The 72,089-nt window shown below is 43.9% G+C and overlaps 1 protein-coding gene across 1 annotated transcript; it reads left to right on the top strand.

Moving 5' to 3' along the window:
• The first annotated feature begins 26,049 nt into the window (after positions 1-26,049).
• TM4SF20 (transmembrane 4 L six family member 20) lies at positions 26,050-61,506 on the top strand. The gene is made up of 4 exons (XM_040348838.1): positions 26,050-26,291; positions 37,285-37,350; positions 43,114-43,265; positions 60,985-61,506. Exons 1-4 carry the CDS (start codon positions 26,109-26,111, stop codon positions 61,301-61,303), a joined length of 720 nt encoding a protein of 239 aa, XP_040204772.1. The 5' UTR covers positions 26,050-26,108; the 3' UTR covers positions 61,304-61,506.
• Positions 61,507-72,089: the final 10,583 nt, after the last annotated feature.

Raw genomic sequence — 72,089 nt, 5'->3', positions numbered from 1 at the left:
TGGCCGGCGCTCTTCCATTGGAATTCCGGCTCTCTCCTGTGCTGGCTGATCTTTCACCTGCACAGAATTATCTCTGATTGGTTTAACCCACTTCAGCATTTTCAATACGATTCGCGAGATTGAAGAGAAACACAAACTGCTTCCTTCTCTCACTGAGCTCGATCACACTCTGAGCTCCTCTCTGGTCAGCAGCTATTTATTCCAGCTTCTCTCCGTGTCATTGTGATGTCACAGCAGTGGTATGCAAATTAGGTCACATGAGTCTGCTGTTCCATTCCTAGCTGGGCTTGTGTGCACGTCACCATGGCAACAGAATGTTCTATTTTTAGATCACCAGCTGACAAAAATTCAAATCTGCCAGCAGGAGGGAAAACAAGTGTTTTTTTTATTTTTTTTTATGAGAATATCTTTCTGTGACTTACAATAAGGATTAACCATTTGATGACCAGGCACTTTGTTTACATGTAGAAATCAGCATTTTTTTTGTTAGAAAGTTATTTGAAACCCCCAAATACTATATATATATATATATATATATATATATATATATATATATATATATATATATATATATATAATGTGTGTTTGGGGGGTTTCAAATAACTTTCTAGCAAAAAAAATGCTTTGATATATTATATATATATATATATATATATATATATATATATATTTATATATATATATATACACACACACACACATATTTTAGCAGAAAATGTTTTATGTCGCGTGGTATTTGTGTAGCAGTTTTTCAAACACTATTTTTTTAAATACACTTAACTTGATTTTTTTTTTTTCATGAGAATTTCTTTCTGTGGCTGAAACTAAGGATTATTAACCATTTGATGACCAGGCATTTTGTTTACATGTAGAAATCAGCACCCCCAAACACTATAATATATATATTATACACACACACACACACCACTTTATTCGGTTTGCACTGAAAATTGTATGTTATACATGAAAAAGTCCTTTATTGATATTTTATACAAGTCGTGGTATAAAGTGTAAATGGTGATAGTTTAATACATACAGCACAGAGGGGAGAGGCGCAGCAACATTTGAACTTTTTATGAACTTCTTATGAATTATTTAGACAGAGACGGCCCCCTCACATGGGGTCTGGTTACCTGTTGGCGTGTTTATGTGTATACACACACACACACGTGTAAAGAGATGCAGACCCTGCCACTGTCCTCATTAGAGCCCTGCAGGTGCAGCAGCTGATTGATAATTATAAAGTCACTCCTACTGATGTTTATTTATATTTGCATATTTGTCACACTTAAATGTTTCAGATCAAACTAATTTTGATATTACACATAGATAACCTAAAGAAATACAAAATGCAGTTTTTAAATGATAATTTAATTTAAGGAAAAAAGCTGTCCAAACCTGCCTGGCTTTATGTCAAAGCAAGTAAGTAGTATTTCTGTAGATCTGACCACTAACCCACACACCACCACACTGCACACTGACCACTAACCCACACACCACCACACTGCACACTGACCACTAACCCACACACCACCACACTGACCACTAACCCACACACCACCACACTGACCACTAACCCACACACCACCACACTGCACACTGCCCACTAACCCACACACCACCACACTGCACACTGACCACTAACCCACACACCACCACACTGCACACTGACCACTAACCCACACACCACCACACTGACAACTAACCCACACACTGCACACTGACCACTAACCCACACACCACCACACTGCACACGGACCACTAACCCACACACCACCACACTGCACACTGACCACTAACCCACACACCACCACACTGACAACTAACCCACACACTGCACACTGACCACTAACCCACACACCACCACACTGCACACGGACCACTAACCCACACACCACCACACTGCACACTGACCACCAGGGCTGGTGCAAGGATTGTTGCCGCCCCACCACCTCCCCCCGGCTGCGCCCTGAACCACTTTACCCTGCAACACATGTGACCTTAGAAAAAAAGAAGCCCTAAGGCAAACTTTTCACAGACTATGTTGTGTTCTTTTTGGACTCTGCATTAGTTTTCCTTTTAATACATTTTTCACATATCATTTGTTTACATTTCAAGGTTTAAGATTTATTTCACACATGGTTTTAACCACATAGCGCTGCACTCTTTCCAGTTTTGAACACGTGACCTATCTGACCCCCTGACACACACACTGATCCACCTGACTCCTACTTTCTGCACTACTCACATTACACTGACCTACCTGACACATTCACTGACCCCCGACACCTACACTGACCCCCGACACCTACACTGACCCCTGACACCTACACTGACCCTGACACCTACACTGACCCCCGACATCTACACTGAGCCCCCGACACCTACACTGACACATACACTGACCCTGACACCTACCTGACACCTACACTGACCCCCGACACCTACACTGACACATACACTGACCCCCAACACCTACCTGACACCTACACTGACCCCCCGACACCTACCTGACAGTGAATCAGTGTGCATGAGAACCGTGCAGTGTCATTCTAAATCTCTCCTCTACCCCCCCCCCCCCACCATCAACTACCAGTAAATGAGAGGGAGGGATGTGCTGCTGTGCACCTCTCCGACCGCAAGTACTTGGCTATGACACACCTAATTCTACACCTTCATTCCTCTTAGTGCAGGTTTCAGAGAGGACTGAAGGTATAGTGGGGTTGGAGATCCCAGCTGATGAGGAGCAAGGAGAGGTCCGCTTTGTTCTTTGGTGTGGGTCTTTTAGGTACGTTTGCCAACGAACTGCATGGCAGGTCGACATATGTCTGGTCAAGTATGTGGTGCCCAAGCGGGTGATGTTTTGGCCATGCGCAGAGCCGCTGATAAGGCAGTACAGCCAGCCCTCTTGTACTGGGCCCAGGCACCATCAGTTCAAAAGGGGGGCCCGGGCACCTGATAAGCAGGAGGGCAGCTGTACAGTAATATTGCAGCCACTGATCCTTATTTGCCTCCCCCTGCAGCGCTGCCAGCTTCTCTTCCTCTTTCTCTCTCCCGCTACACTGCATGGGATTGGTCTTAGCGCATGCGCCCCTTCCATCTGTTCTCTGGGCCTCCCACTTGCCACTTTCCCCTGCAGCAGAGGTCATCAACCCTGTCCTCAGGTCCCACTAACAGGCCAGGTTTGCAAGATAACTGAAATACATCACAGGTGATATAATGTGCTGCTCAGTGATTGCAGTATTCTAGTCTGCATCTCCCCATGGTAATACATAAAACCTGGCCTGTTAGTGGGCCCTGAGGACAGGGTTGATGACCACTGCCCTGCAGCACTTCCAGCTTCCCTCCTCTGCTGCTGCAGACACAAAGTGAGATGTTTCAGGATAAAGAGCGGGGCAAGAGGGCTGCTTCCTATACTGGCCTCTTCCTTTTCCGAATGAACACAGTGAGAGATCTGTACCAATCACTCCTGTGTCCATTTCGTGCGGAAGCATAGTAAACTGTTTACTATGCTTTATTTTGTGAATTAGCAGGAATAATCAGTGTTTTCTATTCATTGATCTGTGCTGTTGAGGCTGCAAAAGAAAGGGATTGATAAATCGATGTCCTCAGTCACTTTCGGCTGGAAAGGGGGCCCTGCCAGGTAGGCTGTATGGGGCCCACCTGATTTCTAACAGCTGCCCTGGCTACGCGAGATACGCTTGAGACATATGTTGCAAATAGCAGCGGTCCGATCTGATGCACTCGTTTCAAAAAAGGCCCACACCAAAGAACTTTTGGAATAACGTGGAGAAACAGCAGCGCCCTGCACATGCGGAGCTCTGCGGTGTGATGCAGTCGGTGTGCTGCCCTTAAGCTGGCCCCTGGAGGGCATCCTGCCTCGTTGGAGATGTGCCTCCTCCTCCTCTCTCCTATCAGGCACCCACATAGAGTCAGTGACCTCATCATCCCCTCCCTCCTCATCACTGGAGCAAACCTGGCAGTATGCTGCAGCTGAGGGAACATGACTGCCAGATTGCTGTCCATCTTGGGCATCCCCTCTCTCTGGGCTGACGTTACTGCCTTCCTCTAGCTGGGCATGGGCGTCCGCTCCATAGGGTCGTTTGCCCCCCTGGAATCGCCAGGAGCAGGGCCGAACTGGCCCTGGGGCCGATTTAAGCGGTGACTGCAGCGCTCCCCTCCCCTCTAGTTGTCCCTTATTTAGAGTGCCTGTCCCTCTTCTGGAATCAAATCCATTTGTCCCTCATTCCAAAAGGTTCCTCTTTTAGACCTGAAATAAATATACTGTTAATATAGTGTGGTGTTTCAGTCAAGGGAAAGAGGTGCTGTGTAATGTAAAGGGGTCCAGTGGTGCAGGGTGCTGTGTAATCTAAAGGGGGCCAGTGATGCAGGGTGCTGTGTAATGTAAAGGGGGCCAGTGATGTAGGGTGCTGTGTAATGTAAAGGGGTCCAATGGTGCAGGGTGCTGTGTAATGTAAAGGGGTCCAGAGGTGCAGGGTGCTGTGTAATGTAAAAGGGGCCAGTGATGCAGGGTGCTGTGTAATGTAAAGGGGTCCGGAGCTGTGGGGTGCTGTGTAATGTAAAGGGGTCCAGAGCTGTGGGGTGCTGTGTAATGTAAAGGGGTCCAGAGCTGTGGGTGCTGTGTAATGTAAAGGGATCCAGAGCTGTGGGGGTGCTGTGTAATGTAAAGGGATCCAGAGCTGTGAGGTGCTGTGTAATGTAAAGGGGTCCAGAGGTGCAGTTGTGGAGAGGGGGTACACAGTAGTGACAAAGAGAAATTGAAAGAGGCAGGGGGCACAGTGGGGTGTTTTTACATTTTAACATGGGGAGGCACTTTTAACCCCCGCTAGTGGTCAAAGAAAGGGTAAAATGCGACTGCGTATCGCCGCTGCCGAAGCGCCCCCCTCTGAAAAAATTTCAGCGGATGCCCATGTAGCTGGGTATCATCATCAGAGCCTTCAAAATGTTGCGCAACCTCCTGCAGCATGTATCCAACACTGCGCTCAGGACGACATGGTGGGGCTAGGGAAAGAGTGACTGATGCCATTGAGCAGAGGGAAGAGGCCGCGTTGGCAGCTGCTTTGCCAGACAAAGTACCCTGAGCCTGGGTGAGAGAGGATGAGGAGGATAAGGACGGTTTGGTCATTCACTCTACTAAGTCTTCGGCATGTTGCAGCTCAACGAGGCCAGCTGCCGGAAAAAAGGACAAGGGTGTCCCATGGCCACGTGCTGATGAGGATGCACTGTGTCCATGACCAGCACTGTTGCCTCTAGACGCAGAGCCTGCTTTCCCTCTTTTATTGGCTCATGACTGTCTGCCTCTCCTTGTTGTCCTTCCAGACATACTAATGGCCTGCAGGGAGATGTAGCTGCACAAAGCTGGGATATATATATATATATATATATATATATATATATATATATATATACTGATTACACTGCAGCTAGCAGAATCAACTGCCTGCCTGTAGTATTATTAGTATGAGAACACCAGCAATTATTTTCAGTTAGCTTTAGTTGCACACTGTTGCGACTGCTGGATCGTTGCACGGTCCCAATGTCATTATTTTTTCCTCAAAATGGGGTAGAGTCAGTTCTTGAGGTGTTAGGACTGGTGCCGTGGAAATTGATGAACATTTCGCTTGTCTCTCTCTTAACCTACGATCTATTGTGATAGTACGTTGTATGGTATCATTGAGAGATTGGGGTTGCTCTGTTCTGCCCAACTCAACCTTCAGTGCTTCGGAAAGGCCAAGACGAAAATGGTTATGCAGTGTAACATCATTCCACTCAGTCTCAATGGCCCACCTCTTAAATTGCGCTATGAAGTCCTCAACGGGTCCTGTACCTTGTTTGAGATTCCTAATAACATTTTTTGTAGTGAGTTGCTTGTTGAAGTCATCATAAAGCAAGGACATAGTTGCAAAAAACTGTGGACATGAATTTAGGATTGGATCCTCTTTTTCTAGGTAGGTATTTGCCCAAGCACGTGGTTATCCACGTAAATAGGATATGAGGGTTAGTACCTTAATCCTGTCATTGGGGAAGGTGCGAGGGCATAGTTCAAACATTAATTTATACGCATTATTGAACTCCCTGTAGGTCTTTCAATCACCCGTGAAAGGTGCAGGTGGATTGACCTTAGGTTCAGGGGGAAAGCGTGGCACAATGGGATTTTGTGCAACTAAATCTTGCAATGCTTGATTCTCCAACTGCAGCGTATGTACAGTTTGAGCGAGAGCGTCTACCCTCTGAGTAAGGGTGACAACTTGGTTCGCAAGCTCCGCTGGGTTCATTTTTAAGGTTCTATTATTCTGTAACAGCTCTAGGGAAACGGCAGTGAACCACAACTGCGGCTAGCAAGGAATTCAATGCGATTCTCTATGCGACAACTCAGTATTGGGCCCCAGGCGTCATTCCTCGCAACAGGAGTCAGGGGGATCTATACATCATCTCTGTGTCACATAAAGAAAGGCGTTGAGCTACTAAGCATGGATGCATTACAACATGCGACCAGAGCTTAGCGTTTAAAATTATATTATGTCCTTAAAGTATGCAATGCACAATTGTACGCTAGTGATTATGAGTATAACATAGCGTTGTGCATTAGGCAACTAAGGGAGAAGGTATAGAATACGTCAACCATTAGCGTAGCAAGTTTTAGGCGAACATGTTCTGCAACTTCAGGGCATAGGCCTATATACAAGTAGCGCTTATGTCAGCACGTAGTAAATAGGCGTTGTAGTGACAACTAATAATTGCATCTAGGAGGCAATATAGCTCAGGTACTTTGAGAGTACACGTAGTAAATAGGCGTTGTAGCGACAACTAATAATTGCATATAAGCGGCAAATATAGCTCAGGTAACAATAATTGCATTGAGAGGCAACTATAGCTGAGGTAGCAATAGTTACATATGAGAGGCAATATAGCTGAGATAAATGTAGTTAGATGCATGAGATAAATATTGCAGACGTAATAGTAATTGCATGAAAGAGGCAATATAGCTCAGGTAGTTATAGTTGCATATATGAGATAAATATTGCTCTAGTAATTTGAGGGTAGCTGATCCTTTAAGGTACTGCTTAGCAAACAGTCCTTAGCACAGCAGTATCTCCAAAATAGTATGTTGATATCCACACGGCAGATTTAGTAACACAGTTGTAATAGATGGAACACTAGCAGTAGATCTTCTTATAGGACTACAAGTGATAGAATGGCTACTTATCCATTTGCAGACTTCAATACAGGAGATAGGGATCCGTGGTATAGGGTGTTCCGCAAAGGCCTCAAAGGTTGATCTCAGCAATGCTGTGTAATAGTAGGTGCAATAGCACTAAAGAGGTAGTTGTTGCCTGGAGCGGTGTTGCAGCATGGGGAGCGAAGGCCGTCTGGACTCAATAAGGCTCTGATGCTAGCTGGCCATAATGTTGTAGCGTGGCCGGAACGGCTGACAATAATAGAACGATGTCTGTAGGGTAAATGACGCGGTATGCGTTCCAGCGCGGAACGCATTACGGCGCTGAAATCGCCTGTTATAACAGATAACAGGGGGCGCGACTGCGCCTTTTACAGTGTAGTGTAGTATAGTGGTCAGTGTAGTGTAGTATGGTGGCCAGTGTAGTTCTCAGTGTAGTGGAAAATATAGTGGTCAGTGTAGTGGACAATATAGTGGTCAGTGTAGTGTAGTGGACAGTATAGTACAGTGGTCGGTGTAGTGTAGTGGACAGTGTAGTGTAGTGGACAGTATAGTATAGTGGTCAGTGTAGTGGACAGTATAGTGGTCAGTGTAGTGGTAAGTGTAGTGTAGTGGACAGTATAGTACAGTGGTCAGTGTAGTGTAGTGGTCAGTGTAGTGTAGTGCACAGTATAGTGGTCAGTGTAGTGGACAGTATAGTGGACAGTATAGTGGTCAGTGTAGTGTAGTGGACAGTATAGTATAATGGACAGTGTAGTGGTCAGTGTAGTGTTAGTGTAGTAGACAGTATAGTGGTTAGTGTAGTGCAGTGGAATGTATAGTGGTCAGTGAAGTGTAGTGGAAAGTATAGTGGTCAGTGTAGTGGACAGTATAGTACAGTGGTCAGTGTAGTTCTCAGTGTAGTGGACAGTATAGTACCGTGGTCAGTGTAGTGGTCAGTGTAGTGTAGTGGACAGTATAGTGGTCAGTGTAGTGTAGTGGACAGTATAGTATAGTGGTCAGTGTAGTGGTCCATGTAGTGGTTAGTATAGTGGACAGTATAGTATAGTGGTCAGTGTAGTGTAATGTAGTTCTCAGTGTAGTGGACAGCATAGTGTAGTGGTCAGTGTAGTGGACAGTGCAGTGTAGTGGTCAGTATAGTGGTCAGTGGTGTTCTCAGTGTAGTGGACAGTATAGTATGGTGGTCAGTGTAGTGTGTAATGGTCAGTAAAGTAATCAGGTTGGTCAGAACTATTGTATTGTTGGAAGGGACTCGGGGAGTGTCTAAGTCTGCAGGTTAGGGGGGGGGGGGGCGCAAATTACTTGCCTTGCCCTGGGTGCTGACAACCCATGCTGCGCCACTGGTTACAGGGATGAGACAAACCATTTAACGCTGGCAGGGGTGCTTGCAATGATCAGATTTTATTTATGTAAAACTTTTATCCCAAAAGAAAAACAGTTTGTTGTTACTGATTATAAAGCATTAGCAAGAGCAGTGTTTCTCAAACTTTTTTCAGTCAAGGCACTCTTTAAAGATTATGGAAAATCTAGAGGCACCCCATTTTAAAATGTAAAAACGATTCTAACAGTTTTACATAATTCAGCAACATCCACAAGTCCAAGTAGGACACCCAACGTTAGAGGTGATTTATTCTTCCAAAGCAAATACAATTTTGCAAACTGGTACTGAATACTATTTCAATGTTTCTCTTCTCCCTCAGTTTTTCTCCATCACTCACCCAATGTGACCCTAACGCTGATGGAGAGGAGCAGGGGAGGGTCAAACAAGGATGCTCTACAGGTAATTGACATCCTCCTTATCAACTGATGATGCTAGAAGGTTGTAATGGTGCACCCAAACCGTCCTCTCCGCTCCTCTCAAGACCTCCTACTTTCAAGCTCCCTTGTCTGCTCCTCCCATGCTTGTCTCCAGGATTTCTCTAGAGCCTCTCCCATCCTCTGGATCTCTCTACCCCAATCTGTCCGGCTATCTCCTACTCTGGCTGCCTCCAGGCAATCCCTGAAAACCCATTTCTTCAGGGAAGCCTATCACGCCTCCAACTAGTCTTTTACCACTTCCATCAGCTCATTTCCCGCAGTTACAACCTTTTGTACCACTTTCCCCACCCTATTAGTTTATAAGCTGTCAGGGAGAGGAGACCGATGCTGTGTCCCTTGTACATAGGGACACAGATCGGTCACCCCCCCCAGTCAGTCCCCTTCCCACACAGTTAGATACACTATGCAGGGCACACATTTAACCCCTTCCTCGCCCCCTAGTGTTAACCCCTTCCCTGCCAGTCACATTTATACAGTAACCAGTGCATATTTATAGCACTGGTCGCTGTATAAATGTGGTCCCAAAAATGTGTCAAAAGTGTCCGATGTGTCCGCCATAATGTCGCAGTCCCAATAAAAATCGCAGATCACCGCCATTACTAGTAAAAAAAAAATAATAAAAAAAATAATAATAATTCTGTCCCCTATTTTGTAGGCGCTATAACTTTTGCGCAAACCAGTCGCTTATCGCGGTTTTTTTTACCAAAAATACGTAGAAGAATACGTATCGGCCTAAACTGATTTTTTTTTTTTAAATTGGGATATTTATTATAGCAAAAAGTAAAAAATATTGGCCCAGATTCACAAAGGACTTACGACGGCGTATATCCAGATACGCCGTCGTAAGTCTGAATGTGAGGTGTCGTATCTCGGCGCCTGATTCAAAGAATCAGATACGCCAGAATTTGTATAAGATACGACTGACGTAAGTCTCTTACGCCTTCGTATCTTAGGTGCATATTTATGCTGGCCGCTAGGGGCGCTTCCGTTGATTTCCGCGTTGTATATGCAAATGAGCTAGATACGCTGATTCACGAACGTACTTGCGCTTGGCGTATTAAAATACGCTGTTTACGTAAGGCGTCCGACCGGCGTAACTTTACCCCTCATAAAGCAGGGGTAAGTCATGTTAGGTATGGTCGTCAGAAACGTCGGAACAGCGTCGTATTTTACGTTGTTTGCGTAAGTCGTCCGTGAATGGGGATGGGCGTAGGTTACGTTCACATCGACTAAACATTGAGCCGGCGTAAGTTAGGGAGAAAATTTGACGTGATACTGAGCATGCGCGCGCATGCGCCGTTCGTTAGGTGCGTCATTTACGTGGGGTCACGATTCATTACCATACAACACGCCCCCTACCAGCCTAGTTTGAATTAGGCGGGCTTACGCTGGCCCATTTACACTACGCCGCCGTAACTTAGGGCGCAAGTTCTTTGTGAATACGGTACTCGCCTCTCTAAGTTACGACGGCGTAGCGTATCTAGGATACGCTACGCCCTCACAAAGATACGCCCTCCTACGTGAATCTGGGCCATTGTGTTTTTTTCAAAATTGTCGCTCTTTTTTTGTTTATAGCGCAAAAAATAAAAACCGCAGAGGTGATCAAATACCACCAAAAGAAAGCTCTATTTGTGGGGAAAAAAAGATGTAAATTTTGTTTGGGAGCCACGTCGCACGACCACGCAAATGTCAGTTAAAGCGACGCAGTGCCGGAAGCTGAAATTTCGCCTGGGCAGGAAAGGGGTATGTGTGTCCAGTAAGCAAGTGGGTAATGAGGGGGTCTGCTTCTTCTATTTTTTCCACTTGATTCCACTTGCCTAATGACTAAAATTAAATATATTAACAACAACATACATAGACATCCACATAAAATGGAGAAAAGTAACTGCGCTAGAAAACTAAAAACAAATTACTGGAATAATGGGTACCAGTTATTCAATTGGGAGCTGCGATTATCATGTAAACAAAAAATACAAGAGCAAAACTATGGAAGAAAAAATAAATTGCGCTGTCCCCGTGACCATTCAATATTATATTGAAAGGAAAACTAAATTAAATCACCAATATTAATATCAACCTCCGATGAAGTCACGTGTCGTGACGTAATGCATAAGGTTAGATGTGACCGGAAGTGACGTGACACCCTGACCGTCCACCGGAAGTGCCGCTGTTTGGCGTTTTATTCGTTTTTTCAATGTAAGCACATTTTTACCTTTATTAAATTTTAAAGTGCTTGCATACTTCACCATGAGAGCTTTTTATTTCTACATTTGCTCCTGATACACCTTGTGGCTATCCTGTGGAGTCGACTTCGCTGCGCCTGGACCTATACTGGTATTGGATACAGAGAACGCCCCTCGATTCTATCTCAGCACTGGGAAGATTCCGTGCAACACGTGTTACCCACTGTTTGGATTCTGTTCCAGTTTTGGGAGGATTTCGTTGACACGCATGACCTAGTGTCTGGAGGTAAGCGCACTGCGAGCCCAGGCTAAGCAAAGAGTTATCAAGATTGTCCACATTGATGCCCGAAGTGCAGAAGTTTTGTTTATCACTGGCACACTAGATTGATTTATCCAAACTTTGATTTATATATTTGGACTTTTATTTTTGGATTTATTATCAGTTTTGGGTTATTTCACTAATTTTGAATTCACTGCATATCTTTATTGATTGTTATCAGTCCCCTATGGACTGTCTTTATATTCACTTTTAGATTTTCAGTTTGCGCTCATCATTCTTTATTCAGTCCAATATTATTATGTGACCCTTGAGTAAGTCAATAATGTGATAATTGCACAAAAATAAATAATTTAAAATTCTATATAGAAAGTGATACAAAATTATAACCAAAAAAATCTTGGAACCCAAAATGTTTTTTTTCCATAAGATCATTAGTGCATAAAACCAAAAATAATGGGCCAGATTCACAAAGAACTACGTTACGCTGCTAGGGCGTAACGTATCCCATTTACGTTACACCGCCGCAAGTTTACAGCGTAAGTGCCTGATTCACAAAGCTCTTACCTGTAAACTTGCGGCGGTGTAACGTAAATGCGCTTGGCGCAAGCCCGCCTAATTCAAATGGCGTTCCCGCGCCGAACGTACTGTGCATGCTCCGTCGGGAAAATTACTTGACGTGCATTGCGCTAAATGACGTCGCACGGACGTCATTTGTTTAGACGTTTACGTAAATGGCGTCCAGCGCAATTCACGGACGACTTACGCAAACGACGTGATTTTTGAAATTTTGACGCGGAAACGAGGGCCATACTTAACATTGGCTAGTCCACCTAGAGGGCAGTCTTAGTTTTACGCGGCGTATCTCGACGGAAACGACGTAAAGTTAGAGCGACGGGTAACGCGGACGTTCGTGAATCGCCGTAACTAGTCGTTTGCATATTCTACGCCGACCGCAATGGAATCGCCACCTAGCGGCCGGCCTAGAATTGCATCCTAAGATCCGACGGTGTAAGTCAATTACACCTGTCGGATCTTAGGGCTATCTATGCGGAACTGATTCTATGAATCAGCCGCATAGATACGACAAGCGTATCTCAGAGATAGGACGGCGTATCAGGAGATACGCCGTCGTATCTCTTCTGTGAATCTGGCCCCATGTCCATAAAATTATTAGTGCATTAAACTCTAAATAATATATTGAACACCGGTGCTCTGTGAGAAAAGTCCTTATGTCGTGAGATACCGTTTCCAAAAGCAATCGTGTTGAATCCACCACCAATCAGCAGAAATGCTTCCTTACCAGCTTGCCACGATCCCCCGTGACAGAGGATCAATGTATGCCTATAATCAGTCAGCTTTCTCCAAGAACCAGCAAACACAGACACAAATCTTTATGCAGTGAGTCTCAACCAAATAGATCAGCAGATGCCCACGGTACATGTAAAATATAAACACTCCATATAGTGCATTAAACGTAAAAAAGTTTATTAAAAACAATTTGTATTGCACTTACAATGTTGCAGATAAAAATAGGCCTTTGAGTCTGGTGTGCCGGCCGGTGCACAAACCACAGTCACCTGTCCTACTGGAAAGTCGTATGGAGCACCAGGTGACGTCAGTGCGTCGCTCCGCCCTATGTCCGTTTCCGACATAGGGCTTACTTCATCCAGGGGACATCCACAACTTTGCCCTGAGCTACATCACCAACCTCATGCCAAAATATCACTCCAACCATCCTCTCTGTTCCTCCCAAGACCTCCTGCTCCCCGACACCTTCATCACCTCCTCCCATGCCCATGCTCAAGCTTTGGGCTACTCTGTCCACCTTTAGGCAATCCATGACAATGCATGTCTTCGGGGAAACTTATCCTACTTCTACCTAACAACCAAACTTTAATTTTCTACATCAGCTCATCCCCACACAGTTATTTTCTTTTTGTACCACTTGCCCTACCCTCTTAGATTATAATCTCTCACAAACAGGGCCCTCATAAACCTCTTGTTTTGTATTGTGTAGCACCTTGGAGTTTAGGCAGGATTGCTTCTCACAAATTTACTTGCCCGGAATATTTATCCTGGTTGATTGTTAGAGATCTATTGATTTCTCCCTAAGTTTGGCCTTGTTGCACTTTTCTCTTCTACCACTAGGTGGCCGGGTACTTGGTGGTACTAGATTAGAGAAGGACAACGCAAGGTCAGGTTATGGGTATATGGGATATCTCAGCCAATGGCCAGGGGTTTTCTTGAATCCCTTGGCCTGCTGGGAGAGCCTATATATTCGGGTGGAGTCAGATGATCTATGTTCTATGCCACTTGGATGGCTGTCTGAGTGGACGTGTATTGCCCGGGCTGCTAGGCCAGAGATTGGGCATATTTCAGTCACATCTGGCTGCTAGGCTGTCTGAGGGTCTATCCAGAAGCAAGAGAGCAGAGCAGGGTTGGGACCACGACTTGCAGTCCAACCAAAAGTGACGGTTCTGCCGCCTGGAGAGCCTGTCGTGGTCTGAGGTAGAAGGGAAGCTGTCGCCAGTAAGGGACCAACCACCCAGTGGCGTAGTGTGGGTTGTCAGCACCCGGGGCAAGGCAAGTAATTTGCGCCCCCTAACCTGCAGACTTTTAGCACTCCCTGAGTCCTTTCAAATACAATAGTACTGACATACCTGATTCCTATACTGACCACTACACTAACCTACTTGATTTCAACACTGACCAACCTGATTCCTTTACTGACCATTACACATTACACTGACCACTATACTATACTGCCCACTACACTACACTGACCGCTATACCATCCACTACACTACACTGACCACTATACTATACTGTCCACTATAATATACTGTCCACTACACTATACTGACCACTATACTATACTGTCCACTACACTACACTGACCACTATACTATACTGTCCACTACACTACACTGATTACTATACTGTCCACTACACTGACCACTATACTATACTGACCACTATACTATACTGTCCACTACACTGACCACTATACTATACTGTCTACTACTCTATACTGTCTACTACTCTACATTGACCACTATACTACACTGACCACTATACTATACTGTCCACTACACTACACTGACCACTATACTATACTGTCCACTACACTACACTGACCACTATACTATACTGTCCACTACACTGACCACTATACTATACTGTCTACTACTCTACACTGACCACTATACTATACTGACCACTATACTATACTGTCCACTACACTGACAACTATACTATGCTGTCCACTACACTACACTGACCACTATACTATACTGTCTACTACTCTACACTGACCACTATACTATACTGACCACTATACTATACTGTCCACTACACTACACTGACCACTATACTATACTGTCTACTACTCTACACTGACCACTATACTATACTGACCACTATACTATACTGTCCACTACACTGTACTGACCACTATACTATACTGTCCACTACACTAAACTGACCACTATACTGTCCACTACACTGACCACTACACTATACTGACCACTATACTGTCCACACCACTACACTGACCACTAAACTGTCCACTACACTGACCACTACCCTACACTGACCACTATACTGTCCACTACACTACACTGACCACTATACTGTCCACTACACTATACTTTTCACTACACTATACTGACCACTACACTGACCACTATACTGTCCACTATACTACAGTGACCACTATACTACACTGACCACTATACTGACCACTACACTACACTGACCACTACACTGACCACTATACTGTTCACTATACTACACTGCATGATCACTATATTACACTGACCACTATACTACACTGACCACTATACTACACTGACCACTACACCGACCACTACACTGACCACTATACTGTCCACTACACTACACTGACCACTATACTACACTACACTGACCACTAAACTGTCCACTACACTGACCACTACCCTACACTGACCACTATACTGTCCACTACACTATACTGACCACTACACTGACCACTATACTGTCCACTATACTACACTGACCACTATACTGACCACTACACTACACTGACCACTATACTGTTCACTATACTACACTGCATGACCATTATATTACACTGACCACTACACTACACCGACCACTACACTGTCCACTATACTACACTGACCACTATACTACACTACACTGACCACAATACTGACCACTATACTACACTGACCAGTATGCTACACTGTCCACTATACTGACCACAATACTGACCACTATACTACACTGACCACTACACTGACCACTATACTGACCACTACACTGACCACTATACTGACCACAATACTACACTGACCACAATACTACACTGATCACAGTTCTGACCACAATACTATACTGACAACAAAACTACACTGATCACAATACTACACTGACCACAATACTGACCACTATACTACTCTGACCACTATACTACACTGACCACAATACTGACCACTATACTGACCACTACACTACACTGGCCACAATACTACACTGTCCACTATACTGACCACTACACTAACCACTATACTGACCACAATACTACACTGACCACTACACTGTCCTACACTACACTGTACTATACTGACAATACATATACGGCGCCTCTCCCCCCCCCCCCCCCCCCCCAGTCCGTGTCTGTCCTTTCCTCACCCTTTTGTCCTGCATCGGTCCGGACTCCGGAGGCCAAGCTAGGGACCCAGCAAAGAAGCGGGGGTGACCCTTGAAGATACTACCATGAAGATTGGAGGAGCCCAAGGTATTCAGTGACAGTGAATAAGCAGGTCTAGTGGGAGACTGGGAGCTTATTGGGCTGAAGAACTACAAGGAGTGATTGTAGTGGAGTTGAAAGGAACTGTTACACTTTGTGTTAGGAACTGTTAAAGACTGTTGCCATTCCTGCACATGCAAATGTGACGTCTAATGCCGCGTACACACGATAGGTTAAACCGATGAGAATGGTCTGATGGACCGTTTTCATCGGTCAAAACCGATCGTGTGTGGGCACCATTGGTTATTTAACCATTGGTTAAAAAAAAGCAAACTTGCTTTAAATTGAACCGATGGATTCCTAACCGATAGGTCAAAACCGATCGTTAGTAGGCACGAACCATCGGTTAAAAATCCATGCATGCTCAGAATCAAGCTGACGCATGCTTGGAAACATTGAACTTAATTTTTTTTCAGCACATCGTTGTGTTTTACGTCACTGCGTTCTGACACGATCGGTTATTTAACCGATGGTGTGTAGGCGCGACGGACCATCAGTCAGCTTTATCGGTTAACCGATGAAAACGGTCCATCGGTTCGTTCTCATCGGATGGACTGATCGTGTGTACGCGGCATTAGGCCCCTTTCACATGTACGGATCCTGTGAGGATCCGTACCTTTCTCATCCGCTTACTCAGCGGGGATCACTCAGTTGATCCCCGCTGACCTGGCAGATGACATGGCGGTCCCTGCACAATGTTCATCCATTGACACCTGCTATCCCATAGGGATACATGTATGTCCGTATTTCACCTGAAAAAGGTTGGATGAAATACGGACATACTGTCCACATGTGTGAAAGGGGCCTTACTGGATGCCTTTCCCTGCATGGCTGTCCCCCTATCGAAGTCTCTGAGTCTGACAATTGAACTTGCAACTACCTAAGAGTGTCCTGCCCCTAACCCTCTTTCCCCCAAAAGTTTGTTAAGAGAAATAAACTCTCTTTTGCATTCAAGAGGTGTCTGCCGCCCAATGACTTTAATCATCTTGCACCCACCATGCCTCACAACCCACTATACACAGAAGGATGTCAGCTATCTCTGGCCCTGGAGGTGCTCATTAGACCGAAGGAGGCCTGGAACTATACAATAGTATTGTATAGTAACTCTACTGTCTCCCTATATGTTTTAAAGTGCTGTGCAAACTGTTGAAAATATATAAATGCTTTATAAGAATAATAATAACGTAAGAAATGGCCTAAAGAGGTCAGAGGTCAGCACTGTGTAACAGACAAGATAGAATATAGAGTGCCGCAGTCAGAACTTTGTAATAAACAACATAGCATTTACTTTTTAAAGGGAAACTCTACTTTTGTGGGAAAAATTAGCAAGCAAAAAAAAATAAAAAATTATAATCTAGTATATACAATTGCTACCCAAATCATATTGTAATTGAATGTTATTAAAAATGGATTTTCCTTTTCAATCTGCATCTCTGTAATTTTCTGTAAAATTCAATAAAATATGGCTACCTGGAGGTGTTCTGTACACAGAATGAGACATCATTTCCTGATTGTGTAATTGGCTCACTGATTTTCCCAGAAGTCTACACTAAGATACAAGTCAGATTTCAGGCATCCCCTGCAGCAAAAATTAAATACTTGGTGAGACACTCCCAATAGGAAATCATGTCTAAAGGGATGCCGACCCTGCAATTTTATCACTGGAGCCCTGCAGGTGCAGCAGCTTATTTATAATTATGAAGCCACTCCAATTAGATTCACTTTTCACATAGGCACAGGCAAACACACAGGGATTTCTTCCAAATTACAAAAGATAGGAATCTGCAACAACATTTGTTAAAATCCTTGCAATGTACATAGACTTCTAGAGGGGGACGTTTTTTTTTTTCTCAACAAAAGAGGAGTTACTCTTTAAGCAGTTACAACAACAGTTTTTGTTCTTTTGGAATAAAGTTTTTACTTAAATAAATAAAAGCTGATCATTGTACACACCCTTGTCAGTGTTAAATGGTTTGTCTCAACCTTCTAACTGCTGCATCTGCGGTATAAGCTTGGTCTTTTCAATAACAATGGACTTACTGGCAGGATCACCAGGTGAAAAGAAAGAAAGAAAAGTCTAAAAAAGGAAACTAATGCAGTCATCATACCCCCTGCACCACTGCACAGGTATTGATATCCAGTGCAATGTCAGGAACACTGCACAGTACAGGAGGGCATTCTTACCTGGGCTCACAGTCTAGGACATGGCTGAGGATGGGGGAATGGCCAGTATCTGAGATCCTATGAGAGCAGTCTTAGGCCCCGTACACACGAGAGGATCGATCCACTGGAATTGATCCGCGGACCGGTTTCAGCGGATAGATCCCCTGGTGTGTACGATCCAGCGGATATTTTTCCGCGGATATTTTCCCCGGCGATGGATTTCCAGCGGATAAAAATTTCTTAACATGCTAAGAAATCTATCCGCTGGAATCCAGTCCAGCGGATTGATCCGGTGGTCTGTACAGACTCACCGGATCAATCCGTCCGAATCCATCCCTCGCATGCGTCGTAATGATTCAACGCATGCGTGGAAGTCCTTATATTACAGCGTCGCGCACGTCGCCGCGTCATCATCGCGGCGACGGCGCGACACATCACCGCGGAGGGAATTCCGCGGGGATTTTGATCTCATGGTTAGTACAACCATGAGATCAAAATCCGCCAGAGGATTTATCCGCGGAAACGGACCTCCGGACCGTTTCCGCGGATCGATCCTCTCGTGTGTACTAGGCATTAGTCCAAAAAATCTCTTGGACCTATATCCCAAAAGCACACACAGTCACCAGGACTCACTTCGGGGTCATTACCTACAAGTCCCCAGGACCAAAATCAAAGTCTGGCAGTCAGTTCCACAACACTTCCAGTTCCCAGCTCTGTCACTGTTGAGACTTCACAGAACAGCAACCCAGTCTCAGGGGCTGCCTCAGGGGCGATAGCCACCTGAAACTTGGAATTCTGCTTGCTGATGAAAGACCCAATTCTCCAGGGCTCCAGACTATTTATCAGCTTCCAAATCACCATTTGGGGCACAACTCCTCAGGGATTGGCTAGGCCCTGACCAATATTCAGGCTTTATTTTAATTCTCCCTCCCTAAGCTCCAGTAATATCTTCTAGAGGCAGGGGGAAGCAATCAATCTCCTAGTCTATACCAGCCTGTGAAACCCTAAACAGACCAGACCAAACAATCACTGCTACCTTGGTTGCAGAAGGAGCCAAAAACTAAATGTACCCATCACCCTGCACTAGGATGGTGCTACATAGGAATCATTCATTTTACCAGAAAACATGATGCTTCCAGAAGGAAGCTGTGCAGAGAAAATGATCATTTACTAAAAGCAGTAAAAGGTTTCACAACAATATTATACAGGTAAAGCTTGGGAAAATCAGACAGTACCGCATTTGTTCACCTGGGGGAAATTCTGAAGTATTTATGACCTTCATTTGCATGTTTTTATTTTTTTTCTCCAAAATGCTGTTTTCATTTATATTAATGTACAAAGGTAAACATGAAATATTCATCCTTATGACAAGTAAGGTTGAACGGAAAAAAATGAGCCGTTTGCTTCCCGCTGTGTCTATGTATTGTGACAGTGGGATGCCCCACCGTCAGAATACAGTTATCAGTGTTTCTGGCTATAGCCAGTGGCACTGATCAATCAGGAAAAACCTGACAGACTGGTTGTACGCAAGTCAATCAATAGATCAATTTGTGTTCAACCAGCCTGCCCATACATGGATCGAAGTTTGGCCAGTCTCTGCTGAACAGAATTTTGATCCATGTATGGTCACCTTAAATTTGGCCATAAACCACTCAAATTTCTTTCTTGTCCTACTTGCTCGGATGAAATGTGAACAGTGTATGGCCCTGCTGGCACTGCTCTGTTTGACAAAAGTCAATTGTTCAATTGACTTTTGTTAAAGGTGCCTCTCAGAAAATTGTAAGCCAAACAGAGCCTGCATTCAATCACATGAAGACACCTGTACTTTCACAACTGGTGGCATTGACTGTCAGAATACAATAGTCCCAAAGAGAAGATTGGTTCATCCACACAGTTAGCAGGGATTCAGGAATCTGTTAGATTTCTTTAGTTTAGCCTTTTTTTCTAGTTTTGTATTAAGTATGAAAGAGTTAGAACCCCTGTCAAGTTGTTTTGCTCTCTAGGTTCCGACTAGGGAGATTTACCATCTCTGTTTTCTTAATGATCATTGTAACTGGAAAAGAAAAGTGTTGGGAAATCCAACATGTTACAGTTGTCACAAGAACCAGAGGTGAGGATCAATTTTCCAAAAGGATGGCAAGTGGAGGGGAGACAGACGAGGGCTGGCAGCCATACCAGTGCCCATCAGTGCAGCAAACTCCAATGCCCATAAATGCAGCCTGATCACTGGGGAATGTTACATGGGGGGGGGAGATAGCGGGTCAGCTAGGGGTGTAAGGGTCTCTCACCTCAGTAAACTCAGCTCAGCAGGTCCTTGCACACCACATCCCAACTCCATGGCATGCCCTGCCTCTGCCTGCTTCCAAGAATCTGGCCCCAGGGAGTTGTAGTTTCCTCTGTGCTGCTCTGTTTTTCACCCACTAGGAGCTTGAGCATGGACTACAACTCCCGGAATGCAACAGCTAGTGGTCGGCCGCCATGGTCGGCCCCCGGCCCAATTTCCTAGACCAGAACAAAAAAGAAAATGGTAGCAGGCAGCGGCTGCCATTTTGAACATAAGTTGGGGCGGCCTGGGAGGCAATTGCCACCCTGCCCCCTGGCCCAGTCCTGAGGGGAGACGAGAAACTCTATAGCAGTCCATAACACTTAGTGTAGATTCTTTCTGTTCTCTCCTTCCTCTACTATAATTTACTACAATGCCAGGCAATCTGGCCCACCCTCTTGCCCAGCATACAGCAGGTGATTGACAGCCTCATATGTGCACGTTTCCTCATTAGGCTGTGTAGAGAGGGGAGTGTCCTTTCCCTCCACTCAGGTTTCAGATTACATTCAGCTCTCTGCTTTAAGCTGTACAGGGTGTGACATCAGATCCTCGCCTGCTGATCTAAGAAAGAACATCTAAACAGTGTGCTTTAGAAGGCTGTATCAACAGATAAAAGGGTACAGCTAATGTTAGTCAATTTTATTCATCACTGTTAGGGTTGAGCGAACCCGAACTGTAAAGTTCAGGTTCGGTAAGGACTTTGGTTTTTTTTTTGACCCGGACCCGAACAATTTGCTGAAAGTTCGGGTTCGGGTCCGGTGTTCGGCAATGTAATGGCAGGCTGCAGGGCAACCAATCACCATTTGTTTTGCTACTGTGACTAAGAAGCCATCACAGCCATGCCTACTAATGGCATGGCTGTGATTGGCCAGTGCAGCATGTGACCCAGCATGTGACCCAGACTATATATATGCTAGAGGGACATAGCACAGCTTGTCACTCTGCTTTAGATAGGGTAGGGAAAGGCTGCTGCTGATCTGATCTGAGGGAGAGATTTAGATAGGAGTCAGACTGTCCTGCTACAGAAATCATATTACACCAGCGCTGCATAGGTTCCTGTGAGATACTCTGCATTAGATACTTTAGGGAAAGGTTCCAGATTGTTCTTATAGGGACAGAAATATATAGGAGTCAGTCCTGCTTCAGAAATCATATTACACCAGCGCTGCATATGTTCCTGTGAGATACTCTGCATTAGATAGTTTAGGGAAAGGTTCCAGATTGTTCTTATAGGGAGAGAAATATATAGGAGTTAGTCCTGCTTCACAAATCAAATTGCAGCAGCATTGACTTCAATGGGGTTCGGGTTCGGGGTCAAGTTCGGGTCCCGAACCCGGACTTTTCTCCGAAGTTCGGCCGAACCCGTCGAACCCGAACATCCAGGTGTCCGCTCAACTCTAATCACTGTGTATCACATGAGGCTTGTCACTTCAGTGGACTTATGTAAGGTTTAATAGAGTTAATTATCACTTTAGGTCTTGACATATTTGGTATCTATTTGCATGACTAGTCTCTCCTTTATATTTTACAGAAAAATAAATATTGCTATTGTGTTTTGACAGGGGGATGCCCTCCCTCCCTCCCTGCCAGAACACGCCGGTCAGTGTTCTCAGCCACTGACTAAGAGCGCTGATCAGGAGCTGATCGGCAGACCTTTTCAGTCAAGCCCCATCGACAGAAACCGGCCGATTGACCGGGTTTTATCGGACCGACTCTACTACACAGGGGTTGAATGTTGGTCGTTTTCTATTGAACCGGCTGATGCCCCCCCCCCGACAATCGGCCTGGGTGTATTAGGCTTTAAACTATAAGTGTACTTTCACACATCCTTCCCACCCTAAAACCCTGACCTAAGATAAGCCACACTCTCTGCCCCAGATTCTTGCCTACATGCATCCCATGGCTGTGGTCTGTCATAAGATTGAAATCCTGTGCTTGAAAACTTCTTTCCATCAGCTGTACCTGTGCAGTTGATCCCCTTATGCCGCGTACACACGACCGTTTTTCATGACGAGAATTTTTTTTTGGTCATTAAAAACGACCGCGTATAGGCACCAGAGCATTTTTCTCGATGTGAAAAACGGCCATTAAAAATTTAGAACATGCTCTATTTTTTCTCGTCGTTTTTCACGTTGTAGTTTTTCACATCGTGAAAAATGGTCGTTTGTAGGCTTTAACTACAGGGAAAAAAGCGTGCATGCTCAGAATCAGGTTATGAGAAGGAAAATTTGCATAATGAGCCCAAAGGGTGTCACCAATGGAATGTAACTTCCCCTTTATAGTGCCGTCGTATGTGTTGTATGTCACCGCGCTTTGCTCCAGCATTTTTTTTTCCACGATCGTGTGTATGCAAGGCAGGCTTAAAGAGGAGTTCCACCCAAAAATGGAACTTCCTCTAAACCCACTCTTCTCCCCCTTACATGCCACATTTGGCATGTATTTTTTTTTGGGGGGGGGAGTGGGGGCTTCAGGAGAAGGGGACTTCCTGTCCCACTTCCTCCTTCCGCCGAGGGGCTGCAAAGGCGATTAAGCTGTAGGTGATCGCCTAGGACACGTCAGGTCCTAGGCGATCGCCTGTCCAATCACACAGCGCAGTGCCGGGTCGTGCTGCGCGCGCATGCGCAGTGGGTGCCCGGCCGTGAAGCCGAAAGCTGTCACGGCCGGGTGCCCACAGTGACAATGAAGACGCCGGCCGGGGAGAGGGGGAGAGGAGCGGACCCCCGGCCGGCACGTCGCTGGAACGCTGGAGCAGGTAAGTGTTAGTTTAGTAAAAGCCAGCAGGTACACTTTTTGTAGCTGCTGACTTTTAATAAACGTAAAAAATGGGTGGAAACCCCCTTTAACAAGAATCACGTCGAGAAAAACGTCGTTTTTTCCATGACATGAAAAATGGTCTTGTGTACGTGGCTTTAGACATTTATGGGACGGTCTCTTGAGCATCTCCAGCCTGGGATGGTAAAACAAATGACACTGACAGGACAGTAAGGCAGCACTTGCTGGTCTCTGTATGTGTAATTTTTTTTTTTTTTGTGTTTTTACCATAGTACCCCCATTACAATTAAAATCCCAGGGGCCACTTAAGCAAACAACCTGATCTCTCATGGTCACTGTCTGACAGTGGCGTCTCCAGCTTTCATATTTAGGGGGGGCACATGGGGGGACAGGGACAAAAGTAGGGGGGCCAACTATAAAATGCAATCTATATATATATATATATATATATATATATCCTGGGGCCTTTTACTACGATCCCACTATGGGCCCTTTCACATGTTCTGCAGTGAGATCCCTTCCTACTATACTGGGGTCCCCCAGGGTGGCAGAAAACAAGAGATATATGTCACCAGCACACCAAGAAAATATAAGGGTCCAAAGCAGTGGGAGAACTATCAGGGTTGCAAAGGTTGTCTTGCCACCGGGCCCTGGTGTTCTGCCACAGTGGGGATCCCCAGCTGTCCTGTCACTGCTATTTACAGCGCTGGTCTGGCGTCTGTTTTCTTGGCAGCGGCGGCAGTCTATTAGGACCTAGTGCTGGTGACATTATGGGTGCATGCAGGGGAAGGCTGGCACTATTGGTTATAGAGAGCCGAGCCCCTAGCTGGTCACCTAGTAGCAGTAATGCTGTATAACCTTCTCTGTTGACATGCTGATCGGCATGTGATCCAGGTGATGCTCCCAGTCAGATCTAATAAACACAGTATTTATTAGCATCAAGAGTACAACCACATAAATATAATCAACCGTATAATCAGCAGCCAAGTGGGCTCTATGCCTGTAAAGTGTGGGCTTTGATCAATAAAATCACTGATATTTATGACTAGGATTTGACTAAGAGCATCACCTGGATTGCATCCCGATCAGCATGTCAGAGAAGGGTCCACTGCTGCTAAGCAACCTGCAGGGAGCTCAACTGTCTACAACCAATAGAGATGGGCTCGGGTGTGTTTGAAATTCCACATGCCCAATCCCGCCAGGAAGCCGACACTCCAAGGTGCTAATCAATGTATGGGCTGCCTAAGAGCTAAGACCAGCCATATACAGTTTAAATCTCAGCTGGTTCAGCAGAAACTGGCTAATATTTGAACCATTAATGAGCAGATTCTCTTATAATTATCACTAGTGGTTGCTGTATAGTCACTAGTGATAATCACTGTTTGTCGGGAGAATATAATTGCTGGGCAGGAGGGATATTCCCCTGTCAGCACTGTCTGTGTTGATGGGGGAATCATGCAAGTTTCTTTCCTGCAATCTGTGGATGCAGGAAAGAAATTTGCACCGTATATTATCTGCCTAACTGAAAGTGAAAGTAAATTGTGAATGTTTTGAAAGAACAGAAGAGGGGGAGGGAGACAGATGGGGGGGGAGAAGGGATGGAGATAATGTAGTTTAGTGATTACAGTGTACTGCAGTCTGCAGTGCACACACTTAAACACGGCCCAGGCTAGAATTTTTGGTTGTGTGAGCGCTCGCATTATGCAGTGTCGGCGAGCACAGGGAGGGGGAGGAATCCCCCGCAGAGCTGACTGGGGACGCTCTCCCTCTCGGGGAGCAAAATACAAAAATTGCAAAAAAAATATATATATATATATTTTTTTTGGGGGGGGCACATGGTGGGGCACAGCATGATGTTGGGGGTGTCAGGGCCCCCTCTGCCCCCCCCCCTAGGGACGCCTCTGCTGTCTGACCCATCTCATTAACCTTAGCTCACTATTGGTCAATGAGGCTGTCCATCACACTCTTCACTAAAAGGTAAATTCAGCAGAATTCTTAGGAGAATTGCAAAATCTAGACCATGATAGCCAATTTGGAAAATTAAGAATTTTTCCTGTTCGGCCATTTTGACCTAGATTTTCCATCTTTTCCTGACAATACTCCCGAATTTATCTTTTAGTAAATAACCCTGTAAGTGACTAATGAGGAGCCAAAGAGAGCACAAAAAAGTGCAACATTGTGTGACCTTGAGAAATGAAATCACTGTTTTCTTAATAAGGTATCTCAGGTTCTTGGAGTAAGCTGGAAATAGACTTGGTGTACTTGGTGACCGTGTTCACTTTTTATCAAATGTTCTCAGAAAATCAGGAAAGTATGGGAAAGATAGATTCACTTTATTATTGCAACAAAGTACAGCATCAAGTGCTATGCAAAGCAAGATCTATGGCAGGAATTTATAACTTAATTTCATGTCAATTACAGAAACACACCTTTTACTTCCTTGTGGGCCTCATAAATTGTATTTAATAATTGATATACTTTTCTGGTAAATTTTAACTTTGTCCCTTTGAGGTGTTTTGCCAGATCGCACTGTTACCAGTCTGTCTTTGGAAGACATCGGTTCACAATCTCCCAACATGACCTGTACAGAGAACTGGTCTACTTGTAATGGCTTCTTTCTGTTGGCATTGTCTCTACTTGCTATTATTTTGAACTTGACCCCACTTATTGCAGACTATGTAGAAGATGGGAGACTCTTTTATAATTCAATCTCTTGTTATGAGTGGTGGCTTCCAGGACTCTTTGGAGGAGGATTGCTTGTAAGTATTGATTCAGCCTTTTTATAGGATTTGGAATCTGATATCTGCTGTACTTTAAATACTGACAATGCATAGACTATATGGGCCAGATTCAGGTACATTTACGTTGCTCCGCGGCAGCGTAACATATCTGATTTACGTTACACCGCCGCAGGTTTACAGCGTAAGTGCCTGATTCACAAAGCTCTTACCGGTAAACTTGGGGCGGTGTAACGTAAATCCGCTCGGCGCAAGCCCGCCTAATTCAAATGGGGCCGGCACCATTTAAATTAGGCGCGTTCCCGCGCCGAACGTACTGCGCATGCTCCGTCGGGAAAATTACCCGACGTGCATTTTGCTAAATGACGTCGCACGGACGTCATTGGTTTGACGGTAACGTAAATGGCGTCCAGCACCATTCACGGATACGCAAACGACGTGATTTTTTAAATTTCGACGCGGGAACGACGCCCATACTTAACATTGCTTAGACCACCTAGGAGGCAGCCCTAAATTTACGACGCGTATCGCTACGGAAACGTAACTAGTCATTTGCATATTCTACTCTGACCGCAATGGCCTCGCCACCTAGCGGCCGGCCTAGAATTGCATCCTAAGATCTGACGGTGTAAGTCAATTACACCTGTCGGATCTTAGGGCTATCTATGCGTAACTGATTCTATGAATCAGCGGCATAGTTAGGACAGGCGGATCACAGAGATACGACGGCGTATCAGGAGATACGCCGTCGTATCTCCCTTCTGAATCTGGCCCTATGTGTCCAAATAGTCACGTGTCAAGCACTACAGATATGCTGAAACAGCTTTCTTTCAGGAAGGATAGTATACCATCCTGCTTATTATTTTCCATCCATCTTATTCAAGACAGTTAACAGGCTTGCTCTAATCCTTATGCCACGTACACACGAGCAATTGTCCCTTTGGAAAAAAAAAACAATGGTTTTCCCGACGGAATTCCTCTCAAGCCTGCCTTGCATACACACGGTCACACAAAAGTCCGGTGAACTTTTGATTGCCAAGACCGTGGTGATGTAAAAAACGACAACGAGCCGACAAAATGAAGTTCTATGTTTACAAGCATGCGTCAAATTGTTTTCGAGCATGCATGTTTTTTTCCCATCGGAAAAGCATATAGTCCCGCTAGGACTTTTTCCTGATGGGAAAAAAAGAGATCCTGCTCTCTTTTTTTTTCCAGCAGTTTTCCTGTGGGAAAAAGTCATATGGAGCATACACACGGTCGTGATTCCCAACAAAAAGCTCTCATCGCAGTTTTTCCAACGGGAAAACCGGTCGTGTGTACGGGGCATAATACTACTTTGATCAAATTTGTCAAAATGACATCAATACACACTTGTGACTAAGCATTAAAACAGTAATACTGTACATTTAAAACACTAATGAAAAATCTATCGTCATATACAATATATACATATATATACAGTATCTGACAAAAGTGAGCACACCCCTCACATTTTTGTAAATATTTTATTCTATCTTTTCATGTGACAACACTGAAGAAATGACACTTTGCTGCAATGTAAAGTAGTGAGTGTACAGCTTGTATAACAGTGTAAATTTGCTGTCCCCTCAAAATAACGCGACACACAGCCATTAATGTCTAAACCGCTGGCAACAAATCGCTTCAGTGGCAAATTCTCTATCGACAAAATAAAATTCTGTCTATACTGCTTCTACTTTAGCACCGGCTGTTATGAATTGATTACTTAGTGATGACTGATGTCAGCAGATTCTAAAGCTAGGTTCACACCGTGACCTTAGCATTTCTGCATGCTGCTTTTGTGTGGGCATGGCATCCCATTCAAATAAATGGGCTGCTGTGCCTATGTATCCGCAAAAAAAAACTGCATCTTTTTTTCCCGCACACACACACACTGCGATTCTACATTCATGGGGGTGCCATTCAGAATGAATTCCGCAGAGCCGTGCGTTTTCACTGCGGGTGGTTGTCAAATCGCTGTGATTCCCGCACCTCAAGCCATGCGCACAAATGTGAATCAAGGGTTAGTGGTGACTAATGTGAATAGGCTTTTAGTGATCGATTGCGGGCAGTTGAAATCACGTCACTGAGGCCTCGTAAACACGATCAGTGAAAACGGACTGAAGTTCAGTTTCATCGGTCCAAACCGATCGTGTGTACGGCCCATCGGTCTGTAGTCCTTCAGTCCAGAAACAGAGAACTTGCTTTAAAATTGGACCGATGGACACCTGACCGATAGGTCAAAACCGATGGTTAGTACGCAAAAGCATCGGTTCCAAACCCGGGCATGCTCAGAATCAAGTCGACGCATGCTTGGAAGCATTGAACTTCATTTTTTTCAGCACGTCGTTGTGTTTTACGTCACCACGTTGGACTCGATCGGTTTTTGAACTGATGGTGTGTAGGCACATCAGACCATCAGTCTGCTTCATCGGTGAACCGATGAAACTGAACTTCAGTCCGTTTTCGGTTTGGACTGATCGTGTGTACAAGGCCTAACTTGCTGACCCTTGGAGCCTGGACAGGAGTAGGGGCGGCATTTCCTGGAACCCATTTTTCTCCTATAGCAGCTGAAAGCCTGCTTCTCATCCTCTCCCTCCCACTGACATTCAACTGCCATATGAAGAAAAGACAACAAATCATTTCCAGGGAATGCTGGAATGTAATTCACTGCTATAAGCAGACATATAGCTAGATTCAGAGAAATGTGCCTATCTATAGGCGGGCGTAGCGTATCTCAGATACACTACGCCGCCGTAAGTTAGAGCGGCAGGTCCTGTATTCACAAAGAAGTTGCGCTCTAACTTACGGCGGCGTAGTGTAACTGGGCCGGCGTAAGGCCGCCTAATTCCAAATAGGCTGGTTGGGGGGCGTGTTCTATGCTAAATACTCGTGACCCCACATATTTGACGTTTCTAACGAACGGCACATGCGCCGTCCGTGGACGTATCCAAGTGCGCATGCTCCAAATTACGCCGCAAAGACTCCTTGGTTTCGACGTGAGCGTAAATTACGCCCAGCCCCATTCACGGACGACTTATGCAAATGACGTAAAACGTGAAGAGATTCGGCGCGGTTCCGACGTCCATACTTAACATTGGCTGCGCCATCTTTTTGGTGGTTTATCTTTACGCCTGAAAACGCCTTACGTAAATGGCGTATCTTTACTGCGACGGCCGTGCGTACGTCCGTGAATAGGCGTATATCACTGATTTACATATTCTAGGCGTAAATCAGCGTACACGCCCCTAGCGGCCAGCGTAAATAGGCAGCTAAGATACGACGGCGTAGGAGGTCGTATCTTAGCAACATTTAAGCGTATCTCAGTTTGAGCATACGCTTAATGTTACGACGGCGCGGATTCGGAGTTACGACGGCGCGGATTCGGAGTTACGATGGCGTATCTGCTGATACGCTGTCGTAACTGTACCTGAATCCGGCTAATAATGTGTAACAAGATAAAAACCCAGAGCAGTACAATATTACTATGGTAAAAAAAAAATGTTGAAAAAAATTTAATAAAATATATATATACTCCACTGGTGAAATTTTTTAACGCTTTTAAATCTCTTACGTTTACAAAAAAACATGACAAGACATTACAACTTTAAAAACCCGCCATGCCTATTGCTAAATACCTTGGACTGTCAACTTTCCAAAAAGGGGTCATTTGGGGGGTGTTTCTCAAAGAAATGTAGCAGAATACATTTTGGGTTAAATTTATGAAGAACAATTATTTATTTAACAGAAACGAAGGAAAATAAAACAACATTTTAATTATTTTTTTTTTGTTTGTTTACCAAAAAATAGAAAACCCACCAAAAGAAAGCTCTATTTGTGTGAAAAAAATGACAAAAATTTAGTTTGGGTACAGCGTTGCATGACCGTGCAATTGTCATTCAAAATGCGACAGCAATGAAAGCTGAAAAATTGGCCTGGGCAGGAAGGGGTTTAAAATGCCCAGTATTGAAGTAGTAGTAGGGGTTGTAAAGGTAAAAAAAAAGTTCCCTAAATAGCTTCCTTTACCTTAGTGCAGTCCTCCTTCACTTACCTCATCCTTCGATTTTGCTTTTAAATGTCCTTATTTCTTCTGAGAAATCCTCACTTCCTGTTCTTCTGTCTGTAGCTACACACCGTAATGCGAGGCTTTCTCCCTGGTGTGGAGAAAGCCTCTTTAGGGGGCGAGCAGGAGGGTCAGGACACTCTCTACTTTGCAAATAGAGAAAGGAGCTGTGTGTTAGTGGGCATCCTGACACTCCTGCTCGCCCCCTCAAGAGGCGTTCTCCACACCAGTGAGAAAGCCTCGCATGACTGTGTGGAGTTACAGACAGAAGAACAGGAAGTAAGGATTTCTCAGAAGAAATAGGGACATTTAAAAGCAAAATCGAAGGATGAGGTAAGTGAAGGAGGACTGCACTGAGGTAAGAAAAGCTTTTTAGGGAAACATTTTTTACCTTTACAACCCCTTTAACCCCATAAAAAATTGCCTTTTGCCAAAAAACAACAAAAAAAAAACCAACAGGCATTCAGGAAGCAGCAAGATCACTTGCTAAATGCCTGACAATGGCTGCTAAGCCAAACTTTGGAAAGTGATCCACAGCAGAGCACTTTTTAGAGTGTTGGATAGTATCAACCTAGCCTAAGAGATTACTCATATGAAATATACTTGGCAAATGAATGCACAGAAGGTGGTGGTTAAAAATTCAACCTCTGCAAAGTTGGGCTGTAGGACAATCATGGGCCATTCACGGCATAAACATACCCAATATATCTGCACTAGTTGGGGGTAGCTCACAGACAAACAATCATTTAACGATCCAACTGCTATCGGCCAAATCCTCATCAGTCTATTTGTATGGGTACCTTGAGGCCTCGTACACACGGCCGAGGAACTCGACGTGCCAAACACATCGAGTTCCTCGGCGAGTTCAGCCCTGAAGCCGCCGAGGAGCTCGGCGGGCCGAGTTCTCCCATAGAACAACGAGAAAATAGAGAACATGTTCTCTATTTTCTCGACGAGTTCCTCGGCGGCTCCATCGGGCCGAAAGTGTACACACGACAGAGTTTCTCGGCAGAATCCGGCTCTGACCGAGTTTCTCGCTGAATTCTGCCGAGAAACTCTGTCGTGTGTACGGGGCCTCAGACTTTGTCAATTTCCTGCTCAAGAAGAATATAACTGTAATAAAATGTTTCGCCATTAAAAACATTTCTTATCTATATTTAAACTCATAAAACAACCTACTTAAGATGTTATGATGACGTGTGCCTTATAAACACTGGTTACTAAAAGCAAGCCGCTAATGACCTAGAAATTTGTTTGCTCAAAAAACATATTGATGATTAAGATACTGGCATAAGCATTTGCTTACATGGTACAAGGTTTAGACTTTGTAGTTGCTGTTCCTTAAACTGAAACCAACTGGGGTAAAAAAAAAACACAGGTAATGCCATAAAAATACAAATACTGAGCCGAGTGAGAGTACAGGTTCTTCAATTATCTAGTTAGGAATTCCCAGCTGGACCAACTCCCATATCATTAAACTATCACTGTAATAACTTCTCTTTTAAAATAGATTCCAGGTAAGTGGTCAAATTACCACTATATACAAAAGTAATCAAAACTTTATTATGCCACTGCAAGGTCCACAAACACTTAAAGTGATTGTAAAGTCTTGTTTGTTTTTCCCATAAAAATAACAAACATGTTATACTTACCTGCTCTGTTACAGTAGATTTGCACAAAGCAGTCCTGATTCTCCTCTTCTTGGGTCCCTCTTCTGTGCGCCTGGCCCTTCTCTCCTGTTCAGTGCCCCCACAGCAAGCAGCTTGCAATGGGGGCACCCAAGCCGAGTCACATCTCCGTGTGTCCATTCAGACACGGAGCCCCAACGCTTCCCTGATTGGCTAGGATACATTGATTGACAGCAGCGACAGCCAATGGCGCCACCGATGTGTCTCAGCCAATCAAGAGGAACACTTGTGGACACACTCATGGACATCGCTGGACAGAGAGGGGGCTCAGGCTAGTGTCGGGGGGGCTGCTGCACACAGAAGGCTTTTTATCTTAGCCCCCGTTCACACCTAGGCGTATATACGCCTGTAATGCGACGCCGCTGCAGCCCCGAGACGCCAGAGGGATTATTTAACATGCACCTCTATGGAGATGGTTCACATCTCCACGCCGAACGCCGTACGCCTGCCGCCTGAAAAAAGTCCCAGACCTTTTTTTCAGGCGGCTTTCGGCGTTCGGCATAGGAGATGTGAACCATCTCCATAGAGGGGGTGAAGGCTGCATTCACAATCGCAGTGTTTTGTCGCCGCAAATCGCTGAACAAAACGCAGCTATTTGTCGCCGCAATTCGCGGGACAAAACGCCGCGATTTTGTACGCCGAGGTGTGAATGCAGCCTTAATACCTAGAATGCGTTAAGATAAAAAAACTTCTGCCTTTACAACCCCTTTAAAATCACACTGATCCTGCATGGTGGGCATACAGTATATACTGTGTATCCAGGTGATTTGGCTTTAAATAAAAACTGCTAACACTTTACGTTCTTACTTTTTTAAAGATACAGGGCCATATTCTCCTAGATTTCCCGCGGGCGGCGCGTAAGCCATTTACACTCCGCCGCCCCAACCTACAGGAGCAAGTGCTGTATTCCCCAAACACTTGCTTCGTAGTTTGGGGCGGCGGAGTGTAAATGGCCCGGCGTAGCCACGCGTATCTCCAAGGGGGCGGCTTCTATTTAAATTAAGCGCGCCCCCGATTCTAACGAACTGCGCATGCGCCGGGCTTAAAATGGCCCAGTGCGCATGCTCCAGTTCTCGGCGTAAAACGTCAATGACGCCGACGTGTGCGTCATTGACGTAAAGTCGTATTCAAGAACGACTTAGGGAAACGACGTAGCCGACGGAAAAACACGGCGCGGACCTGACGCCATACTTAACATGGCCTACGTGGGACTTGCGTAAACTTACCCCTCATATAGCAGGGGTAAGTTTACACTTACGCAAACGACGTTAGCGACGGTTACGCGACGCAAATTCGTTCGGGAATCGGTGTATCAGGCTCATTTGCATAAACAAATGAGACCTGAACGTAAACGCCATCTAGCGGCGGGCGGAGTAATTACATTTAAGATCCGACAGTGTAAGTGACTTACACATGGCGGATCTTAAGTGTATCTATGCGAAAATGATTCAAAGGGCCAGATTCACGTAGCTCAGCGGATCTATAGATCCGCTCGATCTACGTGAATTAAGATCCGCTCCCGCAAGTTTAGGAGGCAAGTGGCTAATTCACAAACCACTTACCTCCAAACTTGCGACGGCGGATCCTAAATCCCCCAGCGGAATTCAAATTCCGCGGCTAGGGGAGTGTACTATTTAAATCAGGCGCGTTCCCGCGCCGATTTAAATGCGCATGCGCCGTCCGGGGAATTTCCCGGCGTGCATTGCTCCCACTGACGTCACTAGGACGTCAGTGGTTTCGACGTGAGCGGGACTTGCGACGCGCGTGTTCGTGAATCGGCGTACCGCAAACGACGTTGGAAAATTCAAATTAGACGCGGGAACGCCAGCTATACTTAACATTGGCTGCGCCTGCTAAAAACAGGGGTAAGTATACGACGGGAAAACCGCTACGGAAACGACGTAAGAACACTGCGACGGGTCCGCGTACGTTCGTGAATTTGCGTATCTCGCTGATTTACATATTATTTATCGTAAATCAGCGGGAACGCCCCCGGCGCCATTTTTAAATTGAAAAAAAGATCCGACAGTGTAACACTGTCAGATCTTAGCCCTATCTATGCGTATCTGATTCTATGAATCAGGCGCATAGATAGGACCAGTGTAAGTCAGAGATACGATGGTGTATCTGTAGATACACCGTCGTATCTCTTTGTGAATCTGGCCCAAAGAATCAGTCGCATAGATACACGGGCCAAAAAAGAGAGATACGATGGAGTATCCTGAGATACTCCATCGTATCCTTACTCAGAATATGGCCCACAGTGATCAACTTACCTGATGTAATTCCCTTTAAAGGGTAAAAAAATTGCAAATAAAAAAAAAATCTAGAGTACACAATTGCTACACAAGTCATATTGCAATTGAATGTTTTTAAAAAATTACCTCTCCCTTTTAATCTGTAGCGCTGTAATTTTCTGTAAAATGCAAATCAATATGGCCACCTGGAGGTGTTCTGTATAGGAAGTCCTCTAGAAAAATATTTCCCTGTTTGTTTGACTGGCTCACTGATTTTCTCAGAAGTCTACACTAAGATACAAGTCAGATATCGGGCATCCCCTGCTACAAAACAAAAAACATTTGTGGTGATATACTCCCAATAATAAATCACATCTAAAGGGATGGAGACCCTGTAATTTTCCTCATTAGAGCCCTGCAGGTGCAGCAGCTTTTTGATAATTATGAAACCACTCCCATTAGAATCACTTTCCACACGGACACAGGCAAACACACAGGGATCTCTTCAAAATAACAACAAAAGGTAGCAATCTGCAACAAAGTTTGTTATAATCCTTGTAATGTACATAGATCACCTGAATGTTTTTTTCTCAACAAAGGTGGAGTTACTCTTTAATTTCCAGGCAGAACACCAAGCTTTCTCTTGATTTCCTTCAATTGCAGGTTTTTAGATTCCTTTGCGGTCAGTGTGGCATTTCCTATACATATCCACCACCAATACAGCAAAGGAAAATGTTGTTACTTTTGTATATAGTGGTAATGTGATTACTTCCCAGTTCTGTTATCTGTTTCCAAAGAGGGGTTATTACAATGATAGCTTAAAATAATAAATAACCTGCTGCCCCATAAAACAATAAATTACCTGCTGACCCATAAAGCAATAAATGACCTGCTATGAAATAAAAAAGAATCCGATAAAAATAAAATAAAAAAAAAGAATTACCATACCTGCTGCCCCATGGGAAAATCATCTCAACTCCTTCTCAAACATGGTTACAGACCTCAGCCCTGTCTGGCTGTTGAACGACATCCAGCGTAAAATAGGGACATAGGGCCAGATTCACAAATGAGATACGACGGCGTATCTCCTGATACGCCGGCGTATCTCTGTTTCTATCTATGCGACTGATTCATAGAATCAGTTACGCATAGATAGCCATAAGATCCGACAGGTGTAATTGTTTTACACTGCCGGATCTTAAGATGCAATACCGCGGCCGCCGCTGGGGGGAGTTTGCGTCGTAAACCAGCGTCGGGTATGCTAATTAGGAGTTACGGCGGAGTTACGGCGGATCCACAACGGATTTTCGCGTTCGCTACGTCGCCGCTAGTCTAGTTTCCCGTCGCAAAGTTTTTTTGGTGCCTTAACTTTACACAGCAATCGTATTAAAAAATGTGTAAAAAATGACGTCACTTTGCGCAAAGCACGGCGGGAGTTCGGAAACGGAGCATGCGCGGTAGGTCCGGAACGGGCGCGCGCCTAATTTAAATGTTAGCCGCCCATTCGATTTGGCCCGCCTTGCGCCGGACGCATTTATGATACACCGCCGCAAGTTTCCAGGTAAGTGCTTTGTGGATCGAGCACTAAACCTGAAAACTTACGGCGGTGTAACTTAAATGGCTTAAGTTTCCAAAGGCGCAATTGTACGTGAATCTGGCCCATAAAGCCTAATTGGGGGTCTAAAAGCTTTATTTTAAATCAGCAGCAGAAGATAACAGTCAGCCAAATTTATGCCTTGATTTGTGGGGCAATAGGTAAGCACTGTGTTGCAAAATGCATCAAGACGTTCTGTGGATGACTACTGCCTTACATGCCATTCATTTGAAATAAAGCTTTTGGGTGCTAGATTTAGCTTGTATGGACCACTTTATTTATTCTGATTAGAGTAAAATGGTAGTTACTTCACTCAAATACCCCTTTGGAATTATTATTAGGAATTTAAGAATTTGTGTCAGTGATCACTTTTTTACGTTTAAAGAGAACTTTTCTACAGGTATTCAAAAATATGTCTCCTCTTTTGCTGTATAATTATAGTCCCCTCTCCCCTGGAGCTGAGAAGGATAGATAGATAGATAGATAGATAGATAGATAGATAGATAGATAGATAGATAGATAGATAGATAGATAGATAGATAGATAGATAGATAGATAGATAGATACATGCAGCACAGTAGCTAAGTGGTTAGCACTTCCGCCTAGCAGCACTAGGGTCATCCAACACCAACGCCCCCGCGCCTCAGTGTGAAAGTTACCTTATGCCGCGTACACACGATCGGTTTGTCTGATGAAAACGGTATGATGGACCGTTTTCATCAGACTAACCGATCGTGGGCCCCATCAGTTTTTAATCCATCGGTTAAAAAACTAGGAACTTGCTTTAAAATTATCTGATGGTTAACTAACCGATAGGAAACAAACGATCGTCTGTAGGCACGTCCATCAGTTAAAAATCCATGCATGCTCAGATTAAATTACGGGACGGGAGCGCTCGTTCTGGTAAAACTAGCGTTCGTTATGGAGCTAGCACATTCATCACACTGTAACCGACAGAAAAGCGCGAATCGTCTTTTACTAACACAAAATCAGCTAAAGCAGCCCCAAGGGTGGCGCCATTGGATTTGAACTTCCCCTTTATAGTGCCGTTGTATGTGGTTTACGTGACCGCGTTCAGACACGGATCGTTTTTTTAACCAATGGTGTGTAGGCACGACTGACCATCAGTCAGCTTCATCGGATAACTGATGAAAAAATCCATCAGTCCGTTTTCATCGGATGGACCGATCGTGTGTACAGGGCATAACAGTTTACAGTAGACCAAGATAAAACAAAAATCCTAACCTCTTCATGTGACTAACCTGCAATGTGAACTGTTAGAGCACATGACTTCAGTTATGATTTAGTGTATGCCCTTCTCTATCAAAATGTCATCACTTGCAGCTCTAGTGATTGGTACATGTTTATGTATTATAGAATGCTGCTTTTTAACCTTTGCTATTGCTTCCCCTAGGTATTACCAGCTGTGTCAATGACCCTGGCAGCAAGGAAGAAAGGTAGCTGTAACTCAAGATGTGGGGTAGGTATACTTTGAATCATTACCTAGGTAAAATGTAATAACTGGAAGATAACAGACATATATATTTATAGCGCACCCCGGTAGGAACCGTTGTTAAATTGGCTCCTATTTCCCCCTTAGAGCACACACAGCCAGGCACACCGCATTTTCAGCACTCCTCCACTGGCTCCAAATAACAGTTTTCTTTTTTCCTCTTTATTGGAAATTATGAACTTGGATAGGGGTAGGGAGCATGGGATACCCCGATGAACTAAAAAACTGAAGAACTCTTCAATTTCTTTCTACACTTCACAAAATTGCTGGCTGCAACTGCACAAGACTGAATGTCTCACAGGATATCTCTTGGTGACCTGTACTCTCTCCAGAGTAAAAAAAAAAAAACTACACAGTCACTATTCTTCAGCACTGGGGTCTTGTACTCATATAGCCAGTGGCGGCTGGTGCTCCAAATTTTTGGGGGGGGCGCTAAAAAACATCACTTGCAGCCTCACTGTGCCCATCAAACGCAGCCACTGTGCCCATCAATTGTCGCCACTGTGCCAAAAAACGCAGCCACTGTGCCCATCAATTGCCGCCACTGTGCCAAAAAAAGCAGCCACTGTGCCCATCAATTGCCGTCAGTTTGCCCCATCAATTCAATTGCCACCAGTTTGCCCCATCAATAGCTGCCAGTTTGCTCCATCAAATGCCACCAGTTTGCCGGACACCCGAACAGTGGGCGGCAGCGGCGACAATAGATAGATTCATGCAATGCATGAATCTATCTATTGTTGATTGACGGGTGCAGGAGAGAGGGGGCGGCACTCCTGCGCCCACTATGGACGCACCACCACTGCACATAGCCACAGGATCATCGGTTGCCTCCTGCCAATATTCGCCAGGCTCTTCCTAGTGAAGGATGTAGATTCACACCACTATAGAACGGCTGGACTCTTTCCCCCCCCCCCCCCAACTTCTTCCTGGCTCTCTCCAGTGAGCTTCTCCAGACCCAACTTAATCCCATCATGACACTGATTAGATTAGATAAGGCCCCCCAAAGCTTGGGGCTGGGAGCTCCATGACTTTCTCAAGGCTTTCACTAGGTTCCCCGGGCAAAGAACATATCAAATAATTTTCTAAAAAAGCAGATGGAAAAAGGGTGTCAGAAGCACCTTCTCTTAAAAATCATCATTACTTTAGCTGTATATCAAATCCTGTCTCCACTGGTACACTTTAAAATTAGGGTTCTTGAGTGGAAGAGGCTTATATTGGATGTGTGGGCCTTAGGAAAGAACCCAAGTTTACATATTGCTGAGTATGGATGGATTCAAGTCCAAAAATTAAATACTCTTCTAATCATGTAACAATGTAAATAATTGTATTTATTTATTATTTTATGTATTTATTGGCTAACTTTAAATAAGAAAACCTTTTTCGGGGACCCATTATATTGTTCTATAAAGCCACAAAAATAACCAATTGACTGATAATTGCCCAATGAAGGAAATCAAAGCATTATAAATATATAGTATACGCTTTAAGAAATAACATGGTAAGATCACTGCCCAATCCAAACACTAATGCCTCGTACACACGATCGCGATTTCCAACAAGAAAATTGAGTTGTTTTTTTCAGCAGGAAAACGGCTGAAATTTGTCTTGCGCACACACGGTCACACTAATCTTGGACGAAATTCCAACTGTCAAGACGTACAACGAGCCGAGATCAATGAAGTTCAATAGGCATTTTGGCTCTTCTGCTTGATTCTGAGCATGCGCAGGTTTTTCCGCGTCGTAATTGCATACAGACAATCGCGATTCCCGATAGGAATTTTTCCTGTCACGAAAATTGAGATCCTGCTCTCAATCTTTTTTTGGCAGGACTTCTCAAGGAAAAAGTGCGATGGAGCATACACACGGCCAGAATTTGTGACAAAAAGCTCACATCGCACTTTTCTCTTCGGGAATCGCGATCGTGTGTACGAGGCATTACTCTCCTCATTCCCCAAGGTAGGTATACAGGTTAACATACAAAGCAACACAGGTTGTTCCCATTGCGAGTCCCCTGACCTTCAAGGTAGTGGGATTCAAATATGAAAATATTGTAAGTGGCTGTATTATAATAAATTACATCAGGGCCGGAGTGGGACTCATTTTCAGCCCTGGAGTTTCATGCCTTAGACCAGCCCACTTTAGTTCACGACTATTAAAATAATGTAATTAAAACTCAAAATATAAGTTAACGCCTATTAAATGCAACCTCACCAACGCCGATCAAATGCAACCTCACCAACGCCGATCAAATGCAACCTTACCACGACCGATTAAATATATGCCGCTTCACCAGCACCCATCAAATTCCATTTCACCAGCACCCATCAATGCCACCTCGGGGGGCATTTGGCAGATCAGTCAATATACATACAGACACACATTTTAAAATTCTATGTCATTGTCATCACATATACAGTCTCATTAACTCAGAGAGAAAGCCACAGTTTTTACTTACTACACCAGTGTCACCAGGTAACGGTCTTGGACTCAGCAAACTTCCGACAACAAGAACGGGGATCCTGTGATTGCTGCCTGGTCCTTGCTCGTACCAACTCTGCTGCTGTACCTGCCTGCTGCTTCTGTGTCCGGTGCCTCTTCCAGGCTCCACCTGTGCCCCAAGCCCGGAGAGCCACCGCCAGGCGCCATGCTATATTCCATGTTGCATACATGTGCTCAGCTCCAGTGACACGGCCAGAAGAGCGTGGGGGGGGGGGCTGTGCTGCTACACATGGCCACTATAGAGTGGAGGGAGAGCAGAGAGCGGACTCTGTGCTGGACTGTCAGGCGGACACTGGAGAGCGGAGGCAGGGCCGGCCTTAGGTGTTCAGGCGCCCTGTGCGAGCTAATCCTGTGGCCCCCCCCACCCTCACCCCTCGCCCCCTGGTCACCTAAACATAAACAAAGAGGGGACACTTAGGGTTGCCACCTTTTTTTTAAGCCAAACAAGAACATTTTAGTGGTACACGGCACTGCCCTGGCTTAACCCAACCCATTCGCCTGAATGGGGCTGTGCTGCAACCGTGTGCAATGCACATGGCTACAGCACAGTGGCATTGGTTTTTAGGGGTTAAAAACAGGTGGTGAGGAGGCAACATAACGCTTCTTCACCACCTGTCAAATACCTTCAAAACATGATCCACTATGGATCACTTTGCCCTGCAACTCCATTTACACTTGTGGTTGGGGGGACAGTAAAAATTTGAGGTTGAGCTGTGTTATTACTGCTACCCAACCATTTCCCTCGAACTGAAAAGGCAGCAGAGGGGGATGTACACACTTGCCACATACAAAATGCTTTGCATCACAGTGCGGCAAAACATGTCTGCACTGTTGGGTTCAGCGAGCAGTATTGCCTGCCGAATGTGGCCCATTCAAGTTAATGGGGGCTCCCCGCATCCACGTGCAATGCATTAAATTGCGGGGCAATACTGTGGGGTTTAAACAGGCGCCTGTCAAATGCCCTCTAAAGAGCAATACAAATGTGGATTGCTCTTCAGAGGGCACTACATGTGTAAATGAGCCGTAAGGCTGTTCAGCCATTCCAGTATATTCTGTGGAATCAGCTGGGGGCCAGGGGAAGGAACAGGACTATTTAACCCCTGGGCAGGCAGAGTGACAGGAGGGGCAGAGTGACAGAAGGGGGTACAGTGACAAGAGGGGGGCAGGATGACAGGAGGGGCAGGCAGAGTGACAGGAGGGGCAGAGTGACAGAAGGGGGTACAGTGACAAGAGGGGGGCAGGATGACAGGGGGGGCAGGCAGAGTGACAGGAGGGGGGCAGGCAGAGTGACAGGAGGGGGGCAGGCAGGCTGACAAGAGGGGGGCAGGCAGAGTGACAAGAGGGGGGGCAGGCAGAGTGACAGGAGGGGGCAGGCAGAGTGACAAGAGGGGGGGCAGGCAAAGTGACAAGAGGGGGGCAGGCAGAGTGACAAGAGGGGGCAGGCTGTGTGACAGGCGGGGGCAGGCAGAGTGACAAGAGGGGGGGGGCAGGCAACGTGACAAGAGGGGGGCAGGCAGAGTGACAAAAGGGGGGGCAGGCAGAGTGACAGGAGGGGGGCAGGCAGAGTGACAGTAAAGGGTAGGAGGACCTGTGGAGAGGACACACTATTCTTTGCAGGACACTGTATTATGCTGGCACGAGCACACACAGGGCCCCATACATCTGTACTCCCCTCTCCCTCCCTCCGTCCGATGACAGCCCTGGTGTCTCAGCTTCACTGATCGTGACCGATGGATGTAACTCTGCTGCTGCCTGCTAGATAAGGGGGGGAGGCGACCTTACTGTTTAATATCAGCATCACAGAGTGCCCTCTGCTCCTGGCGCCGTTAGGACTGCTTCACAACGCACACATGAGACAAGGAGAGGAGGAGGAGGGAGAGAGGGGAACAGTGTCTGACACTTGGGCACGACAGCGCCCCCCCTCTGCAGCACCGGGGTGCGGCTGACCAGTGACCTGTCCGCCCCAGCCTGTGATGACTGCACGTCTGCGACTCACATAAGAAAACACATAAGAGCGGAGAGCCGGAGCCGAGCCGCGGGAGGGGGGTGCCGCTGCTTGACATCTGATGGGGCCCCAGGGGTGCCCGCTCAGTAAGACAGCCCTGCGGCCCACAACCCGACCAGCCCACCGGGAATTCTCCCGGTTCTCCCGATTGGCCAATCCGGGCCTGAATTACATTTAAAAAAAGAGGTGACTTTTGCAGAAGAAAATTCTGTTTATGTCCTCCTCATTTTAGCGCCTATAGCAACTATCTGACCTCAAATGCAGTGCGGTCCTGAAATAGATATCCCTAGACCAACTCTAGAGTACTTCTAGTCTGCCTGCTGTGCCAAATCACAAGAGCAAGAAAATGAAAGACTGTTCCTGCATTGTTTCCCATGCAAAGAGACCGGGTGGAGCCTGTGCTGCTCCTTTTATTAACAACATGACATCATACACATGCACACACTCATAGGTCAGTTCATATAGTTCAATCCATATAAGGGTGTCTTCCTGTGAGTTTATTCTTAGCATGCTGCACACGTTCTTCTTGTCATGTGGCACAAAATCCCCTTGTGTCAAACAGGGCTCTTACACCCAAGTTTACAGGGGTTTTCTTTTCAGAGTCATATATGGACATAGGCAGAACAAGGAACAAGAAGGGGGGTTTTGGAGCCATCTGTTTGCTATTATTAGTTCTCTTTGTCCAATGCCGAGACGTACTGTATCTTTAAAACATTATATCTGACATAACTTCATGTAAGGATAATAACAGTATTGTAGTATATATTTTCACACATGCATATGTATATATCATATATAGGTAAAGAAATAAAAACAATATAAGAATATAAAAGAAAAACAACATTTCAGTGGTTCAAATCATAACACAAAATAGGAATTTTAGTAACCTCCATCACAGTCCCTATATAGACTATCCGGCTTTCTGCTGCGTTGAACAGTATTTATTTTCAAAGGCATGGACTTACACTGCTTGCATTTTATAAAGTAATTTGATGTATTAAAAATAACATTCACTCATTTATTTGTGTCATTTACATCCAGATTTTAGGTTTAAAATGTAAGAGATCTCCAGCAAAACTATGATCATGTATTCAATAAAGCAAGAACAGAGGCTCTCTTTCCAGGGAAAAAGAATGTTAATTACCTTTACAAATGCTTTTATATTATTGTCCATACATCTTCTATGGAAACTGTCAAAAGATCTAACCTTAGTCTGTGTCCTGCAGATGCTGTCCTCCTCTCTGCTATGTGTTTTCAGTATAATTGGCGGCCTCTATTGCACTCTTATAGCGCTGTTTGCTATCAGTAAAGGACCTCTGATCTGTGAAAAAGGAAGCATTACCTTGGATCGCTGTGATTACAGCCTGCGGAACTTCAGGTACACTTACCCCTCTCTGAGAGTAACTTATGTGTGATTTTATTGATGGCATTCTAGTCCTGTTTTAAACAATAAGACACACCTGTGTGACTAGTGGAGCACATAGTTTAATTATATTTTGACTTATTCTTATTTATTGCTTATTTGTCTTGAACTATTTTTGAATTTGTCTTCTAAACCATAAGATTATTACTCCTATCATAAAGGATGTAAGACACAAAATATAAAGCAATAATATTTCAAAGCCCAACTCAAGCCAAAGCATTTTATTTCTTCTTAGATAGAAAGATTGGAGAGATTTCTGCTTACTTCTTGTCAGGAAAAGAAATGACAGGAAATCTCTCAAATAAAGACACAGGCAAATCATCTTTTAGGCCTAGAACATCTGACAATACTTTAAATGCTGTCTGTGCTTTCCTATCCTGATGACAGCTGCTCCCACTGTCTTTTGTATGGGTGTCATACGGACAGAAAGTGAGGGAAAATACCCTCAATGGGGCTAAAGAGAGATATAAAAACCTGATCAAAATTTGGCTTGAGTTTTTCATTGAAGTATAACTAAAGACAAAACGTTTTTTTTTTTGCTTTGTTTTGGATAGAGTGGAGAGGGATTAGAACACCTGTCGGGTTTTTATTGCTGTCTGAGCCCCCCCCCCCCTTTCTTATGGAGATTCACCCTCTCCATTTGTCCTGTTTACCATTATCACTAAAAGTACAATTACAAGAAAATCTAAATTTCATGTTCTCATCAGAACAGTTAATTGAGTGGTATCATCACAGAGTGGTCCTGTGGATATGGTAAGAAAGTACAAAATGCAGCGTCCCAAAATAGTAGATTGTTAAAAGTGATACGTTGGCAGATGGACTTTGTAGGCATAATACGGTTGGATATATAAAAAGTATACATTTTATTACAGAGGATATACAGAACAGATTATAAAATTACATTAGGTATTCCTAAAAACATAAACCTTAGAACAAGGATAACACACCACCTGGAAGGACCATATAAAATATAGTTTCCTGACTGACTCCATGGCAGCCTACGTGTGGGTTAATCCCGCCTCCTCTCCAATGTGATAGGACCCCATACCCATAAAAGTTAACTCACCAATAGACTCAGTGTTCCTTTTTTTTCCTCCTCCATGGATCAAAATCGTTTTCAAGGAATGGAAAAGAGCACACTTTAAGCGGTGCAGCTCGGATCCCAGCCATGGGCGGGTGGTGAGCTTCCCAGCACACTTGGTTGTGGCTGTGGCATGTGCTGAAGACTTCTAGGATCGGCTGGCAAGGTCCCTTTCTATATATATTTCCTCCATGGCAGTCGCTTATTCGTGCCTCTGTGTTGTTTGTTTTGTGTGTGTATGGCGGCTGGAGCGCCTCTGCGTTCCAGCACGCCTGTGACTTCCTGATTCCCCATCGCTAGTGCCCCGCGCATGCGCCGTATCCATCCTCAGAGCGAGGCTTGGTCGCGCATGCGCAGTCCGTCGATTCCCGCGGCGGCCGCGCAGGCGCCGTGGGATTGCGTTCCACTGCGCAGGCGCGTTCGTGGAGGACGCGTGACGTCACCGGCGGGTGATTTAAAATCAGCTGCTCGCCTATGATCATTGGGTCTCCCTTCAGGCGAGCAGCTGAGTGTCTGGGTGTTTCCCTTCTGGTTGCCAGGTCAGTGAGTGTTGCTTCTGGCTTATTGATTTTACCATGCTCCTATTTTTTGCCTATGTTTATCTGCATGTATTTAATTATTTAATTATTTAAATCACTATGTAAACTTAATTGATTTGTCTTAATGAATTTTTAGTTGATTATATATTTATTTATTTATTTAAAAAAAAAAAAAAAAAAAAAAAACAGCAGCAGAGAATTTCTTCTTAAGGGGACAGCACACTTTTATTTAATGTATTTTTTTTTTTTTTTTTTTTTTTTTTTGATTTTTTTGTTTCAAATATTTTATTGAGAATTTTCATAGGTAAATACAGAAAATGATACTTGCACAAATTGTATAATATGCATATCATACAAAACATTACTCAGAAGACAAAATCGTTTGTTAAATAGATTTACAGAACAAGGAGAGGGGAGCGGAAGAAGGGAAGGGGAGGAAGAGGGGAGAGAGGAAAAAATAAAATAAAAGTAAACAAATAAAATAAATAAAAAAGAAAAAGGGGGGGGAAATTTCAAAAGAGATGGAAAATGTATGCAACCCATCTGGTAAACCTCCCTTATCGAGAAAGTAAAAGAAGGAGAGTTCAGAGATGGTGAAATTAAGCAATCTTGAAAAATATCAATAAAAAAAAAAAAAAAAAAAAAAACTATTGAAATAAAAAGAAATTAAACAATCTTATAAAGAAGCAGTCCTTATTGAATGAAATTCAACGGAGCTCTTGAAAGATAACCAGCATGCCCATATGTCGTAAAAGGTCTTTGGCGAGTCTTTGGATTGAGAAATAAGCTCTTCCATTTCGGCTATGTGCCCAATTTTGGTAAACCAATCCGAAATGGTAGGAGGTGAAGATTGCATCCACCTTACAGGTACACAGAGTTTGGCGGCATTGATTAAGTGAAACATCAACGATTTTTTGTATATGTATTGAGGTAGTGAGGAGTGGTGTAGCAAATATTGAGCAGCCGTGAAGTCAGGGGTATATGTTGTAATGTGAGAAATTAATCGATGGACTTCCTTCCAGAAGGGTTTGATCAGACCACACTCCCACCAAATGTGTAAGAGAGTGCCCTGAGCACTGTTACAACGCCAACATAATTGCGAAGTGCTTGCATTATATTTATGAATAATGGCAGGTGTCCTATACCATCTACAGTATAATTTGTAATTATTCTCCTGTGTCAACACATTCATGGATCCCTTATGAATATGTCGAAAAACATGTTCCCATTCCTCATCTGAGAGGGAGATGCCCAGATCGCTTTCCCATTTGAGATTGGTTACGTCATTCTTGATGTCAAATGCTGTGAAAAAAGACGTGTATACTGCAGAAATCAGATGTTTTTTAGGAGAATCTTGGAGACATAAGGTCTCAAAAATAGTTTTACTTCTGCACCATACGGAATTTGACCCAGCACGACTCAAAAATCGTTTGATCTGTTCATATCCAGAAGGAAGTATAACCTTGTCAGGGTGGGAAAGCCTAAAAGAATCGAGAGTAAGAAGAGCACCTTTGTCGAAAAAGGTTTCTGCTCTAATCGAACCGATCTGTGTGGAACCAGAAGCGTTAACCGAATGCTTTGAGGAGATCTCTGGGTTTAAAAGCAGAGGAGTAAGAGGACCATAAATGGAGGAAAAATTGAATTTTTTACAGAGGGTCCTAAAAATTTGCAAGGTAGAGCCCACCAGAGGGTGAGAGCAAGCGACAGGTGGGATTTTTCGTGCATTAATCCAAGGTAAATGGATCAGAGGGATAACAGGAGATGAGGAAGCACCTTCTAAGTCGACCCAGGCCTTGGTGTGGGTATGTAAGTGCCAATCCAAAATGCGAGTCATGTGGCAAGCCCAGTAATACTTTTGTACATCAGGTAGTCCTAAACCCCCCAACAGTTTGGGAATAATAAGCTTGTCCCATTTAACACGAGGTTGTTTCTGATTCCAGATAAATTTTGTACACATGCGTCTAAAGTCATTGAAAAAAGTAGTCGGAATCCTAATGGGTATAGTTTGTAGCAAATAGAGAATTCTGGGGAGAATATTCATTTTGACTACATCAGCTCTCCCGAACCAGGAAAAAAAACCCTTATCCCAAGCTAACAAGTCATTCTTGATAATTTTGAGCAAAGGCAGGAAATTCGCATCATAAAGATCTTTTATATTTGGAGTCAATTTAATTCCTAGATAAGTCAAAGAGTCCTCTCCCCAGTGAAAAGGAAAATTTGATTTACATAAGGATACAGTAGCATCAGACAAAGAAATGTTCAAGGCCGTGGATTTAGCAAAATTAATTTTAAGGTTTGAAAGCGTACTGAAGAGGGAGAAATCTTTCAACAAGTTGGGGATAGTCACTATGGGATTCGAGAGAAAGAGAAGAATGTCATCAGCAAATGCAGCAAGTTTATAATATTTCTTCTCAATCTCAAGACCAACTATGTCTTGATTACTCCTAAGTCTATTGAGCATGGGTTCTAAGAGAAGGACAAAAATAATTGGGGACAAAGGGCACCCCTGACGCGTTCCATTGGACACAGAGAAGGCTTCCGACAGACAACCATTCACTTTAATTTTTGCTGTGGGAGAAGAGTAAAGCACACGAATAAGATTGAGTAAGCGTTCTCCAAGTCCCAGTGCTTTTAGGGCTTCATTCATATAGTCCCACGCTATTCTGTCGAAAGCCTTCTCTGCGTCAAGGGAGAGAAAAAAACCCGGAACTCTAGATTTTGAGAGCCAATGTTGTATATTTATTGCCTTAATAGTATTATCCCTCGCCTCCCTGCCTGGGATGAAGCCCACCTGATCTAGAGAGATAATCTTAGGTAGTAAGGGGAGCAGGCGATTAGCAATAATTTTAGCATACAGCTTAACGTCGACATTTAAAAGTGAAATGGGCCTGTAGTTAGAAACCAGGGATGTATCCTTGTTAGGTTTGGGAATCATGGTGATATGTGCCTCCAATATATCTTTAGTGAAAGGGGACGAAGAGGGGATATTGTTAAATGTTTTTAAAAAATGAGGGATAATAGAATCTGAGAAGGTTTTATAATAGGAAACAGATAGGCCATCTGGGCCAGGGCATTTACCCGTCTTAAGTTGTTTGAGAGCAGTGATAGTTTCCTCCCTATCAATGGGTTTGTCCAAAGAGATTGCGTCGTCCAAGCTAATAGGATTCGGGCTATATGAATGTAAGAATTCAGTAATTTTCTCTTTCCTATCGGCCAAGCCATCTGGTGTATTATCTACTGGTAAATTATATAATTTAGTATAAAATTGTTTAAATCGATCGGCGATTTCGGAAGAGGAAAACAATTTTTTCCCACTAGGATCAGTGATAGAATATATATTATTATTATTGATGCGCTTAGTAGAATGAAGAGTCTTGGCAAGGAGCTTGCCAGTTTTATTGCCAAATTCGTAGAACAGCTTTTGCGATAGAGCGAAATTTCGTTTAATCCTCTCATCTAAAAATCTTAAAAGGGTCTCTCTAGCTTCTAGCAAATCAGAAAGAGTGTCCAAGGCTAACGATTGTTTGTGTTTGTTTTCTAGTAGATGGATTCGTTCTGTAAGGGATTTGATGTGTGCTTGTCTCATCTTATTTCTTTTAGCGGCAATCGAAATCAGCTCACCCCTAATCACACATTTATGTGCAGACCAGAGAGAAGCAGGATCTAAATCTTCAGTATCATTTTCAATAAAATATAAATTAATCTTTGAAGTCAGGGAGCTAACGTTGTCAGGGTCGTTAAGTAAAGAATTATCAAGTCTCCAAATTCTATTATTAACAGGCCTGGAACGAAAAATTATAGAGAAAGTAATAGGATGATGGTCGGAAAAAAAACATTGGTTCAATTGAACTGTCAATAAGATCCTCAAGATCGTTCTGGGACAGGAAGAAATAGTCAATTCTTGAATATTTGTTGTGCGGAGAGGAATAAAAGGTGTAATCTTTGGAGGTTGGGTTTAGTGTACGCCACGTATCATGAAGGGACATGTTTTTCAACACATTCTTTATCGAATGTAAGGACCTATAGGAAATATTTGAGGAGCCAGAGGATGTGTCAAGTAAGGGGTTCAAAGCCAAATTGAAATCACCCCCCACAATGAGCATCCCAGATTTAAAGGTATCAAGTAGTTGTAGTGTATCTGTAAGGAACGGCACTTGCATTTTGTTAGGTGCATATATATTCGCCAAAGTAATAGGTTTGTTATATAAAGAACCCTTGAGAAAAACAAACCTACCCTCAGTATCTAACAGAGAATCCTGGATTTGAAGGGGACAATTTTTGGAGATCAATGTGGTGACCCCCTTGGTCTTGGATTCAGGATTAGTAGCATGAAAGGACATCGGGAACCATTTATCTTTAAAAGCAGGCAACTTGTCAGTTTTGAAGTGAGTCTCCTGCAGGAAAACAACATCAGCTTTCGATTTTCTCAATATCAAAAATAATTTAGATCTCTTCTCCCTGACGTTTAGACCCTTAACATTTAGGGAATAAAATTTCAGTTTTGGCGGTCTATCGGAAATATTACTAGGAAGGGCCATAAATATCACTGTAAATTTTTCAAAATATAAAAAAAAAAAAAAAAAAAAAAAAAAAAAATTTTAGGGATAGGTTGAGGTGTGGGGAAGGAGGTTCAATTAGGAAAAATGGGGGAAGGGTCAGAAAAAATAACTATATAATGGAAATCTAACTTATAGAACGTCGGGTAAATACCCAGATAACCGATCACCTTACAGAGGAAACTAACACGAAGAATCACTCAGCAAGGTAGATCAGTAAAATTTATAGCAGCAATAGAGTACGCCAACCAAGGGCTGGTTGGCAACTACCAAAGCAACTATCGTGGGGTTGGAGAAAACCCAAGCAAGGATGAATGAGATGAAAATCATACATCCCACCACTACAGGGAGAAAGAGAAAAAAAAAATTAACACATAAAAACCCCCAATTGTGTTATCACATATCATATATATATATATTTATTTATTTTTTTTTGTCATATTACCATCCAACATTTAAACACTAAATAGTCGTTCCGGAGAAAAAAAAAAAAAGTTTCACGACATTAAGCAGAGCCTGTTCAACTTTTTAAAAGATAACCCTCTCTACAAATTTTTTTGGTATTTTACAATTATAACCATTTTTATTTTCTATATATAATAATTTTCTTATATTTTTTTCTTTTAAATATTAATATTAATGTTATCAATCATAGCGATCTCCCTCCTCTCTGCCTAGACTCAAATCCATCCCAAAAAGTGGAACAAAATATTCAAAAATATAGAAGTGACTAGGGATCAGGGAGATGACATAGAAAAACATCAATGTTGCCATATGGAATACCTATGTATAGAGAAATACAAAAAATAATCAATATACAAGATATCCCTCTCTCAAGTTAATCCCCTTAATTAGCCATGTTTTTAATAATTTTTTTTTTTATTATTTTTTTTCCCCGTAATTCATAACTAATATATATATTATCATTTTTTTTTTTTTTTTTTTGTCATTTGTTTTTCCTTCCTTTCATTCACATTCCCAACCCTCGACATATCATCCTTCCTCTCTCCCAATTCTGTCCTCTCACACCGACCCTCAACCTCCTACCATGCCTCCATAAAATGTCACTTCATTCAATAGTTTGTCTAACACTTTTCATTAGCATTCCCATGCCGATTCAATCAATCGGCTATTACTACAGTGTTTAATCCCCTATATATACCTCTACTTAACAAATCATATAGAGGACAATAATACGTGTTGGGCAGCAAAAAAAAAAAAAAAAAAAAAAGAGAAAAAATAAATAAAACAAACAGAAAGATAAAATGTATCGAGTTCCCTGGCACAACAGGGGATGAAAAGAAACATTAACTCTAAATAAGTAAGATTAGTGGAAGACCAATTAAACAGCAATCCCAAGCAGAAAGCAAAAACGTATCCACCACCTTGCTCAATTCAATTACATTACATTGTAACAAGGCTGAAATCAGCAAGAGGAACACAGGACAATTAAAAACCAAATGCCAAAGACATCAGGTAATCAATTGAAACCATTAATAGTAACACATAAAATATTCCCCCTTGCCGATACCAGACAAGCTATTTAAAGAAAAGCAGATAAAAACATGACATGGAGAGAGGATGAGAGAAGTGGAAGTAAACCTGAGATCTGCTAGTGAAGGAAAGGGAGTGGGAACAGTCAGTCCGATGAGAAAGAAAAACATTAATCAATTAGTATTCACGTCTGGGTCTTCTCACGCGCGGGGATCCTGTTGCTTTCAGTTCAGGTTCACGATCCTTGGAGGCGTCCAGTGATTTGTTTACTGAGGGGGAGCGACGTCTGCGGTGGCGTGTAGGAATGGTTTCCATGGTTTCCATTTGTTGTTGCTCCTTCCTGGCAGCTCTGAAGCGAAACTCAGCATACCAATCTGGCACATCAATATAGGGAATACCTAGTGCGTCACAAAACATCTGCAGTTCTTCTGGCACTCTTAGCAGGGCAGTACGTCCTTGATGAGTGGCTTGCAAGCCAAAGGGAAACTTCCATCTATAAATTATGGCTCTTTCCCTGAGTAAATCCAATAAAGGTTTAAGGTCTCTTCTATTCTGGAGAGTAATATGCGATAAGTCCTGATATATCTGCAATTCAGCGCCTTCATGCAGGAACTTATGGCGCAGTCTGGCATTTCTGAGGATATCCTCCTTCAATTGAAAGTCAGAAATATGACAGATGACATCCCTAGGGGGATCAGATGGCCTTCCTTTCTGTCTTAATGCACGATGAATGCGCTCCATTTTAACAGGGGTTTGCGGTGGACGTCCCAGCAGATTATTAAAGATGTCTGACACCACAGATGTTAGTTGATCGTGATCAACAATTTCTGGAAGACCTCTCAGTCTAAGGTTATGGCGTCTACTTCTGTTTTCTAAATCTTCCACTTGGCGGTGGAGATCTCTTAGATGGAGGGTGTGGGAATCAACCTTGCGATTGACATGACGCAGTATGGCACCCTGTTGCGCAGCGGTATTTTCAACATCCACCACCCGAGCAGTAATAGCACGTACATCAAGGCTCAGTGCCGCAATGGCCGCTGTTAAGGTATTCTTAATGTCATCAGCCACATTGTAAAGATCACTCAGACTAGGCTGGATAAGTACATTTTCCACAGCAATACCACTGGCTGACATAATAGCAGTAGCCGAGGCAGGATTACCTGTCGGAGTTAATAGAGCATCCGTATGGGTAGATCCAATGTTGGCCATAGCGATCATCCGGTGTCAGAAAAAAGCTGTGATAGGGGAATAAACCTTCTTGCCGGTAACACCAAAAGTTCACACCAGGATGCCGGATAGGTCTGGAACGAATGTATCCCGGAAAGGACCGGAATAAAAGTCTATAAACGCAGTGGGTTGTTCAAAGATCCCTGCAGTGGTGGGAGCTCTGCTATTAAGCAGCCATCTTCACCTGCGGCTAGACCACGCCCCTTATTTAATGTATTTTTATTCGGCACCATAGGTTTCTTGTTGATCCTGAATTGCCATCCACTGTACGCAGGTCCAGAGTAATTATGGACCAGTCACAGTCCACAGACGGCCGGCCCTCACGCACAAGGTATGTGCGGGAAAGGGTTCGGGTTTGGGGCTGCTAGTCACATTTTCATGTGTGTTGACAGTTTCCTCCCTAAATGTTTTTTATTTAGCCCTTCCAATCCAGAACCGGAAGACCTTGCCAGTCCGCAACGCACTTCTTCTTCCTCAAAGTCGAGGTCCAAGCGTAGATCTCCATCTACTTCTTCCCACCGGAGGAGAAGATCACATTCCTCCTCAAGACACCGCTCCCACCGCCATGAAAGTCGCTCTGAACGCAGAGCCTGCTGGGGATGTGACACTCGTGTCCCTGAGGGCAAATCATTATGCGACCGATGCTACGCCCATGCGGTTAGGGAAAAAGAGACTGAAGGTCATCGCATCGAGTCTCTGGTGGAACGTGTGGTTCAACGAACTCTAAGAGAGAACATGCCCCACACGCAGATTCAGACCAACACTGACGGGTCTGCTTCTCCAAACTTGGAGATCCTAGAGGATCCAGGTCCTTCCCGGCCTCAAGTCTCCACTCCGGCTTTTCCTGAGGGTGACCTAGAGAGTGATGAAGAAGGCTTAGAATTTGACTTCGCGCAGGTGACGCCACTCGTCAAAGCGATTAAGGAGGCTCTCTTATGGGAGGAACAACCTGCTTCTCCAGCCAAGCAGAAAAAATACTTTAAGCGCTTGGGAAAAGAACGCCCTACGTTCCCGTTTCTATCCGAACTGAAGGGTATCTTTGAAGAGGAATGGAGCAAGGTGGACAGAAAATCTTCCATGGCTAACAAAGCCTCAAGGCTCTATCCCTTCAAGCAGGAGGAGGTCAAACATTTGGAAAATGTTCCTCTGGTAGATGCGGCAGTAACGAGACTGGCTAAACATGTCACTTTACCTATTGCTGACTCCGTCTCTTTCAAAGATGGCCTGGACAGAAGAATGGACCAGGACCTCAGAAGAATTTATGGCCTTGCGGGCACAGCGTGCAAACCGGCTCTAGCTTTAGCGGCATTATCAAAGGCCATGGAAGCCTGGACGGAAAATGTCGATTCTTTCCTCAAAGGCGTCTCTGAAGAACTAGCCAAGAACTCAGCCACGGCAGAGTTAAAACTGGCGGTCGCATTCCTGGGCGAAGCCTCCGTTGACTTAATCCGCCTGTTAGCCAGGATTATGCTTTCTTCTGTGACCGCGAAACGGGCCCTCTGGCTACGCCCCTGGGTTGCTGACCCATCTTCGAAGCAGAACTGGTGCAAGATTCCCTTTGAAGGATCAACCCTGTTTGGCAACAAGCTAGATGATGCCATTTCCAAAGTCACGGGCGGCAAGTCTGGTTTCCTTCCTCAGGACAAGCGCCAATCGGGAAAAAAAATGCCTCAATTCCGGCGATACAGCCCGGACCGCGCTAGGGAAGCTCGCGCTTACAGGCCTGGTGGAAACTACAGAAGGAATTGGAGCAGAGGTAGAGGCTCCTACCGGAGACCTACTCCAACTACTCAGGCGTCAACTGGACGCGACAAGGGGAAATCTTTTTGAGACAACGCCCGCCCAAGCGGATCGTGTGGGAGCTCGTCTACTCCTTTATCGGCACGTCTGGGCGGCCTCAATCAAGGACTTTTGGGTCATCAAGACCGTGACCTCAGGACACACATGGTCCTTTTCCAGTCCTCCCTGTCCAAAGTTCATCTCCACCCTTCTTCCAGGGTCACTGGAGCAGAAACAGGTCCTTCTAGACTACATTCACCTCCTGAAGATTCAAGGAGCAGTGGTACACGTCCCAAAAGACGAACAGTTTCTTGGGGTGTACTCCCCTCTCTTCTTAGTGCAAAAGAAGAACGGTACCTGGCGCCCAGTCATAGACTTGACATATTTGAACAAATTTATAACACACAAAAAGTTCAAAATGGAAATCCTATCAACCATCCAACAAGCAATACAGCCAGGCGACTGGATGATTTCCGTGGACCTAAAGGATGCCTATTTCCACGTCCCAATAGCAGCAGAGCTGCACAAGTACCTCAGGTTCTATGTCAACCAGGAACACCTCCAGTTCGTGTGCCTACCCTTTGGCCTAACAACATCCCCACGGGTCTTCACCAAAGTTCTTCTGGCACTGGTAGCTCTCATCAGGCTGAAGAAGATTCGTCTGTATCATTATCTGGACGACCTCCTGGTCCTGTCCCAAGACAAGACCCTTCTCTTGGCACAGAGGGATCAGGTCATCTCGACCTTATCCGAATTCGGGTGGCTCCTGAACCTGGCAAAAAGCCATCTAGAGCCAACTCAGTGTCTAACCTATCTGGGAGCTCAATTCGACACAGTAAGGAAGACCATCTCTCTACCAGCAGAGAAGATTCCGGTAATTCAGGAGAGGATTTCCCGGGCCTTGAGTACTCGCCACCTAAGAGCTCATCAATGCTTGAAGATCATTGGGACAATGGTATCCACAACACCGATGGTGAAATGGGCTCTATGGAGGCTACGTCCCTTCCAATCCGGCTTTCTCAGGCAGTGGAAGTCAGGGAGCATGAGTCAACGGATCCACATTTCCACGTCAATGAGGGGCAGCCTCTTCTGGTGGCTTCAACCGAAGAATCTGCTGAATTGTCACTCCATCGCTCCAGTTTAGTGGGTCACAGTGACGACAGATGCCAGTGGCTCCGGTTGGGGGGCCTTATGCGGCACAAGCATGGCGCAAGGCAGGTGGGACGCTCGCCTCCACAATCCAGGCTCGAACACCCTGGAGCTTCGAGCGGCCTGGTGTGCCCTACAGTCCTTTTCACAACTGCTGAAGGGAAAGTCAGTAATTCTAAGGATGGACAACACCACAGCAGTATCATATGTCAAAAGACAAGGCGGGACTCGGAGCTCATCCCTTCTCCAGGAAGTAGAGCCCATTATGAAATGGGCCCAAGTGAACCTGGTCAACCTGACGGCTGTTTTCATTCCAGGCATTCAGAACTCCCAAGCGGATTTCCTGTCACGAACTCAGGTGGACGTCAACGAATGGTCTCTCCACGACCAGTCTTTCCGTTGGATATTATCACTGGGAGTCAATCCCCAAGTGGATCTCTTTGCCTCCCCGAACAACGCCAAATTGAAGAATTTCTACACGAGGGGTTACTACAGCCAGGCAATCGGGACAGATGCCCTAACGGATCGATGGTGGTTTCAGAGGGCGTACGCCTTTCCCCCGATCCCAATAATTCTAAAATTCCTGAAGAGACTTCTAGCGGAAGAAGTGGAAATCACAATGGTGGCTCCATACTGGCCGAACAGGCCTTGGTTCCCTCTGTTGGTCCAGCTGAGTCTTCAGGACCCAATTCCAATACCATGCAGACCAGACCTTCTCTCCCAGGGGACACTCCTCCATCCCTGTCCGGCTCAAATGAAACTAGCGGTCTGGTTCTTGAAAGGGAAAGGCTAGAATCCCTTGGCTGCGCCTCTCGGGTGATCTCTACCCTTATGAGCTCAAGGAAAGGAAGCACAAATAAAGTGTACGGTAGAATATGGTCTAAGTTTGTGGAATTTTCTTTAACCGCGGGCAGTTCCTTCAAGAACCCAGAAATCCAAAACATCCTGAGCTTTCTTCAATCAGGGCTAGACCTACCCCTGTCTGTAAGTTCTCTAAGAGTTCAAATCTCAGCACTTTCAGCCTTTTCTGGAATCCCTTGGGCAACTCATCCACTAATCAAACAATTTTTTCGTGGAGCCTCAAGATTGAGACCTCTGAGGAAGCCAAGATTCCCCAAATGGGATCTCCCGTTAGTACTTGACTTTTTGAATGGTCTTAGTATGTCGGGACCTTCCCCGTCCTCATTGAAGAACTTTTCAGCCAAAGTAGCCTTTTTGGTAGCTATCACCTCGGCCAAGAGAGTGTCCGAGATCGTTTTTTTGGGTCACAAGGAGCCATTTCTCACCTTTTTTCCAGACAGAGTGGTTCTGATACCTATGCTGGGCTCCAAACCGAAGGTCTCGTCGGTTTTCCATGAGAATCAGGAAGTAGTTCTCCCTACCTTTAAAAACCCGGATTCTGATGAGACTCACCCTCTGGATATGGGCAAGATACTCACTGAATATCTTCAAGTTACATCCACATTCAGACGTTCTGATCACCTGTTCATCCTGCATTCAGGCAAGAACAAAGGGAAGAAGGCATCTTCAAGAACAATCGCATCCTGGATCGTCCAAACGATACAACAGGCTTATTGTGCAAAGGGCTTGGCTCCTCCGCAGGCGGTAACAGCTCACTCCACGAGAGGGATGGCAGCTTCCTGGGCAGCAGCCCGTCATGTGGCGCCAGATGTTATCTGTAGAGCGGCCTCTTGGTCTTCTATAAACACCTTTATGTCCCATTACTGTGTTGAACCTGCAGCACTGTCTTCTGTAAATTTTGGTTTATCAGTCTTGTCGGCTGACGGGACAAATTAAATATATTTCTGTTCAGCATACCCACCCGTGTGTTGGCTAGTTATTTCCCACACGTAGGCTGCCATGGAGTCAGTCAGGAAAAAGGAAAATTTATTATCATACTTACCGTAATTTTCCTTTCCTGATAGACTCCATGGCAGACGGAGTTCCCACCCTGAAATTATGGAGTCGGGATAGTTACGGAACACTGAGTCTATTGGTGAGTTAACTTTTATGGGTATGGGGTCCTATCACATTGGAGAGAAGGCGGGATTAACCCACACGTAGGCTGCCATGGAGTCTATCAGGAAAGGAAAATTACGGTAAGTATGATAATAAATTTTCCTTTATACTAGGAACAAGGACACAAGATCACTTCCTATAGTTAGGTATACTAATATTGGGGTTATTATCGAAGGCGGTGTGGCGCACACTACTTTAACTCAAAGCAGTATCTGACACACCGCCTTCGATAATAACCCCTATATTAGTATACCTAACTATAGGAAGTGATCTTGTGTTCTTGTTCCTAGTATACTATATTTTATATGGTCCTTCCAGGTGGTGTGTTATCCTTTTTCTAAGGTTTATGTTTTTATGAATACCTAATGTAATTTTATAATCTGTTCTGTATATCCTCTGTAATAAAATGTATACTTTTTATATATCCAACCGTGTTATGCCTACAAAGTCCATCGCTCATCAGAACAGTACCAGAGGAGAAATCTATCAAAGGGCACAGTAGTTCTGGTGTCAACTTGGGATTCCCTAACTTGCCTCTCATTTTCTGTTTTGGCATGGGACAGCAAAGTGTAATTCTCCCCAATGGCAGGGGCTATAACCTTCCCTTACTCTATTTAAATGAAAAAAAAAATGTATGCTTTTAGTTCTACTTAAAAGTGGACCTTACAAAAAATGCAAGATCCGCTTTGCTGATTGCCCTCCAATTAAAAAAAAAAGTTTAAAAAGGCGGCAAAAATAATATATAGTCACTATTACAATGGCTGGAGTCAGAATACACGTAGTGGTTGGAAGCTTGGGCAGAGGTACTAAAAGTTTAATATATATATATATATATATATATATATATATATATATATACTGTATATATAGATATTTAAAAAAACTTTTAGTACCTCGACCCAAGCTTCCGACCACTACATGTATTCTGACTCCAGCCATTGTAATAGTGACTATCCCTTCCTGAGACCTCTATGCCTGATCTGAATTTATGAGACAATATATAAGACAATTACTGTGAACAATATTCTTCAGCAAACATTTGGAATCCACAAATGTCTTTATTGTATTCAGAATGTTGTGGAAACACAATAACAGGTTTGGTACAGAAGTGTTTAAGGCAGTCAAAATGCGTATTGGCTTTCCTAGCCCCAATGTGTGTCTTGAGAGGAGGAGGGATTAGAGAAGCCCACACAAAAGAAAATAAAATTACTGTATTTATTGGCGTAAAAATTTTTTTGGCATGCCTCTGAGAGAACGGGGAGGGGGGCGAGCACTGTCAGATTACATACAGCGAGACTCACCTGAAGCTTGTCCAGGAGGTGGGACTTTGTATTAAAGAGGCCGCTGAGTAAACAGGAGATTCTCGCTGTATGTAATCTGATAGCGCTCATCCCACCCCCCTCCCTGAGATGGGCATTGATCAGGCTGCATTCATGGTCATGGGGAGGCTGCAGATGGGCATTGATCAGGCTGCATTCATAGTCATGGGGTGGCTGCAGATGGGCATTAATCAAGCTGCATTGATGGGCAATGGTGAGGTTGCAGATGGGCATTGATCAAGCTGCATTAATGAGCAATTGTGAAGCTGCAGATGGGCATCGATGGGCAATTTTGAGGCTGCAGATGGGCATTGATGGACACTGACCCTTATTTTGCTTCAAAGTTCTTTATTTAAAATGTAAGTTTTTTTCATAAAACTCCCCTCTTAAAATGAAGGTGCGTGTACACTGATCTACCTGACATATATAAAAACTGACGGTAGTAACCTAACCTATTTACACTGAAGGTAGTGACCTGACCTATATACACTGACCTACCTGACATACCTACACTTACCTATCTACACGGATTGTAGTGACAGAAGTACACTGACCTATATACATACACATTACACTATCTCTGACCTACCTCAGCGGTGTCACAGCAGTCACTCATTCCGGCGTCAGAGGAGGAGCCAAAGAGGGTAGAAGACCCAAGGACTGTAGTCTGGAGCCTGGAGGGTAGGAAATCTGAGGGGCCTGAGGAGAGGAGAGCTGCCCGCCCGAGCTCCGAGTGATGTGTATTTGTAATTCCCGCCTTTTGGAGCCTGCAGTGCCTATGATGGACTTCACACGTCCCGCGGCGTGGTAATGGACCAGTGGTACGCCCATCACAGGCTCCAGAAGGCGGTACCTGCCGCTATCGCACTCGGCCGCACTCGGCAGGAATCAGCTCGGCGGCGCTCGGGATCAGATAGTTCCCGGCGGTCGCCGCTCGGCTCGGGGCTCACAATGGCAAACCTGCATGCCTGAGACTCGGGGCTTTTCGGGGACCCATTCAGGGCTCCAGCCACCCAAGCCCGGCCCTTTACCGACGCCCTTGACTACAAGCGCTAAATTTATCCTCCCTGGAGAAGAGACGCTTGAGAGGAGATTTTATAGCGATACAGCGTAAGTATAAAACTTTTCAGTCCCAGGGAGTGTAAGAAGACACAGGGCCACACGATGAGACTGGAAGAGAAGTGGTTTAACCTTAAGCTGCGTAGGTGTTTTTCATTGTCAGGGCGGTAAGGATGTGGAACTTTCTCCACAATCGTTGGTGTCAACAGGAAGAATGGATAATTTAAAAAGACTCTTGGACGTGCATTTTAATGAAAATACTATATTGGGGATATGGGAAATTATTTTTCTACACACACACCTACACAGGTTGAACTGGATGGACTGTTGTCTTTATTCAAACTTACCAATTAATGTAACTATGATTGTGCCGCAGTTTATGTTTTCCGGCATCTGGCAGTCAAGACGTTCCTATCCTGAATGGGATTCTTCCATGTTCAGGAGCTTGAGGGAGGTTGAAGTTCTCCTAACCGCAGCAGCTCCTAAACTGGACTAATAAGCTTATTAGTCAATGAGCTAATAAGCTCATTGACTAATAAGCTTTTATGGAGAAAAAAGCCAGACTCCTAAACTCAAATTTAGGAGCTGTAGTGTACATGAAGCAAGTGGTTGTAAACCCTTACATATACCAAGTGAAGTGACTGGCCACAGACATAAAACCAATCTACCTACATAAGTTTTACCTGTTTATCTACAGACGTCTTTCCCCTACATCTATTCAAAGTGCACAGCTTTAAAACTTGTCTGATAGCGCAAAAAAAAAGGGGGCGGAAAGATGCAGAGCTCAGTGAGGAAATCTCTGAGAGCTGATTGAAGGGAAAAGACACACCCCCCCTCCACACAGCTCACAAAAACACAGCTGTCAATCAGCTGGAGGCCCCTCCTCTGTCACCACTTTTCTCTTGGTGTCGGAAAAACTTGTCAGAAGTGATTCATGCAGAGGAACAAGGCAGCAGGCAGAAGACTTGAGACAAATACACACTATAGAGTGATATGCTTTGTTCATATTTCTGAGGTTTACAACCAATTTAATGAGATGCCATTGTCCTCTTGGTGAAAGTCTTAGCGGAATGGCCCATTGGCTTGAATACTTTCTGTGTCACTGACCTGGAACAAGTAAACAAATCGGTAAAGTCAGAAATCCTTATCTATTTTTATTAATATTATAAGAAATGTATAGGAATGTGAATGGAAATAGAAATGTTAACAGTTTACGCAGTACTTTACAAAATAAAGGGGAACAGCAGTGTTGCAATAAAATTCAATTTGTACTGGGATATTGCGGTCAGAGGTTGGCATGATAACCAGCATTTAGTCCTAACAAAGGTACCTCTTGGTTAGGAATAAATGCTGGAGTAAACAGCCACCATGTTTCTTTCAGGAAAGGTTCTTTTGCATGTACCATGCAGTTTTGTTTGGTTTACTTAACGCTGTCTATTGTTGTCTTCACAGCGACTTTCAAAGCCTGAATTTTGACCTCGTTTGGTATACGAATACTTCTTGCTCTCCCAAACAAATTAATGACAGCGTGACTGTCCATGGGATCTCACAGAAGAATTCTTTGGACTTTAATCTGGTCCCGGACTTTGATCTGAACATAACGATTGATGAGGATTCTCAGAAGCTTATTCACATCGCAGTATATGCGTCTCTCGCTATTGTGGGACTATTAGAGGTGGTCACCTCTGTTAGCCAGATAGTGGCTGGTTTGTTTGGCTTCCTCTGTGGAACATCCAAACGCCATAAGGGACAGTCACAGTGGCGGGGCTAGGTAATTGTGTTGACAAGGCTAACAATTAATGGGTCCCACATTTGCAAGTGGTGAGGTGTAAGTAAAAATTAAAGGGGAAAAAGGGGAATGTTTTGTCTATTCTATTTCCTGTTTTTTATTTTAGATATAACTGTAAAAGAGATCTGTTGGATGTAAATAGTCTAATAAACACGTGTTAATGTTATTGGGTTATAACAGTACTACACGTGCAGCCATTTCATGCTTTGCACTGCTACATTTGCTTCAGCTTTGCTTTCCTGCTCCTACTCACAATTCAAGTATATTCGTTAGGTAACGTGATGACAACATAGTTGTTTGGCTGTCGCAGTGGTCACGTGATCAGGAGCCTGTCCAGCCGGGTCCCAATCATATCAAGAGGCAACAGCTCAGTCGCTGTTCTCTCAGCACTTGGCTACTAAGGTTGCATATGTGCAGTGTAGGGGCATTAAAGCCCACCCTCCTTGCAGGTGCACATGTGGTTGGCAAAAGGTTAAAAAAGAATTCCAGGGGCGTGGTCTAGCCGAGCTCAGGTATGGCAGCTTGAACGGAAAGCTCCCGCCGCCACGGACGAAGCTCTGAACATATAGGCGCCGGTAAGAGGACCGATCATCCCATATTGGCCACTTGACATCCCGTAACCCCAGGGAATCTTTTGATACCATTTTTACCCGAAACGGAGGACTCTTGGGGCAATTACCACTACTTGATCTGTTCAGCCCTATACCGCAATGGCGGAATCACAGAATCTCCCCCTTGGGAACAACGGAGCTCATTTACTGGGAATTAATCAAATTCCCACATGCGGTGATCGAGTACCGGCAACCAAGAGCGAGGTACAACGTAATCTAAACCTGGATGATTTAAACTTGGTTGCGGCAGACATAAAAACCACGCTGACAGCTGTCATTACAGAACTGAGTGTGGAGATCCGCGCAGTTACAGCGCGAGTACAAGAGGTGGAATTACATACTGCGCAACAAGGAGCAGCGCTGCGTCATGTAAATTCTAAAGTTAATGCCAATACCCTACACCTTAGGGAATTGAATCGCCAAGTAGAGGAATTGGAAAATCGCAGCAGGAGGCATAATGTGAGAGTGAGGGGGCTCCCAGAATCGGTGGAGGCAGATCAAATTACTCCAATAATAACTGGAATTTTTAACAACTTATTAGGACGACCTCCGCAGACTACCATCAATATGGAGCGCATCCATAGAGCGCTTCGACCGAGAGGCAAACCATCTGATCCCCCCAGAGACATAATCTGCCACATAGACGATTTCTTACTTAAGGAAAACATACTCAGAAATGCTAGACTAAGAGCTAAATACGTGTATGAAGGAAACGTCATCTCCTTTTATCAAGACTTGTCTCATATTACCCTGCAGAATAGGAGGGATGTGAAACCACTCCTAGACAAATTGCGTGACAAGGGGATCATATACAAATGGAAGTTCCCATTCGGTCTACAAGCCAATAATCAGGGTCACGTTGCGGTTCTGAGAGTACCGGAGGACCTACTGTCATTCTGCAAAACGATGGATATAGAGTATATGGATCTGCCAAATTGGTATGCAGACTTTAGAGCTAAGACTCCCGCAAAAGACGAAGCTAGAGATGATCTAATGGAAACATCCTCCTCCAGGGTCCGGAGACGACGTTCCCAATCATCGGACAACAGACTGCCACCCGGCGCAGATTCGGTGAACGATCCTCGAGCTACAACTACACCTAAGCCCAGGAGGGCGAGGAAAGAATATTAATATTTTGAATTGTTTTGTTTTACTTAAGCCTAGAACTGTTTTCCGTTCTCCCTTTTCTCCTAATTTTCACATTAATTCTAGGTATAATATCTGAAGGGTTATTGAAAAGTAACTTCGTTTATACAGACAAGGCACTTTTCAAATAATATGTCTTATTTCTTGATATATTAGGTTTAAAGCGCCCTTTTATATCCACATTTTCTGGACTACTAGTTATACCAGTCTTGTGCATTATTTTCCTTTAGTGAACCCGATTTGCATTATAGCAGTGAATTCCCTGCATTGGCAATGTGCTTGTTTACACACCAGCTGATGATCGGCATGACTACCAGTTCTGTGATAATCAAGCTGAGTGAGATGACCTGTACATGTACGCAACACTTGTGGTTCTTGTTCAATATATGTTTATCTATTTTTCAGTAGGGTGAATAGTTAACTTTTGTAATATATATGTGCCTCTTACGGTAAATATTTATTATAAACACAGTTGTGGCGGCGGGTAGTGATTTAGTCCTGTTGTGGAATTTGGACTTAGTTAGATTTCAACCCCCAAGTAGCAACAATCTTTGCCTATCTCACCTTTCAGGTATAGGGCATAGAGACATTGCTACATATTATATTTTGGTTTCTATCCTCCTTCAGGAGGTTTCAAAGATACAGTAGATTATCTCTTTTTATTATTTTATTTTTGTTATTTTTCTTCCCCCTTTTTTTTTTTTTTTCTCATTGCTTAAACCCTCTCCGGGATCATTCAGTTGAGAGGACTCTGGATGTGAAGGTTATTTTATTTCCCCCCAATTCATTCTATGACCTTCCTTAATTGTTATTAGAATTTTTTTTTTTTTCCCCTTCTTCCAGACCTGATCATTCAATTCTATTCTATTTACTGAAATGTCCTTTTCCGCTAATAATATGAATGCTGCGAAAAGGAGGATCAAATTATACTCCTTGAACACCAAAGGGCTCAATATACCAGAAAAAAGGTCAAAACTTCTGCTACTTCTAAAGAAATCGGGCTCTGACATAATTTTCCTGCAAGAAACACACTTTAAGACTGATAACTATACCATCTTTACCGATAAATACTTTCCCCACATCTTACATGCCACTAACTCCGATTCCAAGAGCAAAGGGGTTTCTATTTTGATATCTAAACACTGTCCCATACAAATTTTGGATACTAAGGTTGATAGGGAGGGTAGATTCTTGTTCATAAAAGGTACACTATACAACCAATCTGTAACCCTGGCTAACATATACGCCCCAAATAGACTTCACGCCCCGTTCTTTACAGACATAATAGAATCACTAGAACTCTTTGCTTCGGGTCTAGTGATACTAGGTGGAGACTTCAATTTAACAATGAACCCCCTTTTAGACACCTCATCGGGCTCCTCCAAGACCCCATACAGAACATTGAATTTAATTAAAAAATTGCTACACCGTCTATCGTTGCACGACTCCTGGCGCACCATGAACCCCTCTTCTAAAGACTATACCTTCTACTCCCCCCCACATAATTCCTACTCTAGGTTAGACTATTTTTATATATCGCAAAACGGCCTGGAATTACTAGACAACACTTCTATAGATCCCATGATCCTATCCGATCATAATCCCATTACGATGTGTTTGTCCTTTGAAGACAAACCCCTTTCCCGGAAACCTTGGAGACTGGATAATTCATTATTAAATGACAAAAACATAATCCGAAAATTAGATTCTGCAATTTCTTATTACTTCAAGGAAAACTCAACGTCTGACGTGCATCCTCCCACATTATGGCTAGCTCACAAATGTGTGATAAGAGGCGAGCTGATTTCCTTGTTGGCAAAAAGGAATAAAGATAGGCGGGAACATATAAAACTACTTACTGACCGAATAGAGATGTTAGAAAGAAGTCATAAACGCTCACTCGCATCAGATGTACTAGCTGAATTAACTACTGCCAGGAATGAATTACTTCAAATATTGGAGGAAAAAATTAAACGTAACAAGGTTTACTCGCAGAAATTCTTTTATGAATATGGTAACAAAACTGGCAGACTTCTAGCTAACTCCCTGAATGCTTCAAACAAGAAATTTGACAACATCCACTCTATCAATGATCCAACAGGTAAAAAATTAACCTGTACTTCTGATATTACCAGACAGTTCCAAAAATTCTACTCTAATTTATATAATTTACGTGACACAACGCCGAAATTCGACTCAAGATCAAGGAGATCCATGATCACTGATTTTCTGAGCTCATACTGTCCCAAACCGATTGACCCAAAGATAGCCAAAGACTTGGATAAGCCCTTGGAAACAGGTGAAGCTCTTGGAGCTCTCAAACAACTTAATGTCGGGAAAAGCCCGGGCCCTGACGGTTTCTCAGTTGATTATTTTAAAACCTTTAAAGAACTCCTAATCCCCCATTTTATAAAAGCATTTAATTCTGACCCAGCCCAATGGACATCGACCAAAGATCTGCTCGAAGCACATATAGTGATGGTCCCAAAACCGAACAAAGACAAAAATCTAGTTTCCAACTACAGACCCATTTCACTGCTGAACGTGGATGTGAAGCTGTATGCGAAAATATTAGCGAACCGCCTATTACCCCTTCTGAATAACCTAATCTCTTTGGATCAAGTGGGATTCACTCCTGGGAGGGAGGCCAGGGATAATACCATCAAGGTCCTTAACATTCAAAATTGGTTACTGGTATCGAAGTTCCCGGGATTTGTACTTTCATTGGACGCAGAGAAGGCCTTCGATAGGATAGCTTGGGATTATATGCACGCAGCATTGGGATTTATGGGACTAAACGAACGTATGCTACAATATATCAACCTTCTCTACTCAGCAAGGATCAAAATAAATGGCAACCTGTCGGAGGCTTTCTATGTGTCCAATGGAACTCGACAGGGATGCCCATTGTCACCGATCATATTCATTCTAATATTGGAACCCCTCCTATGTAGGCTCCGAGCCAATCAAGACATTGTGGGGATAACCATTGGAGATAAAAAATATAAATTAGCTGCATTTGCTGACGATGTGCTATTATTTCTGACTAATCCTATCATTACACTCCCCAATCTGTTAAAAGACTTTTCCATCTTCCAAGACATGTCCAACCTGAAAATTAATTTTGCAAAATCCAGAGCCCTCAATATCTCCCTACCTCCAGACCAGGTTAATCTATGCAAAAAGAACTTCCCATTTGTTTGGGAAGATAGAGTATTATCCTACTTAGGCGTTAATTTGTCCCCCCATTTAAATGACATATACTCTAATAATTTTGTTCCATTATTGAATGTGGTTAGATCTGATTTAACAAGATGGGATAAGGGACTATTCTCATGGTTTGGCCGTGCGAATATAATTAAGATGAACATCCTACCAAGATTTTTATACCTATTTCAGACACTGCCTATTTGTATCCCCAGCTCTTTTTTCACTTCCTTTCGTAAGATTTGCGTAAACTTTATATGGGGTGGGAAACAACCTCGAATTAAATGGGACAAATTGGTGGAACCCAAGCATCTGGGAGGTATCGGAGTTCCGGATTTGCGCAAGTACTACTGGGCCTGCCACCTATCCAAGATAATTGACTGGCAAGTGCATGCTCGATCCAAAGATTGGATAGCATTGGAGGAACTTTCCTGTTTTTCCAGTGCACCTATAAGACACCTACCATGGATCAACCCCAAAACGATCCCTCGTATAACTAAAACACATCCCATGGTAGGGGCGTCCCTGAAGATATTCAGGAATTTATGTAAGACGAAGAAAGTGTCTTCCATGTATGGACCAGTTACCCCGATCACAATAAATCCTGAAATTTATCTTCCTGACAGTAACGCATCGACATCCGATACTCTTCCAGTAACGTTATACAGAGCTACAGATTTCTTTAAGAATACTATCCTTTTGTCTCTTGAATCCTTCCAATCTACTGACCCTAATTGTAAAATCTCCAATATCAATTATGTTAAAATCACTAGATTTCTTGAAAGGCTAGAACCAATGAGTGAATGGTATAGGCCAAAGACACTATTTGAAACAATTTGCCTTAGGGAATCCCCTCAGAGCCACCTCATCTCCTTCACTTATAACCTTCTAAATTCAGACGTAGACCCTCAATTGGACAACACAAACCTTCATTGGGAAAAGGACCTTCAAGTTTCTGTGACGAATGATCAATGGGCGACTGTATTTAAACGATTGCACAAAGGCACATTGAACATTTGTACACAAGAAAACGGATACAAAATCTATTCAAGATGGTACAAGACCCCGTTGGTCATTCACAAATTTAACCCAGACACATCGCCCCTTTGCTGGCGATGTATGGTCGCGCCGGGAAGTTTGATACACATTTGGTGGGAATGCAATGTATTGGCTGAATTTTGGACGGGAGTACATAAATTGATAGTACAAATAACTACTTACTCTCCCGATTTCACGGCGGGACAATACTTACTACACTTGTCTAGCCTCTCTCACTCCGTTTACAAAGACACCATTATAATACACCTCATCAACGCAGCAAGGCTTTGCATCCCAGCAAAGTGGAAACAAAATCTCCCACCTACCATTCCGGAATGGATACGTAAGGTAAACCATATTTCCAAAATGGAAGAATTAATACATCAATCTAGAGACTCTTCAAGATCATATCTTGATAAATGGTCCTGTTGGACACACTTCGTGAATTCCGCTGAATGTCATGCCTTACTGGAGTCCTGATGGATTGTTCTGGATAAGATTGACCTTTTTTCTGGACGTTTTTAGTCAACACATAACAAAATGAAATTATAGAATATGCCTATTGATACGTAATATTATTTACTCATTTCAGTAAACAGAAAAACCTTTCTCTCCTCTGTCTTATCATTTCCCCTCCCCATTTACTTAAGTTCTGCTTTAAATATATATACTTATTAAAGTTTATAATATGTCTGTTCATTTAAACTTATGTAAGACAAGAAGTCGGCGTTTCTCAACGCAAAAGTTTGATGTGTAATGCTTTATTGAAAATGCTTGTACACTAATATTTTGAAAAATTCAATAAACATAATTTAAAAAAAAAAAAAGAATTCCAGGCAACACATGAAAGTAATCAATTATTGACCCATTCAGGTCATGACTGGCAACAAATGTGGTCCACGGTTATCAATATCTGTGGTATGGATTACCCTCCAGTTTGGCACACCTGTATCCTGCACAATCCAATAAATGTTTTTGTAAATGTATTGCCACTGGAGATGTCATGCATTTATAGTAGACTTTTCCAATGTTAATGTGGGCCCATTGGTCCTGTATTGTACCTGATGACAACAGACCTGTGACCTCTGGCTGGAGCTTCTTAGGGAAGTGGCTTCAGGAGACCTGGTCACAAGGAATTAGGTAAGTAGGTCCTTTTTGCATAATACGCTAGGCAAAACCAAGCATTAAAGGGTCACTAAAGGAAACATTTTTTTTAGCTAAATAGCTTCCTTTACCTTACTGCAGTCCTGGTTTCATGTCCTCATTGTTAATTTTTGCTCTGATGTTGCTGTAATCCTTCTCTGTTCTGAACAGTCTGTTTCTTGATGAAAAAAGTCATGGGAGCTTTCTCTCTGTGGTCACTAATCAAGGAGGTGTGATTACTGTGTGTCTAAAACCCACAGCACCAATCAGTTTCATTTTCCAAACCATCACTGCCCTGTATTGGCTCTTTGTCTCTGTTCATCACAGAAGCAGGAAACAGCATGCAAAAACGAAACTTAAACTGTAGGTACATTATATGATTGATTTTTATCTATTTTTAATCATTTTTAAAAGGAATCAGTTAACTATTATGTCTCTATACCCTGTAAACAGTAATTTCAGCAAAAAAAAAAAACATTTTCCTTTACAACTCCTTTAAACCCATGCAGTGCGTAAAGAGCCCCACTGCAAAGGTGTTTTTTTTCCCCCAGGAATTCTGTGTAGGCTCTAGACCAAAATGTAAAACTCCTACAAAGTTTATTTCATATCTGTATCACAATAGACCCTTGGACGGTGCTTCTCCACCTCCAATCCCCTCCCACTGTAAACCTCAGCATAACCAGCTACTTAAAGTAGAACTTTAGGCAAAAACGTTGTTTTCATTTTGGATAGAGTAAGGATGGTTATAAGCCCTGTCAGTTTATTTTTTGACATCTGTGTGAAATTGGGGAGAATTCCCTTCACTTCCTGTTCTAGAACCAAAACAGGAAATTAGGAGAAATCCATGCAAATTAAGAGAATCCCTTGGAACCCCCAGGTCACCAGAACTAGTGTCCCAATTGGGGGCTTTCCCCACTATCACTTTTCTGGGAACAACCACAATTTGTGATTTTCTTTTACTTTCACTTGCAGAACAAGACAAATAGAGAGGGTGAATCTCCCTAATGGGGACACATACAGTGATGAAAAAATCTGACCCATCTGTATTTTATCCAACACAAAAAAAAAAGTTTTGCCTTTAGTTGTACTTTAAGCCAGACCTACATGGAGTGAAAATCAGCAGGGACCTGCCAAGATGCGATCCATCTATGAGGAGGCTGATTATACCTAAGTCCATTAATCTTTGTGAATTGAGCAATTTTCTTTCCTTCCACCTGAGGTGGAAGGAAAGAAATGCAAATAATCTATGGGCTGCTTTATACCCTATCATAAGGTGAACAGATTTTTAAAATGCAATCCGGGGATAATTTTTTTTTATTTTTTTACTAGTAATGGCGGCAATCAGCGACTCTCTGCCGCCCGCCTCACAGCCTGTCAAGTCTTGCCCTCTGGGCCCCGGCTACCACTGGGTGGGGAGCGGAGGAAGATCACTCCACCAGGGAAGGCAAGGAGATAAGCAGGCAGGCGGGTGAGCCAAGGCAGAAGAACATGTGAGCGGAGCTGAATGAGCATGCACCCGAAACTGAAGAAATATTCCCTCCGCTCCGACCAGCACATGATCGTCAGAAAGGGGCACAGATAATGGGGAAAAAATACACCACCCCTAAGCTAGTAGGTATGGTGGAACGTTGGGTGTAATTCAGATTTTTTTTTTTTTATTCTGCACTGACTGTCTTTCAAATTGCCCCAGCCCCTCTTCAAATTAAAACCGGGGACAGACCTGGTACGGGGGACAGCGCCCTCAATCCGGGGACTGTCCCCAGAAACCAGGGATGTCTGGTCACGTTACCCTATCAGCACCTAAGCAGACTATAACAAATGCCTTGAAGAATCAATTCACTCTGTTTGCAAAGATGGGACAGAGGACTGATTCCTTCATTGATGACAAACTTACAAGTACACTTATTGATTCACAAGCAGTTTGAGCCCTTGCTTTTAATATGCTGGCCCCTTACTCTATGCAGACAGTCCAACATTCTTACAGCCATCAATACTATTGAGAGGGACAAACTGATGGACCTCCACATTATACTCCCCTGTCCCAGTTCCCCCTTTTCCCATGCTTTTTGATCCCTAAACTAAATTTTTCTTTTATTACTCACCATACTTTGTCTCAAGCCCCAACATTTTAGGTCCCCGCCAACATAATATCTGCATAAATTACCAGAAAAAACAATGGCTACCTTAGGTACCCTAACAATGGCATTGAAGAATAGCACACAATGAGCTTTATCTCCCTTACTTCAGATTTTTTTTATTTTTTTAGCTTTGCATGCTGGGGTCATTAATATACACTTAAAGCGGTGGTTCACCCTTAGAGGGCACTTTTTAGCCTTAGATTCCTGCTCGTTTTTACTAGGGGAATCGGCTATTTGTTTTAAAATATGAGCATTACTTACCCGTTTACGAGATGCATCCTCTCCGTCGCTTCCGGGTATGGGCTGCGGGAATGGGCGTTCCTTCTTGATTGACAGTCTTCCGAGAGGCTTCCGACGGTCGCATCCATCGCGTCACGATTTTCCGAAAGAAGCCGAACGTCGGTGCGCAGGCGCAGTATAGAGCCGCACCGACGTTCGGCTTCTTTCGGCTACGAGTGACACGATGGATGCGACCGTCGGAAGCCTCTCGGAAGACTGTCAATCAAGAAGGAACGCCCGCTCCCGAAGATCCATACCCGGAAGCGACGGAAGAAGGTGCATCTCGAAAACGGGTAAGTACGGATCATATTTTAATACAAATAGCCGATTCCCCTAGACCGAACGAGCAGGAATCTAAGGGGAAAATTTTTATAAATGGGTGAACTCCCGCTTTAAGGCCCCTTTCACACTAGGCGGATCCGTCGCTGCGGAGTCCGTCAGCTCAGCGGGAGATCTCTCCGATGATCTCCGCTGAGCCGGCGGATGACAGGTCCCTCTCCGCTCACTGAGCAGGGAGGGGCTTGTCCAGCACTGCTATACTATGAAGATATCTGATGAAAACGGACATCATGTCCGTTTTCATCAGATCTCACCCGATCCGGATTAGCGGATCGGATGTCAGTGGACATGTCTCCGCTGACATCCAACACTCCATAGAGGTCCACCGACAAAACTGACAGGCGGACCTGAACGGTCCGACCGTGTGAAAGGGGCTTAATACAAAATGTTTGGACAATGTGTAATGTGTTTTGTCTTTATTGCTTGTCATCGATGTACTTTCGGTAAACATTTGAAAATTAGCTCATACTATTAAAAGATGAAAAATTATCTTTTGATTTCCATCTGCACCTGCTGTACTGTTCTTAAAATGCCAAACAAAAAATAAAATAAAAAGTCGCTTTTGGCAACCCAGATCTGTGCTGCATAATATGCCCACAGAAGTCTTATTACATGTATGTGTGATTGGCTTTTCCAAAAAGTCTGTACGGAGATAAAATACTAATGCCAACATAGTAGTCCTGTTTTGGTGGAAAGCTCCCTAGGGCTTGTCCTTTCCTATGAGGATACAGACACTGCATCTTTCCTCATTAGAACATTGAGATTTGCTCAAGAAATTATAAAAAAAAAGGCTCTTCCCTTTTTTGATCGTTAACAGGTAGGAAGCAATGCACCTTGGTATCTTTGCTGTAGCTGTACTGTGTTATG

Source organism: Rana temporaria, chromosome 4 (assembly GCF_905171775.1).
Source record: "Rana temporaria chromosome 4, aRanTem1.1, whole genome shotgun sequence".
Taxonomy (NCBI): Eukaryota; Metazoa; Chordata; class Amphibia; order Anura; family Ranidae; genus Rana; species Rana temporaria.
Note: the sequence above shows the minus strand (reverse complement) of the source record. Positions and strands in the feature narration are given on the sequence as shown.

Excerpts from the sequence above, each read along its gene's own strand:
- TM4SF20 (XM_040348838.1), top strand. The coding sequence starts at position 26,109 with ATGACCTGTACAGAGAACTGGTCTACTTGTAATGGCTTCTTTCTGTTG. Across the intron at positions 26,292-37,284 it reads TCTTTGGAGGAGGATTGCTT|GTATTACCAGCTGTGTCAAT; the intron begins GTAAGTATTGAT and ends TGCTTCCCCTAG. Across the intron at positions 43,266-60,984 it reads TACAGCCTGCGGAACTTCAG|CGACTTTCAAAGCCTGAATT; the intron begins GTACACTTACCC and ends TTGTCTTCACAG.